The sequence below is a fragment of the Diceros bicornis genome, chromosome 15, assembly GCF_020826845.1.
Source record: "Diceros bicornis minor isolate mBicDic1 chromosome 15, mDicBic1.mat.cur, whole genome shotgun sequence".
Taxonomy (NCBI): Eukaryota; Metazoa; Chordata; class Mammalia; order Perissodactyla; family Rhinocerotidae; genus Diceros; species Diceros bicornis.
In genome coordinates this window covers 39,116,002-39,186,386 of record NC_080754.1, presented here as the reverse complement: position 1 = coordinate 39,186,386, position 70,385 = coordinate 39,116,002, and the positions used below count along the sequence as shown (strand labels likewise).

The following is a 70,385-nucleotide window of genomic DNA, read 5'->3' as shown; positions in this document are numbered from 1 at the left end:
CTGGAGAAGGAGTGTATGAGTTGAATAGTGGACAGGGTAACTGTAACAAAAAGATCCTAAAATACGGTGGCTTAGAAAATAGAAGCTGTTTTCTCTCTCAGATACAAGTCTAGGTGGACAGAGCAGGTCTGGTATGGCAGCTTGAGGGGGTCAGGACTGAAGCTTCTTCCATCTTTTTGCTCTGCTGTTCTCAGCATATGACTGCTATCTCATGGTCTGAGACGTCTATTCCAGCTCCTGCCACCATGCATGCATTCCAGCATACCCCTCCCCATTCCCTCTCAGGGCATGACCTGGAAGTCATGCACATCACATATGCTCACATACTGCTGTCCAGAACCAGGTCATATCGCTACGCCCAGCTGCAAGGGAGGCTGTGAAAGTCTTCAGCTGGACAGCCACCCAAATATCCATATATCTCACCCATAGAACACACTTGCCCTCCTCCCCAAGGAAGATAGGCCTAGAGGTCTGATCAGTTAAGGCATCTCGCTCAAAGTTCAGGATGTCTGTATGTTGCATGGTCCTCTCCCAGAGGTCCAGATGTGGCTCTTTATGTCTGGTGACATATAAACAAAAGAAAAGTTACCTCCTCTACCTCCTGTCAGGTACATACCCAATATGCACCAGTGGAGAAGGAACAGGATGACTAATAAAAACTTCCATTCACAAAAGGGAAGAATGAAAAACACATAGGAGTCGCTAGTTCATAGCAATGATCAAATCCTACTGCACAGGAATTACAAACACTCCCTTCCCTGGCAGTGGAGTTAGTGCCTTTGTTTGTCCATCTGGTAGCCGCTTGTCCATTGACCCTAGAGAGGACAGGCTAGTTTTCAGGGAGATTGTTCCTTGTCTGTTTTCCTCCATGGCCTCATCCCCATTGGATATTGGAGAGTATGCCCTTTTAGTGGGCTCGTAGATTTCACAACCTGTTTCCTCCAGTGCCTTTTGGGTGGCCTAGGAGTTACTTTAGGAGTCAAAACAATCACAGGGTTTTGCAGGCCATACTTGTGGTTTCTTGGCAATAAAATCCCCACAAACAGTTAGTAGGCTTCTAGCCCTTTTATTTCTGTCAGTGCCACGTGCAAGTAGCCATAGTCAAAGCTCTTCTTTAGGCCTGGTTTTTACATGGGAAAATTCTGTCCTTTAGTTCATTGGCTTCTGACTCTGCCCCTTTGTTCTGGAAGGCAGTTAAATTACTAGTGGATCTTATCGACTCTCAGGTTTGGTCTGTTTTGGTTTTGTCCTTAGTCCTAAGGAATGTTCTTACTCTAGGGCATGGTCCTTACTCCTAACTATGGATTGGTTGGAACTCCTCCATCTCCCAACTCTGTGCAACCTCTGATATTCCCATTCAGCTCTCAGCCCCATAGCAGCCACTTTCTTCTAGGCCTCATGGTGTCCTGCCTGCACATGATCAGCCAAGCCCTCAGCCAAGGGCCACTGGAGAACCCCAGTGTAGACTTTCTAGCACCCTTATCCCCCATGCAGCTCCCTCGTCTTTCTTACCTTGCCCTGAAAATTCTGGTCAATTTAGCATCCCTGAATTTCTGCCTCTTTAGCTCAGCAAGATTGCTATGCTCTGTGTAAACTCCATCTCTCTGCACTGTGACCCAGAAAGTGCCCCCAGGAAGAGAGCCAGGGCCAATGTGAGATCCACTTCATGTGTTTCCTTTCTCTCAAGGATCGCAGTCTGCTACTGCCTGTTAGCCAAAGCTTGAAAACAGTTACCTCACATGTTTTTGTCTAGTGTTGTGGTTGTTTGTGGTGGTGGTGGTGGGAATCCAGTATCAGTTACTCCATCAGGGATATAATCAAAATCCCCTCCTTCTTTACTTGGAGAACTGTATTTGCATACACAGCTGTCCAGGGAACTGGCCAATGGAATATGAGCAGAAGCAAAGGAGGGTGTCTCTATTTTATTTGTTTTCTTCTCCTGTTGGCTGGAATGTTATGGCTGTGGTTACTAGCTGTCCACCAAAATCTACTCTCCATAATTAACATAATTAAATCAGAGATCCCAGACAAAAACAAGAAGAGACAGCAAGGCAAAAAAAACAAGAACAAAAACGGATATGAAGAAATAGTGGCCAAGTTTTAGTAAAAACATCAACCTGAGATTCATGAAATTCAGTGAACTCCAAGCAGAATGAATAAAAATAAAACCACAGATAGACCCATCATAATCAAACTGCTGAAAACCAAATGTAAAGAGAAAATCTGAAAAATAGTCAGAGAAAAGACACATTATATACAGGAGAGCAATGAAATGAAAGATGGCTGACTTCTCTCGAAAAACAAAGGAGGCTAGAAGACAATGGAATAATATCTTTAAATGGCTGAAAGAAAAAGCTGACAATCCATAATTTTATATTCTGTGAATATACCACTCAAAAATGAGGACAAATTAAAGTCATTTAAAATAAATGATAGCTGAGAGAATTCATTGCCTGCAAAACTGTGGTACAATAAAAGTTAAACTCAATGGAAACCCATTTATAGAACACTACATCTGACAACTGCACATTCTTTTCAAGTGCACATAGGATGTTCAACAGGATGGACCATATGCTGGGGCATAATGTAAGTCTCAATGCATTTCAGAAGGTTGAAATCTTACAGAGTAAGTTCTCTGACTACAAAAAAGTTAAATTAAAAATCAACAAAAATCAGATAGTTAGAAAATCCCCAAATATGTGGAAATTAAACACAGTAATTCTAAATAAATCATGGGTCAAAGAAGGAATCACAAGAGAAATTAGAAAATATTTAAAGCTGAATGATAATTAAAATATAAAACAGCAAAATTTGTAGATGCGCCTAAGCATTATAAGTTTAAATGCTTATATCAGAAAAGAAGAGTTTAAAATCAATGATTTGAGTTTCCAGCTTAAGAATCACATAAGCAAATTAAACTCAAAGTAAGGACAAGGAAGGTTATAATAAAGATAAGAGTGGAGATCAATAAAATAGACAATAGTCAAACCATAAAGAAGAATAACAAAACTGAAAGTTGGTTCTGTGAAAAGATTAAAAAAAGTGATAAACATTTTATAAGATTGGACAAGAAAAAAGAGAGAGAGAGAGAAAACACAAATTACCAATATCAGGAACAGAAGATGGAAGTCAATAGAAATTCTCATACTTGGAAAAAATTCAAAAGGACTGTTATGAACAATCTCATGACATAAATTTGACAACTTAAATAAGATGAACAAATTTCTTTCTTTTTTTGCTGAGGAAGATTTGCCCTGAGCTAACATTTGTTGCCAGTTTTCCTCTTTTTTGTATGTAAGCCACTGCCACAGAATGGCCACTAACAGACAAGTGGTGTAGGTTTGCACCTGGGAACCGAACCTGGGCCACCATAGCAGAGCATGTCGAGTTTAACCACTAGCCACTGGGGCTGGCCCTGAACAAATTTCTTGAAAAACACAATTTCCCTAAATTGACTCAAGAGGAAAGAGAAAATTTAAATATTCCTCTACCCATTAAATAAATTGAATTTTTAATAATAATTTTAAGAAACTTCCCACAAGGGAAACTCCAGGCCCAGGTGGTTTTGTCAGAGAATTCTATCAAACATTCAAGAAAAAAAGAAGGAGTATCAACATCATATTGTGGAAGGGCACAGGGATAGGAAACATGGTTGCAGCTATATTTGGAAATTACAGTCTGCCACAGTGACATTGGGATAGGCAAAGATCTCTTAGGACACAAAAACTACAAACCATAAAAGAAAAAAAATAAATTGGACTTATCAAAATTAAAAACGTCTACTTATCGAAAGACATTATTAAGAAAATGAAAAGTCAACACCCAGACTGGGAGAAAATATTTGCAATACATATATATGACAAAGAACTTGTACCCAGAATATATAAAGAACTTTTGTAGGTCAATAATAAAAAATACAAATAACCCAATTAAAAATAGATAGAAAACTTGAAGAGAAACTTCACAAAACAAAATTCTCTGTCAATAAGCACAGGGGAAGATGTTCAACATTTTTAGTCATCAGGGAAATGCAAATTAAAATCACAATAAGCTATTGCATCACGCACATTAGGATGACTAAAATTCGATAGACTGAAAATTCTAAATGTTGTCAGGGACTTCATATATTGCTGGTGGCTATGTAAAATGGTACGACTATTTTAGAAAATTATTTTTCAGTTTCTTATATAAAGATAAACTTATACCTATCTTATGACCCAGTGTGGTAGGCAGAACAATATCACCCCCAAAGATGTCCACATCTAATCCCCAGAACCTGTGACTATATTACATTACGTGGCAAAAGCGACCTTGCAGATGTGATTAAATTAAGAATTTTCCCATTGAGAGATTATTCTGGATTATCCAGGTGGGCTCAATGTAATCACAAGGGTCCTTGAAAGAGGAACGGGGAGGTCAGAGTGACGCAATGTGAGAAAGATTGGACCAGACCCCGCTGTTGTAGGCTTTGAAAATAGAGGAAGGGGGCCATAAGCTCAGGAATTTGGGCAGCTTCTAGAGGCTGAGAAAAATCCGGAAGCGGATTCTCTCTAGCTATGGGCTGAACTGTGTCCTCCCACAATTCACATGTTGAAGCCCTAACCCCCAATGCGATATTTGGAGATGGGGCCTTTGGGAGGTAATTAGGGTTATATGAGGTCGCAAGAATGGAGCCTTCATGATGGGATTAGTGCCCTTTAAAGAAGAGACACCAGACAGCTCTCCCCACTGCTCCTCCCCACCCCCAGACCATTGTGAGCACACAGCAAGAAGGTGGCCATCTACAAGCCAGGAAGAAAAGCCACACCAGAACCTGACTGAGTTGACACTCCAATCTCAGACACCAAAACTGAGAAAATAAATTTCTGTTGTTTAAGCCACCTCGTCTAGGGTATTTTGTTATGGCAGCCCAAGCTGTCTAAGGCACCCCCAGACCCTGCGGAAAGGAACACAGCCCTGACGACTGTGATTTTAACCCACTGAGACCTATGCCAGACTTCTGACCAACAGAACTATAAAATAATGAATTTGTGTTGTTTTAAGCCATGAAGTTTGTGGTAATTTGTTACAGCAACAATAGAAAACAAATATACCCAGCAATTCCTCTTCTATTTACCCAAGAGAAATGAAACAATAAAATCTACGAGAATACTTGTACATGAATGTTTGTAGTAGTTTTATTCACAATAGTAAAAACCCAGCAATAATCCAAATGTCCATCAACAGGAGAATGAATAGACAAATCATGGCATGTTCATACACTGGAATACTATTAAACAGTTGAAAAAGAATGAACTATTGATATACGCAGCAACCTACATGAATCTCAAAAGCATTATGTTTATTGAGTGAAAGAAACAAGACATAAATGAGTACATAATGTATGATTCCTTTTATATGGTGTTCAAGAAGGGGAAAAACTAATTTGTGGTGATGGAAATTGGAATGGTTGCCTGGGGGGGTTAGGCACAGGGGGTTTTCTGTGGTGAGGGACACAGTCTACATTTCGATTAATGGGTTGGTTAGATAGGAATAAAAATTCTTCCAAACATTTTATGTTATAAGCTTGAGATCTTTTTTCCTGTACTCAAGTTTTCCTTAATTAAAAAAGAAAGGAAGAGGGGCTGACCCGCTGGTGCAGTGGTTAAGTTCGTGCACTCAGCTTCGGTGGCCCAGGGTTCTCAGGTTCAGATCCTGGGTGCAGACGTACACACCGCTCATCAAACCATGCTGTAGCAGCATCCCACATACAAAATAGAGGAAGATTGGCACAGATGTTGGCTCAGGGACCATCTTCCTCAAGCAAAAAGAGGAAGATTGGCAACAGATGTTAGCTCAGGGCCAATCTTTCTCACCAAAAAAAAAAGGGGGGGAAGAAAAAATATTGGGGGGACATCTCACAATCTGTGGCATATCATTTATATGCCCCATATTTTTTCACTTAACATAAAAAAACTCTCCTTTGTGCAGTAGTTAATGTTTGCTGCTATAATTGATGAATCCCCAAATCCCACTGTCTTTGGGCTCCAAAAATGGAGCCCAAAATGGATGCTCATGATTTGTAGTCAGTTCTTCTTCAAGTAGTGATTTAAATATGTATTGTGGCCTCCACCGTTTCCATAGCCTGGCTTCCAAAGTCTTTACACTTGTCTGCATCAAGCCAGCCGCAGAGATTGTGCATGGGAGTGAAACCGAGCACGAAGAAGTTAAGTAATCTTCCTTGGGCTAGAAGAGAGCAAAAACTTGGAGATAAGCTTTGCTAACTGCAGCTGTGCATATTTAGCATAATCAACTGTTATTCAAAACTAACCGGGTCTTTCTGTCCCTCCTTAGTATACGAGTGAGCTCTGTCCCAGGAAATCAAGGTCTAGATATGAAGATTCAGCCTCACAAGGTCAAATGCAGGTTGAAGATGAAAACTAACCAGAGAAGTCCAGACAGTCAAGGGAAAAGAAATTCAGTCTTCAAGGCCAAATGCAAGCTGGTGGGAAGGTGCCAGCCGGCGTGGCCACATGCTCCCCTTCCCCTACCTAAAACGCCAGATAAAAACCACTGCCTTTTTCTCTTCGAGGAGGTGGATCTGAATTCTAAGTCCCGTCTGGCTGCCTTTCAATAATAGTAAACCTCTTTCCTTGCCACAAGGCTAGTGTTTTAGTTTTTTTCTTTATTGGCCCTATTATGTGGCGGGTAAATGAACCTGTGTTTGGGTTTGGTAACAGGAGGGTTCTACAGGCCAGGCCTGGTAGGGCACCCATTGCTTCTGCTCTCATTCTGTTGGCTTGAATTTCACTTGGCTACATCTAACTGAAAGGGAGGCTGATAATTGTAGTCTAGCCAGGAGCCCTAGAAGAAGATGAAAAGGATTTGATAATAAGTTAGTAGTCTCTGTCACACAGTGCTATTAAAATCTCATATTAGCTAACACGTGTTAAATATTTACTATTCACTAGCAACTGTTCTAAGAGCTTTATGTTAATCTTCAACAACTCTTTGAGGTACATACTATTTAATCTCCATTTTATAAGTGAGGAAACAAAGATAGAGAGAAATTAAGTGAGTTGTCCAAGTCATACAGCTCGTAAGAGGTGGAGCCTGGGTTTGAACTCGGGCAGCCTAAGACCAGAGCAGGTGGCCATAACCATTACTCTCTGCTGCATCCATCTAGAGATTGCATAATATTCCAAATCTTTGGATGAGCCAAATTTTATTTAACCATTTTCATATAGTGAGAGATTTAGATCATATATCAATTGAGGCTCCATAAATAATGCATAGCTGAACATCTTAAAGTTTTTTCCCCCTGCATAATGGATTGATTCCTTAGGATTAAATCTTTTTTATTTTTAAAATTTGCTAAATTAGGCAGACAAGACTCTGCTTCCTCTCTGAATTATGCACTGCATACAAATGACCTCATTATTGACAAGACATTCATCACTGGATATTAAATGCTTTGGTTCAGCTCTCTCCGTTTGCAATTATTCTCTACAAAATATTAATCTACTTTTGTTGATATTTGGCCCTGAAGATACTTGAGCAGACAGAGTTCCTCACTTTATACAACAGAGTCACGAATTTTTCATTGGAAAAGATCTCACAGCTTATCTGGTCCAATTCCTTAGCTGATGGAGAAAGACAGTTCTAAAAATGGCAGGACAAAAATAGAAGTTTTATAAATTGAATTGCATGTTTTACTTACTAATGGAGCTTGCTCTCAAAGAGAGTCTATGAGAAAAGCTTCAGTAAGTGAAAATTTAGCTTGTGAACAATTAGTGGCCGTTAAAGTCAAGATGCAAAAAAGGGACAAACCTGTGAGCTGATAAATTGGACCTCGGCTTTGGAAGGGACTGGGCTGTTACAAAATAGTAGTTAACATTCACTGAGTGCTTACTGTACACAGACACCTCATGTAGGTCGTTGCATTTAATCCTTGCAGCAAACCTATGGGGCATGTATTATTAATGTCGCAGTCGTACAAATGAGGAACCTGGGGCTGGGCGAGGTTAAATACAACATCACTTTTAAAAGCAGAAAATCACCTCCAACAAAACTCATGAAACCCCATTAACATCCTTTGTATCTTTTTAGATTCTTCGTTTGCCAGGGTTGGGGGTGGAGTGGGGATTCCACTCAGGTAGATAATTCTGAAATCCTAAAATTCTCTTAGTTTCTCAGGTAAAACAATGGAATAGGATAGAAAGTTAACTAGTATGGTGAAATCTAACCTTTCTTGAAAGCCCAGTGGGGGGGATGGGCTTCATAATGTTGATTGATTGATTGACTGATGATCTTTCAAGAAGGGACGACCCATGGGGAAGTCTACTGTGGAGTTTCTATTCTCTGTCGCTTGCTCTCCCACCAGGTGACTGGGGATCCCTCCCTCCTGCTTTCTCTTCCTTCACCTTCTCCCACAGCCTCCTCCCAGCCTCTCCTGGGCTCAGCCTTCCCGGCCTATCTCGGTCCTTCCTTGTCATTCAAGCCACAAACACATGGAACCTTCTTGAACTTCTCAGAAGGGAGAGAATGGCTTCCAACAGGCTCCATCTGTTTAAATGAGAAGTTCCTTCCAGGATCCCAACCCTTATCCTAAGGCTCCCTTTCCTCGTGTGGAACAGAGGTGTGTCACGGGGGTTGTCTATTCCCCTGACGATGGTCCTTCAGTCTCAGGTACCACAGGAGGCTGAGCTCCCGCTCCGAGGGGGGTCAATGGGGGAGGCAGATTCCAGGATAAGGATGGGCGGGTTCTTTCTGGTCCTCCTGCGGGCGCTGCATGGAGCTGAAGACAGCCAGATAGTGGATGAGAACTTGGCGTAAGGATAAGGTCCTACATTTGGGGCCCCATGGTCTCTGGTGTCCCCACCTAGACTGTGGCAGCCTTCTCTGGGGCAGGGGAGAAGATTCCAGGGAAGACAGTGTCAGAGTGATTGTGCAGTGGGGTGGGGGCTGTGTGGAAAGGGGCCTTGCTTCCGGCCAATTGAACCAAAGCCCGTGCAGCCCAGCCAAGGCCACTGGGACATTAGCTCTTGGGGCCGGCACTGGCTGAGGTGCTGGGAGGCCCACAGGAGGTATCACATGAGCTGCTTTCCTCAGGGAGCTCATAGACGCATATGTGCGGGCTTGCTAACGCACACCATATTCTCACACATAAGGCATAAATGACATGAAGACACCCAAGCACCGTAAAGAATTGGCTGACTCAAGTGCCATCGTGACTCAATGAGCTTGGCTGGTGCTTGTGGATGGAAGATGGTGGGCACGTGTGGGCAGATTTCTGGGATGGCCTTGGAGTAGTGGTTCAGGCGAACTAGTTACGGGACCTGGATTCAGTCCCTGGTAATGTGACTGTCTTGTTGGGTGACCTTAGCCAAAATGCTTAACCACAGTTTCCATATCTGAAAAGTGGGGGTTTTCTTGTTTTGTTTTATTTTTGGTAATTAAAAGAGAAGATATGTGTGAAAGAACCTGGCATGCAGTAAGCACTCCAGAACGTTAGATGAGCCTGAATCTGGCACATTCTAGGAGGCCTCCTGGTTTGTCCAGTGAACTGCCTGGCTCTGCAGAGCTCCTGTCAGGAATATTTCAGTTACCACACCAGGAACTGGTGACCCAGCTGCCTCCCGGGAACAGAAATGGTTACCGGGGACAGGGGAGGGAGGGCCATTTATTTTTCAAACTGTGTCCATATACATTTATTTCTTGTTTCAAAAAATAAGTAAAATTTAAAGTTTTCAAAAAGAACATTCTATATCGTATTAGTGTTTTACGGTTATCAAAGCATCCATATAGAGATGGTTTTAATTCAGACTTCAAAACAATCTTGAGAAGTAAGTAATATCTTCATTTTATAGATGAAGAAATAGAGGATCAGAGAGGTCAACTGACTTAAGAGCCCATAGCTGGTTAAAGAGGCGGAGTCGACCCCTGAGCACAGGGCCCTGTAAGCCACATGGCTTCTAGTGTGACAATTAAGAGCCTGAGACTGCATCCCAGGACTTCCATGGCTTGATCTGTGTTCCTCTGTGAGTCCTGGGGTGGGGAGGGGAGGGCTCTCTGTGCCTCAGTTTCCCTCTGTGTCAACTGCCCTGATGCGTCATGAAGAAAGACATGGGATAAACTAGCTTCCACTACATTTCAGTCATGTAAGCCCCTCCTCTGTGCTGGTGAGGGAGAGCCCAGAGGTGAACCGATCAGCTCTGCTTGTCCGTTATGGGAGGATGGGGTCTTTGACCTGCCACCTGCAGCAGTATCACCTGGGAGCCTTCTGTGCCCCCTGAGGGCCCCACGCTTAGCCTGGAGTGGGCTGGGCCTGGCATCGTTTAGACGCCGCTGTGCAGCCGGGGTTGAAGGCCACTGGGTTGGAGGATTGTAGTTGGGCTGCTGGGCAGCACTGGGGCCCACCTGAAGTGAGGGTCGACAACTCCACCTTTGCCTGCATATGGTGGTGTGCTGTGAACGTTAACAAGGGGCTCTGGTGGGGGGAGCCTGGTGGGCTCTGGTTCCAGCACACCACTGGCTGCACTAGTGTAGGTCCTCATCAAAGCTCGAAAAATGATGACTAAGCTCACCTCATTCCCCCTCCTTAGATGGAAACTGAGTCACAGAGAAAGCCTGAGGCTCTTGCTTAGGACCACAAACGCAACTGAGGAGAGACTGAGACTGAATCCAAGTCATTCAGCTTGGAAGGTCCTGGGTTCAGGTCCAGCCTCTGGTCAGCTGTGTGACCTTAAAGAAGTCAACTAAGATCTCTGCGCCTTTTGATGAGATAAGGATGATAACACCCATTTCTCAAGATTGTTTTGAGGCTTGGTTTGACTATAAAAATCTACCTGGAGGTACTTTGAAAATCTTAGAACCCTAATACAACATAAAGTATTCTTAAAGAAAAAAAGAAAAAAGAAAGGAAGGAAGGAAACACCTGTCCCTCCACGCCCTCAATTTAGTACTAGTCAAGCTCATTAACTTACTCTTGGACTTGCAAAGAGACTTCTTCACTTGGCTTGTCCTGGGTTGAGGTTGATTCGCTCTCCCTCTCTCCCTGGTTCCTGGAGTTTCCATACCTCCACTCTCTGTAACTAGGAAAAGAGAAACACTCAGTCTGCCCCCATTGGCGTTTCTCCACTTTGGTGGGTCATTTGACCCCAAAGGATATAACTGTTCAACCAGGGTTAACTGCCACCTGGGTTATGAACCTCTCTGATTCTTATGATTTCCTCTCTGATTCCTCTTATGAGCCTCTGTGATTTCACTGGCATCCTAGAAGTTTGGAGTTCAGGGGAGTACCTAGACGTATAACCTAGATGGGGCTTAGAAAGGGGAATCAAGCTGTCAGGTCCATCTGTAACCTCCATCTCTGCACTGTGGCTGTTGTGCCCATCGTGCTGGCACTGGGGTGCCCAATGACCAAGGCCAGCTGATGTCAGTTGGCTAGGTCATTTCATCTACTTCGTTGTTCATGCCTCTTCCGTAGTAGTTGCTCTCTGGTGGGTGTTAACATGTGATACAGAGATCTTCACACTTTGGCCCACTATTGGATGTCCACTCACATCCTCTGCCCCAGTACTCCTGGTCCTCATCTTCCAGTCTTTTTCTTTCCAGGCCCCTGACCATTCAGCCATGCCATTAGCCACTGCCCATGCATTGTACACATTTTAACTTCAGGACACTTCTCTTTCTACACAAAGAGGACAATGAGATGCACCATCTGAAACTCTGCCTATTTACTGGAGGGTTTTCTTCCTGTTTTCTCAAGGCCACCTCTGAATGAGGCTGCAGTGCAGCTACCATCATTTGCAGTTTGCACATTCATAGGTAGCAGACCCATCTGTAACCCAAACTCAGGCTTTCTCCTCCTCCTTCAGCTGATTGGACAGGAAGGCAGACGGCCATGGGCATGAGCTGAGGGAGGGGCACTGGGACAATAGTGGAGGGGACAACTGTGCCTTCTGGTCCTGCTCATGCTCAGTCCTGGCTGTACCATCTCCATCTTGCAGTGGACTGATGCTGGGCCTGCCAGACCTTACAACTTGGAAGGTCTGACAAGACCCAGCTCACGATGGGCAGTTCTGGCTGCACAGTCACTTGGTGCCCCCAAGGAAGTTTGTTTTGTCTTGTTGGCTGGTGCATAGTTCTCTGCTGAAGATGGCATGACCTTGCTGGAGAACCCGGAGGTCTCACTGTGAGTCTCCTGTGGGAGATTGCCCCCAACCCCACAAGGCAACTTTTCCCACTACTGAAACTTCAGCACCATCATGTTGGCTGGGTCCTATGGCTCCGGTGACAGAGCTGCTTGCCTCCCAGGTGACACAGGGCCACTTGCAGACATTAGAGTGGTGCAGCCTGAGTGGGGGCTTCCTCTTCCTTCTCAGGTGAAGCTCTGCAAACTAAATGTGTTAAGTTCTTAGAAAGAGAGACAGAGACAGAGAAAGAAAATGAAGTTGCTCTTTGCCAGCCTGTCTTCTGTTGTTTTGGATCTTTTTATGTACACATATCCCAACTGACTGTGAGTTCCTTTGGGGCAGAATTAGAATCACAGCTCCTCTGCCTACATAGCTCTGTGATCCTGGGCAAGCCACCTCTGAGCCTCGGTGTCCCCTTCTGTAAAATGAGGATAATGTTGGAGCCCATGGCACAGTGGTGCTGTGAGCATTGATAGAGAGAAGGCACACACAGGCCCCTGGCACTGTGTCTGCCCATAGCACTCCTTAAAGGCTGGCTACCAAAAACAGTAGGGAGATTTCTCAAAAAATTAAAAGTGGAAATACCATATATCCAGCTATCCCACTACTGGGTATGAAATCAACAATCCAAAGAGATTCATGCACCCCTATATTCATTGCAGCATTGCTCACAATAGCCAAGACATGGAAGCAACCCAAGTGTCCATCGGCTGATGAATGGATAAAGATGTGGTATATATACAATGGAACACTACTCAGCCATAAAAAAGACAAAATTCTCCCCTTTGCAACAACATGGATGGACCTTGAGGGTATAATGTTAAGTGAAATAAGCCAGACCGAGAAAGACAAATACTGCATGGTTTCACTCATATGTGGAAGATAAACTAACACAGAGACAGAAGGAACAGATTAGTGGTTACCAGAGGGGAAGGGGGTTGGGGGGTGAGCGAAAGGGGTAAAGGGGCACATGTATATGGTGACGGATAAAAATTAGACTACTGGTGGTGAGCACGATGCAGTCTATACAGAAATTGATATATAATAATGTACACCTGAAATTACACAGTTATAAACCATTATGATCTCAATAAAATAATTTAAAAAAAGAAAAAGGCTGGCTATCATTCTTATCCCCTGTGACCCTCTGACAAAAGATCCCCTACCCCAACCCCAGCACTCAGTAAGTCTGTGCTGATGTGTAAGTGGGTGTCGATGAGTTCATGTAACCCTTGGGTCACATGTGGTTAACATGTGTGCATTTAATAGGCTCCCTTACAGTGACGCTAATGATGTGTGGATTGTCTGGGGGCTGTGAGGGTTGTTTTCTCAAGTTGTAAACTCACCACTGCTGTGCTCCACCTTCTCCTCGGGGTCTCTAGCCTAGCTCCTCTGCAGGGGCTCTGCCCACAGCCGCTTCCTCACAGGCGCCCAAAGCCCAGGACTGCAGGGTGTGTCTATGTGGTTTGTGGGGTGTGTGCATATGTGTATGCGTGCTGTTTGTGTGTATGATGTGTGTATGTATGTGTGTCATTTATGTGTTGTGTGTATGTGTGTGTCCTATAGTTACATCCCCAGAAGCAGGAAAAAGTCACAGACTGACCCTGCCTGGGTGCCACCTCTTCACCCACCTCCTCATGGGCTCCCCACTCACCTCCCACCTCGTGGGCTCTGACCCCCATCCCTGCTCCCCCAACTTGACTGTGGGCGGTACCTGTGCCCTGTATCTCAGCATTTAACCCAAGGCTTTGGGTAAACAGGTGCTCAATACAATAGTACTTTGCTAATTGAATGTGAAAAAGCAGTCCTGAGATGGTCTTTTCTGGGCGGTGCTGCGCTGCCCTCTAGTGGATTTTCTCTGAACTTCTCAAGGTTTGTGGTTGCGCTAGTCCTTGGACGGCAAAGCTCAGAAGACTGTCCTGGGAATCCTGGCTGGCTTGGCCTCCCCTTGCAGTTATTCTCCTGTCTTGCAGAGAAAGTGGCTCAGCAGGAGCTGAGGCTGTGTGGGGGCGAGGTTGGGGTCAGGCTGGGGAGAAGGTTGATGTCACCAGACCAGATCTGAGCCTTGGTGGCACAGAAAGGCAGGGTAGCAGGGGAAAGTCAGACCTCTCACTTTCTCCCCATCCCTCTCTTCCTTTCTTTTCTTCTCAGGCAGAAACGACTCAACAGATGTCCTGATTCTGTCTACTGAAAAAAAAAAAGATTCCTGGGCCAGCCTGCTGGCGTAGCGGTTAAGTTCGAGCACTCCACTTTGGCAGCCTGGGGTTTGCAGGTTTGGATCCCTGGTGCGGACTGACACACCGCTTGTCAAGCCATGCTCTGGTGGCATCCCATATAAAGTGGAGGAAGATGGGCACAGATGTTAGCCCAGGGCCGATCTTCCTCAGCAAAAAGAGGAGGATTGGCAGCAGATGTTAGCTCAGGGCTAATCTTCCTCACCAAAAAAAAAAAAAAAAAAGAAAAAGAAATTCCTAAAACAAGATGACACATAAAGGTCAAAATTCTTTTCTATCAGGCTAATGCTTGCACAGTCACATCTAATCCATCAGCAAGTCTTGTTGGGTGTGGATGCAAAACACATTCCATATCCATCCTCACCGCCAGACCGGTGCCCAAGCCATCCTCAGCTCCCATTTGAATTATCCCAATAGCCTCCCAGCCCACCCCCCGCGTTCTACTCTTACTCCACTACAATCCAGACTCCATACAGTACCAGAAAGTTCTTTGAAAATCATAAGTCAGATCATATTGCCACCCCCCGTTTGCTTCATTTGTCCCTCATTTCACGTAAAATAAAATCCAGACTTCTTCGTGTGGCCTATAAGACCCTATGTGTGGAATGAAAGAATGATGGCATTCCAGACGGCAGAACCAGGACCAAATGATAGGAGTTTCAGAGCGTGAACTTCGACCCAAGGCAGGGAGGGATTTTCTAAGAGTCAAAGCTGTCCAGGCTGTCTGCCCAGGGAGGGGTATGGTCTCCCACGGAGCATGCAGAGCTGCGGCTGAGAGGATTTCTGCTCGGGGTTGGCTGGAGGCTGGAGTAGGTGAACTCCTCTTTGCCTTCCTGCACCCGAATTCTGTGTTTCTAGGAATAAGAAATGTGAGGAAGAAATTCCCACTTTATTGGTAGTGGCGAGGTAAACAAATAGAATCTGGACATAGGCAGTAGCTCTTTAGGAAGTGTCAGCCTCTGCTCCTTCTGGAACACATCTTACAGCGAGGAGCTTAGTACTCGATGGGCAGCATTTTCGGTTGGTGGACACTTCAAATGTCACCCAGGCCATGTCTGTGTGTCTCCTGAAACCTCCTCTTCTTGGTCTCAGGTCTTCCTTCTTGCAGAGTTCTGAGTGCTCCTCTAAAAGCGTGCCGGAGATTGGGCTGCATGTTGAGGTCCTAAAGAAGGAAGGTGCAAACTCTGCTGTCAAGTTCATGGACTAGGTGGGCAGGGCTTGGACTGGTGGGGTAAGTGTGGGGGAAGAGTGTGCAGGAACTGCAGTGTGTGAGACCTCAACTCTGGCTGGGCATCAGCATCACCCAGGGAGCCATGTGGTTGTGGTAGCCCAAGATTCCAAGGGGGGCCCAGGCTTTGGTGGTTTTTAAAGATCCCCAGGTGGTTCCAAGGTGACTAAGTTTGTGGACCCCCGGCGTAGCTGGGAAGAGTTTCATCTTTGAGACACCTGGATTAGCATCCCAGTTTTGCCGCTTGACAGCTGTGTGACTCTGGCATCTCCCTCTCCAGTCCTGTGAATGAGCAGGAGGAGGACCAGGAAGGAGGGAGGGAGAGAGAGGGAGACAAGGAGAGATTTCTTGAGCCAGAGGACACCAGGGCAGAGGCAGGGTGTTTTTGCAAATGGGCACATTACACAGACCCAGCTGCACCCCAGGCAACGGGTACAGTCGCAGGCACCTGCTCAGCCCAGTTTCCATTTCTGGAACACCTGCTATCAGGGTTTATTGCAAAAGGAGCCAAGACGGCGCCTTTATGTATGTAGGGAACACAATAAATCCTTATAAAACATTATGAAAGAATTTTCACAGCCACACTATGAGGTGCGTACTACGAGTCCCCCACTCCAGAGAAGGAAATGGGTGCACTGAGAGGTTAAGTCATGTGTCTAAGGCACCTGAAGGTAAGTACTGGACTGGAATTAGAATGCAGACCTGTCTCAGACAAAAGACTAGAGTGAGTCTTGTTTACCCACCAACCAGCTTAAGAAATAAAGTATTACAGACCCAGTTGAAGCCTCTGTATTCCCCTCCTGATCCCCTTCCCTCTTTCCCCTCCCACCACTGTCCTTAATTTGGTGTCTATCATTCTCATGCATCTTTATATACCTTTACCATATATGCAAGAATTCATAAACAGTACATAGTATCCTAGCGCATGTTTAGACCCAGAGCGTCAGAGTAAAGAAATCCTCCTGCAACTTGCTTTTTTCTCTTAAAATTGTTTTTGACATTTATCCATGTTGATACATATATCTCTAATTTATGTATTATCATCATTTTTAATTTTTTATTTATTTGCTTATTTATTTTTTGTTGAGATATAATTGACATATAACATTGTATTAGTTTTAGGTGTAGAACATAATGATTTGATATGTGTATATTTTGTGAAATGATCACCACAATAAGTTTAGTTAACATCCATCACCACACATAGCTGCAATTTTTTTCTCGTGATGAGAACTTTTAAGATCTACTCTCTTAGCGACTTTCAAATATACAACACTGTATTGTCAGCTATAGTCACCATGCTGTACAGTACATCCCCAGGACTTATTTATCTTATAACTGGAAGTTTGTATCTTTGACTCCCTTCACCCATTTTGCTCCCCCCACCTATCGCAACCACTAATCTGTTTTCTGTATCTATGAGTTTGGTTTTTTTTAGACTCCACATATAAGTGAGATCATACAGTATTTGTCTTTTTTTATCTGACATTTCACTTAGCATAATGTCCTCAGAGGCCTTCCATGTTGTCATAAATGGCAGGATTTCCTTCTTTTTATGGCTGAATAATATTCTTGTGTATATATACACCACATCCACTTTATCTATTCATCCATCAATGGACATTTATGTTGTTTCCATGTCTTGGCAATTGTAAATAAAGCTTCCATGAACATGGGGATGCAGCTATCTTTTCAAGATAGTGATTCTGTTTCCTTTGGATAGATACCCAGAAGTGGAATTGCTGGATCATATGGCAGACCTTTTTTTAGCTTTTTTAGGATCCTCCATACCGTTTTCCATAGTGGTTGCACCAACTTACATTACCACCAACAGTACACAAGGGTTCCCTTTTCTCCACATCCTTGCCAACATTTATTACTTCTTGTATTTTTGATAATAGCCATTTTAACAGGCGAGAGATGATATCTCATTGCGGTTCTGATTTGTATTACCCTGATGATTAGTGATGTTGAACACCTTTTCATACACCTGTTGTCCATCTGTATGTCTTCTTTGGAAAAATATCTATTCAGATCCTCTGCCCATTTTTTAATTGGGTTATTTGTTTTTATCATCACTTTTTAAAATCCACGACTCTGTTGATGGACCTTTATGTTGCTCTCATTTTTTTACTATTATAGACAATGCTGCTACAAACATTTTTGTTCAGGTATCCTGCACACACATAAGAGTTTCACATGGGTGTATACCCAGGAGGGGAATTACTGGGCTGAGGGAATTTTGCTCTTCAAGTTCACTGCACAGTTCACCCTCATGCCAGCAGTGTGCCAGCGTTTCTGTTGCTCTGTGCCCTCACCCACACTTGGCATTGCCAGATCTCACATGGAAAAGCACACCTTCTTATTCTGTGCTTCATAGCCTTTTGTGGTAAAAACAACAGAAGAATAGTTACCCAGGGAATGCATCTAGACTATGTGCTTGGCTAGTGAGTCCTCAGCAAAGTCTGGATGGAGGTCGCTAAGGCAAGCTGTGCCATTATTAATTCAGAATATCCTGCTATTAAACATGGAGTGAGAGACATGAAGCACACTAGGAATTTGGACAGACTTGTTGGCCATCTCCACTGACAATCTGCTTCAAGGCATCATCCTTTTGTCTTGACCTTTTGTTCAAAGGAATAAATAGGGAGCCCACACTTCTAGGTTTGCCTGGGCTGGTCCCAGTTCTTGCCAGTTGTCCCAGCACCTCCTCTGACTCTTCAAAGTGTTTAGGTCTGAAAGATAAATTATATAGTCACCCTAGCTATAAGAGTGGCAATTCAGATCAATTTCCTATCCACAGATTTCTGACACTCCGCTGTGGTCAATGTGGATATGATTGAGGGCTAAGAACCTGTGTGTTTCAAATTACAGGGGAAGAGTTGCAATTGTTGCTACAACAACAAGGTTTAAGATGGAAGTAGGAGCTCTCGGAACCTTTCAGCGAGGGAGCTGACCACAGCCCAGAAGGCCTTTCGTGGAGTCCTGGCCACGGTTCTTGGTCACTGCCCAGGGGACAGCCAGCTTCAGGGGCAGGTGGTGCCAGGTGGCCTGGCGGGTGTTCCCCCTCCCAGTCTCGTCAAGATCCAAATCCGTCCCAGGCCACCAGACAGTGCTCCCTGCCAGCCCTTTCATGAAAACGGTTCCTGGATGTGCTCCGTGAGTTGTGGCCAAGCTCTTGTGACAACACCTCCTGGAATAACAAAGGGATCCTTTGTGGGCAGCCGGCTCCAGCTAACAGCTTGTGGATGGCTGGACTCCCTTTGGCACTTTCTTTTCTAGACAGCCCCCCGACTCCCATCCATTCAGTTCAAGACAATCTGGGATCCCAGATAGATAATTGGGCCATTTGATCAACCTGAAGAGGTAGGTCAGGGCGGCCTTCCAACATTGAAACTTCCAGAGGAAATGACAGAACACAATGGGAGATCTGTGGTGGGAGATGCAGTTCAGGGCATCAGCATTCAGTGGTTGCCTTCCAGCATTGTGTCACCTCCTGAGTAAAGGCCTCCAGCTCAGCAGCATGCTCGTGTGACAAAGGCTTATCCTTAGAAATAAGTCCACAAAGCATTTCCAACTGAGAAGCCTCGGCAGCCTAGCCTCTTACTTTGAAGAGTAGACCCATTGAGGATCACTCCTACCAGTGGCATTTCAAGATTCCTCTGGGGGTCACCACCTCCACGAAGTCTTTGTTGAGCTGCCCCCACCCCCGCCTTGGCCCAGATGATAGTGTACCCTCTAGCTTTTGTGTCTCCTCCATTATTCACTATGAGTGTGTGTGTGTGTGTACGCACATACATGCCTGTCACAGCACAATTACTCCCTCAAAGACAATGACAATATCTTACTTATTTCTGCATTCCCCTTCATGCACTAGGAACTCAATAAAAGTTTGTTAAATGAGGAAATGAGTCAATCCTTCACCTGGAGGGGTTCAGTCCCAGAAGCACACTGGACAGAGGAACTCAAATGATATTGTCAAGTCTCTTTTTGCCCTCTGTGTTTCTTCTCTGTCTCATTTTCTGTTATGCAGACAGATTGTCTTCATCTCCAGACTGTTTGGCGACGAGGGTCACCAGCAAGCCCCAATTCACAGCATTTCAGCTCTGGGAAATGAAGGCAGCTCCATGGTCTCCCCTTAGTCCCTTGATCACCCCTGGGGCCATGGAGTGGGGTCCACTGGCTGGAGGGTCCACTAGAATCACATGATTGGACTGGGAGAGAAGCAGTTCCCCAAAGTGGGGGGATTGAGGTGATCCTGAAGAGATAAAAATAACAGGCATCCAGAGCAATAGCACTGAAGCTTGAGGAATTCCTAGGGAGACAGATTCAGAGCTGGAGACCAGGACTGCTCCTGGGAGGGATGACTCTGGCACCTCTAGGGACCACAGCCAAGGAGCTTAGGCCTGGCCAGGATTTATAAGGACCATCCCCTCCTGAAGAACGACAAGTGGTTATATCTGCAGGCTCTGAACATCAGTCAACAGTAAGTGGATGTTTATTGAGGACCTACTAAATGCCAGGCACCATGTAGGCCTAGGGGGGTCAGCGGTCAGCAAACCAGATATAATCCCTGCCCTCACGTGACTTGTCATGTACTGGATGCCCATGGTCCACTGAAAGGTCCCCACTGAGTCTCACCCTCCAACAGGCTTTGGTTCCAGGACAACTGGGCCAGGTGGCCATCATTCCAACAGCTAACATTCTTGGAACTGGGCTTGACAGGCACGGCCCCATTTCATCCTGGCAACAGTGCTATTTTGTAGATTTTAGAATTTAGGGTCAGAAACAGGCCCTAACTTAAGCAGAGAAAGAGAGAGAGGGAGAGAGGAGGTAGGTAGAGAGAGGGAAAGAAAGATTGGATAGTTCACAGAATTGAAGGAAAAGATGAACGGCCAGGCTTTGGGATGGGCTGGGACAGGACCAGGGCTTGCCATGGCTGTGTATGGACTCTGTCTAGAGGGCGCTGCTCCACTGGCTCAGCACCAGCTACCTCAGTCCTTGGGAATTCTCTCAAGAGTCCATTTCCCAGACTCCGACTGGCTGACCTGGGCCAATGCCCACCCCTATGATGAGGGATCAGCTTCTGTGATTGGCAACCTCACCATGTGGAGTGGAGGAGGGGCGTGTCACCCAAAGGTAGGGTGAGAAGGAGGAAGTATATTGGGGGCAGACAAAAACAACAGACTTGTACCATCAAGGTGCTGTCATTACCTCCATTTTCCAGGTGAGGAGACTGAGGCTTACAGAGGTTATATGGCTTGCTCAAGGTCACACTGAGGGTGCATGACAGGACTTAAACCCAACCTGCTCGATGGCAGAGCCCACACTCTCAATCTCTATACCAGGGACAGGTGATTGGTGGGGGCTTCTCGCTGGATCACAAACAGAAATTTAACAGAATAACAGTGGATAAGAGTTTGGGGACCAGTTAGAAGCTTAACTGCAATCAAACAGGCAGCAGAGGAAGGACTAACTTATACCAAGGCAACAGCTAAGATAGATCAGAGGACATGAACGACTAGAGAGCATGAAAAGAAATGTTAAGTGGCTAAAGTCTGTCATGATTGATAAATAAGAGGATGTATGAAGGAAGGGAGGAGAGGAGTCTACACAGACACTGAGGTTCCTGTTGTGGGCACCTGGGGGATGGAACTATCCTTTGCTGAGATACAGAACCCGGAGGGAGGAAGTGGTGGGGTTGGGGGTGGAAGGGAGAGGAGTATGATTTTGGACATGTTGGACTGAGGTGCCTGAATGACACCCAAGAGGAGATGTCCAGGAGCCAGTGGACAGACGGGGTCTGGAGCATGGGATGGAGCTGGTGTCCCCCAAGGGCACTGTGTGGTATGAGACTGACCAAGGCCTACGGATTTAACCTGGGGAGCACACATCTAGGGGTCGTTCAGTATACTTCCTGGGTTCTGCAATTTCGTAAGAAAATATTGGGAAGGTATCTCATTCATTACAGAGCATCAGTGCGATTCTTTCTGCCTATTCCTGCCCCGCCCCCTCTGCCCCGCCCTCCCCTTCCCCCCACCCTGGATAAGTCAGTCTTAACACTCCAGCGTCCACAGCATTTCTGGAGCACAGCCTTGCCTGGCTTCCGGAGTGGGCTTTATAACATCCTACATTTCTTCTGCATAGTACTTATTATATACATTGTAATAACTTAATCAGCAATTATTTTCCTTGCTAGACTGGAAGCTCCTTGAAGGCAGGGACCATGCCATTCTCGTTCATTGTTGTATGCCTGTAGGAGGTGAAGAACCTCCCCTCCCAGCCCTTTTCCTTGCCCCTCTTTTCTGGGGGTGCTGATTTACTTGGTCAGTTTCCAAGGCACAGACAGGGACAGGGTCACAGTGTATTAAAACTCACCCACATTCCCGTGACCCTTCTTCTGCTTTCTTTGCCTGTGCCACTGCATCAGTAGGACGGGCTGGGCTCTCTCCTGCTGGCTGGCGTCTTCTCCTCCCCCATCTTTCCACACGAGCACCTGGGCACTTGGAAGGGCTCCTCATCTGGGCTAGTAGCCCCCAGTAAGGCCCCGGTCTGCGCTGTATGGCTGAAGGAAGTGCCCCTCTGCTCAGAGAGAAGCCTGCCTTGGGGGAGACGTGCCCTCACCAGCTAATACTAAAGTGGCGCGTTGGTTTCTCATTTATTTTTATCCTCACAGCCTTAGGAACTTTATGGAAAGAGGGATGACTGGAGGGCAAGATTTGGCCATTGCTGGGTCCTCTGGTCAAATTCCATCGACTAGACCCTTCAACTCATTTAACTCCTGCTCAGTGAATGAAGGAAAGAAGGAAGGAAGAAATGCACAAAAGAAAGCAGGCTCCCACCCTATAGTCTTGACCATTTGTGAAGATTTGTCCCTGGGAGGATCTGCCTGAGAGCGTTCAAATACAATGCAAACCCTGGGCTTTGCTCCGTGTACATAATCCACACACTGTGTGCCAGATGCTGGTGATGTTACGACAGTTCCTGGGCTTCATCCTGATGCATTTCCAAAGGCCCCTGTCAATCTTCCAGCAAGTAGTGGTGTAAACCTCCATAACCGAGTGGGATGGAAGGTCTGAAGGCCTATTAGGTATTCAGCATTTTCTTGGCCCGTGAGTAACAGTCTCTCAAACTGTCTGTGTGCTGCATTCACAGCAATTCTACAAGCTGTGTGTCACATCTCTTTATTCTACAAAAGGGGACACTAAAACTCAACAAAATTCTGTAATTTAGCATAGCACCCAGCACTAGTAATAATAATAATTAACATTAATTAATAATAGCAAATGGCACTACCATTTATTGAAGACCTACTGTGTGTTAGGTATTCCATTGAGGCTTTTACATATTTTTCTCATTTAATGCTCACTACTGTCCCATGAGGTTGGTGTTGTTATTTTAGAAATACGGAAATGGAGAATCAGAGAGATGAAGTGCCTTGCTCAAGGTCACAAGCTAATGAGAGGTGGGGTCAGGTTTCTAACATGTTCTGTCCCACTTGGAAGCCCTTCTTTCTTTCTCTGTGCTTTCTCCTTCCAGCTGGGAGCAGGAGGTACATTGAGGATTCTGTGCATTGCCATAGGGACCCAGACAGGCCTGACAAAATGCATTCTAAGAAGGAAAGAGCCGTTAGGTGTAACTCCAGAGTGGTAGCTTCAGAAAACAGGGAGAAGAAAATGCCTCACTTGGACCATGCCTGCTGGAACCCTGGGGAGATCTGGGGCTATTTCTGGCTGGGCTGGGAGAGACACTCAGGATGAAATTGGCCAGAGCCAGGACCTGGGTAGATGCTGGGGAGCAGGGACAAGGGAAGAGAAGGGGCCGGGCATTCCCAGGACCCTTCCCCACCTGAGGCAGCTACAAGGGACCCACACTGCCCAGAGACCGGAGGCAGGACCTGGTGAAGGCCTCTAGCTCTTCAGGGGAAAGCCCCCAGCAGGTCCCATTGACCCTGGTGGTCCTGAGTGGGCTTCTCTAGGGATCCTTCCTCATCAGGCGGGGCGGGGGGGGGGGAGTGGAATGCTAGACTAAGAGGCATTGTTTTAATAGCAAATGTGACTGACTTACTCCTCTGCTTGAAACCTTAAAGCCCATCAGGGGCTTCCTATCTCCCTCGGGCTGAACTCCAAACTCCTTAACACGGCTGGTGAAGCCTTCTGCAAGGTGGCCACTGCTGATCCCACCACTGACTCCTGGATTGTCCCCTGCCCCCGCCCCACCATACTTTATGATCCAGTAGTTCTCCCTACCTACCCCCAGCATAAGACCCACCTGGGGAGCTTTTAAAACACATCAGTGCCCAGGCCCTGCCTCAGGCCAGGATCTCTGGGGGTGGGCATCCTTCATTATTAGAAACTCCTCTGGTGATTTCAATGTGAGTCTAGGGCCGAGAACCCCTCTGTGTCCTCTCCTGGCCAATACCTCTTATTTTCCAGGCCTCAGCCCTGTCTCAGCTCTGTGTCTGCCTCCTCAGGAAGCCTTCCATGACTACTGTTGTGGAGTTCTTCTTGGCAGGGGGGGCTGGGTGCCCATCCATGCCTATGCCCCATGGTGTCTTAGGCTTGCTTGACATTCGCCTTCCTCGTCCTCTGACTGTGACCTCCCTGAGGACAGGGGCCTTGTCTATTGGCTTACCGTTGTACCCCCACACCTGGCACACAGTAACTGTTCAGTAAATGGGCTGTAATGTCAAATATCAAGTTAAAATCTGTCTCCCTAAAAATTTCCCTTAGTCCCTGCTATTCCCTCCTTCCTAATTAAACATGAAAGCCGCAGTCTTTCCGTTTTGTAACTTTCCCCATATGTGTATGGGCATTGGTCCTTAATGAGCACTTTTGGATCCTTCTGGGTCCTCGCTGTCCTCTGGAACAGGGAGCTGGCTCTCTGTTCCCACAAACATTAGTGTTTCCCCAAATAGCTCCTAGAAAAGGAAGAGCTGCTTCTCCACAAGAGAAGACAGTTTGCAAACAAGGGCTGCACAGGCAGGCTCAAAGGCAGCAGGAGCGTCTTCCTCTCAGGGAGATGTTTAAAGCACCTCCACTTAAGATCACAGAGAGGTTTAGTCAATACTCCTCCACTTCCTCCTTCACCTTTCCTCAAGGGAAGCCAGAACCGAGCTCTCGTCAGAGGGTACCGCTGCAGAATAGCTTCAAGAGAATGGAGGGAATGATCCAGGTTGGATCGGAAGAAGATGAAGGCGAAAAGCTGCCAACAGGGCATTAATTGGCTTTGGAACAGCTAAGAGCCTTGCCTTGGCCCAGGCAACCCAAGGCGAAAGCAACTGTGGAGGAAGAGGCCCGCACCTTTCTCACCTCCTTTGAATGGGCGGCTCAGAAGTGGGGGAAGGAGCCAGGAATCCATAGGGCATGCTTATCCTGCCAAGTGCCCAGGGTCTGGAGGGAAGCCAGGCTGCCCACCTCCTGGGGCTTGGGAATGTGCCTGATTGGAAGGAAGCTGCAGCCTCCCCATCAGAGAGGAGGTGCTGACAGCGGCGAGTGCCCAGGCCCCGCGGGGATCCAGGGGGGAGGAATGGCTGCTGCCAAAGCACTGGGTGTGGACAACTAGTCTTTGTTGGATTTCTGGCTCCATTGACTTTCCTTCTCTGGGCTCAGTTTCCTCATCTGAAAACGAGGGTTTTGTTGGACCAGCTGTCAAAGGTCCCCTCTAGCCTCCCCTCCTGGGGCTGGTGAGAAAAAGGGGAAAACAGAGGGAGAGAAAAGTGCAGGACGGGGTGTGACTCAAGAGAAAGACGGGAACGCAGCCCCCAGTCTGGGGGGATCTGGCGTGTCTGCACGTGGCATCAGGCTCTAGACTGGAGGCCCAGCCCATAAAGGAGGGGTGGAAGGGCTCCCCTACATCCTGGATGAGACATTGGATGAGGAAACTGAGGCCCAAGGAGCTTTAAAAGACTCACACAGGTCACACGAGTAGCAAGCAGGGGACCTTGGCCACTACAGGGATGGCAGGTCGGTTGAACTTCATGGGCCAGCTCTGATGGATTGACAAGGGCTGTCTGCAGCATCACATTGAGGAAAGTCCATAATCAACAAGCAATGTCTGCCCCAGGCTGGGGAAGAGGAAGTGGCAGCATGAATACCATACATTTGCTGTGCTTACGGATTCATTTAGTATCATTTAGTAAATTGTTACCGAGAGGCTACTTCTTGCAGGGCTCTGGTCCTTACACTGGGGATTCAGTTGTAAATAAGACAAACTCTCACCCTCAGGGAGCTTACATTCTAGAAGAGGAAACAGACAATATACATGTAAACAAATTACTAAATAATATAATCTCAGCTAGTGCTAAGTAGTAGAAGGAAAATAAAATAGTGCAATACGATAGACAGTGATGATGTTGGGGAGGAGGGAGGAGGCCAAAGTGCTCAAGGAGGTGACATTTAAGTGGAGACCTAAATTCTGAGAGGAGGCAGCTCTGTAAAAGCTGGAGGAAGGGCTTCCAGGTAGAGGGAACAGCCAGTGCAAAGGTCCTGAGGTGGGGCCTCCAAAGGACAGAGAAAGATGCAAATTGAGGCTGATTAGATGGCAAGGGAGGGGGTCAGTGGAGGAGGTGGGAGTGGCTGACAGACCTCCCAAACTTAGCCAGTCCCCAATGACACCCTTAATCCCCAATCTGCTTCCCCCAAACAAATTGCTCCTTCCCAAGTCTTTCCCTGTCTTCCCATAAATGACCGACCACTGCTATAATCCCAGCCCTGTCACCATCAAGTCTTGCCTGTGGCCTCCTCGCTGGTCTCCTTGCCTCCACCCTTGTCCTTGATTGAAGCCCAAAAAGCACTCATCAAACCAATCCCACCATCATTTACTGCCCCAAAGCTCTCTTCTCCCAGTTTTGTCTTTCTTGCAACTATCCCCAACCACAAACCAAGGGACACATATTTATTATCTTTTTAAAAGAGAATCTGGAGTTCGTCACAGCCATGGGGGCATGAAGTCCCAAGTCAATTCACACACATTCCTGTAGTCCCCAAACTGACAGTGTTTCCAGAGTGGTTCTGGGGACCAGGCATTAATTATCACAGGGACCATTTATCAGGCACCTGCAGTGCTCCTGGCCCTGTGGCCAGAGCATCACAATCGCCCTGCAGGGGAGGCGTGATTATCATTCCACCTTCATTCCTATGGGTACTTGGACTCTGAAAGGTTCACTTTGTCATAAGTCCCCCAGCTGGTCTCTGTGATGCCAAATGCCAGGCTCTTGTTTCTACATTGAGCTTCCTCCTAGACTCACATGGGCAAAGGATGACGGGCTTGGAGAGAGGCACCTTGACCTCAGTCTGCACATCTTCCCTTTATTCTGAATCAAAGATCAGAGCCTGCTTCCTAGGTTCCTTGGCACATCCTCAGCCTGGAAAGATAAGAGGGTTAGGACCTTCTGCCCACCTAGTCCCGAAGAGATGGATGTGTCCCAGCCCTCCTTATCTGGCCTGGCTTTCAGTGCCCATCCTTCCACCTGCTCCCCTCTCACGTCCATTCTGTTGCCAGGTGGTCACCTTCTTGCCCCGGGCTGGTGTAGCCAGTCCCCGGGGCCCTCCAGCCTGTCGGCCTCTTGATCGGACAGCATTCCCGTGGGAATCATGGTGTCAACATCCGGCGAGGACGGGCCCTCCGTTACTTGCTGGCCCTGCCGCCTCTGCTATCAGTCCCAAGAACAAAGGAGCTCGGTGCCTGCCGCCCGGCAGTCTGTGTTTGTCCAGGGCGAGGCCTAGCCTGGCACAGATGCTGAGCAAACAGGAGTGCCGGCCTCACAGATCCGCCTTACAACGAGCAGGGCTTCAGCTGGGAAGTGTTGCTGCCAGGCCACCTGCTGAAATATTACCCTGCCCAACTCCAACCAGCACCCCAGGACAGAGGGGACTGGAGGGCAAGCAGTCCCATCTCTGGGCCTTGGGCTTTCTAGCTCTACAATGGGAGAGTTGCACAGGATGATCTCCAAGATCCCTGCTGTGGTCTAGAGCCTCGAATGATGTTACTGGAAGTCACTAGGGCTTGAGAACAGATCTGGAGGCAGACATGCCTGGAGGGTGGGGGTGGAATCTGGGCCTCTGTCTCAAGGCATCCCCACCCCCACTCCAGCCCCATGTACCCACCTATACCTCTGTCTGTGGCCAAGACTGACCTCTCTCAGAGCAATGTGCTCGAGCACTGGATCCATGGCTTCATTTACCCTAATGGTGCTTCCAGGACTGGAACTAGGGTACTTCATGATCAGAGGAGTAAGTGTGACCATTTTGCTTCTGAGGCCACCTAGAATCTTGTCTCTCACTCTCTGCCCCCGGTAATCCTGGGGTAGCTGGGGAAGGCTCCGGGGGACCACGGAGGGATGTTTCTCCAGTTAGGACAGTGAGAGGCTGCACGGTGACAGTGATTCTCAGACTTCAGTGTGCATCAGCACCACCTGGAATGCTTATTGAAAATGCAGCATCCGGGGCCCTGTACCCCAGAGACTCTGAGTCCCAAGATCCAATGTGGAGTGGGTGGCTCAGGATTCTGACTTTTTAACTAGCACCTAGGTGATCCTTAGGTCTCTGATGAAGAGGAATTGGTGAGTCTAAAAGCCACACAACACTGGATTCAAATCCCACCCCTGCCACTTATTAGCACTGTGACTCGGGGCAAGTCACTAAGTCTTTCCAGATGTCAGTTTTGTTTGTAAAATAAGGCTGTAATAACATCTACCACTTAATAAACAAGACCTATTGTTTCAGAGTGTTTATTGCACTTTGTAAACGTTTGTTGAGCAAACGGGGTAGAAGTCCATTTGCCCAATTCAGAAACCTGGGGTTCTCCTTGATGTCTCCGTCTACCACATATCTCTCAACCACTCAATCACAAATCCTGTGAACTCTACCTCCTAAAATATCTTAGACCTGCCGACTTCTCTCCACCCCCACAGCCACCACCCTGGTCCAGCCACCATCTTCCTCTACCTGACCACTGCATAGCTTCCTCTCTGTTCTCTCTATTTCCACCCTTGCCTCCTCCCCTTCTTCCCTCCCAGAGCAGCCATGCTAATCTGATAAGGTAATGCCTCTGCTTCAAACCCTCTCTCTCTGGAAGGCCTCATGAGTCTAAAAAGAATTTTTCTGGTCCCCCACACCTACTTCTAAGCCTCCTTCAGCCCCTCTCAGCCTCTCTTCTACACTCAAGATGTTCTGAACCTCTTTCAGATTCCCCCAATGAATACCAGTTTCTCCTGCCCTTGGGACTTCACACAAAGCGTGTTGGCTCTTCCTGAAACGGCCACCTCCCCTCCCCAAACGCACATCCTTCACCTACTACTCATCTTTCATATCTCAGCTTGAATGTCATTTCCTCAGGACCAGACATAGCCGTCCTCCTCCCATGTGCTCTGGCGACTTTGTCCTTCCTCCAGACTGATACCTGTCACGCTCTGCTCTGATGACTTCACACCTGCCTCCAGCACTAAACGAGCTCCCAGAGAACACAAGCCTCTGTCTTACCCATGGCTGTAGCGCACGCAGTTGCTAGAGTCTTTGGCTCCAAGAAAGATGAAATACACGGCTGAACGAATGAACGAGTAAATAAACGAGCGAGAAGGGCCTGGTCGCAGGATATGTCACGGTGGGCTCCCGCTGGTAGCGCCTAAGCTGAGTTTAGGGTCTGGAGGTACCTGGAGAAAAAGACAGCCGCCTGGGGGCGTCCCTGGGCTCGTACAGGCCACAGGGGGGCGCCTCCGGCTCGTTGTATGTGGATGGCACCTCCTCGGACTTAGGTTCAGTTACTAATCGCCAATGGGCGACAGGGGGCGGGGTTCTCCCTCTGATGGACAGTATCGCTCCGCCCAATGCAATTCATCTTTTCCTTGGCCCCGCCCACTCCAGGCCTCGAAGACCCTGAGGGTGGGCCTGGTGGAGGCGCCACCAACTGAACGCCAGCAGAGTGCTCTCAAAGCCGAACCAACTAGCCTGGCGGTCTGTGAGTGGGCGGCCGGGGGCTGGGGGCGGGGCCGAGCAGTTGACAGGCAGGCGGCCGATCCCGCCCCTCTCGCCCAGAGCGGCCGCGCCAGCGCTGGGGGCAGCAGAAGTGAGTACGTGAGCGGCGGAGCAAGATACCTGCTTGGACCCCGGACGCCGCCCGCACCCAGAGCCCCGGATCCGAGTCAGGCCCGCGGCGGACCGCCGGATTACTGTGCACTGCGAACTACGACCACTTGCGCCCTCCCGCCCCAGCCCGCCTCCCCGAGTCCTCCCGCTCCGAGCTCTCCAGCGCCCGGGATCCTCCTGGACCGGTCCGTCCAGATTCCCGCGGGACCGACCTGCCCGCATCCCCTAGCATCGTCCGGCTCGGGGCGCCGCCTCGGTCCCGGAGCCGCCCTCCTGGATTGCACCCTTTCCTTGCCCAGATCTCCTGGGACCGTGCGCGAGCCTTCCTCGGAGCTCCCAGAGCGGACCCTCCCCCGGGTGCCCGCAGCCCCGCCGGCGCGGCCCGGCGCGGCCCGGCGCGGGGTCCCGGAGCCCGCCCCGGCCATGGCCCGAGCCCGCCCGCCGCCGCCGCCGCCGCCGCCGGGGATCCTGCCGCTGCTCCCCCCGCTGCTGCTCCTGCCGCTACTGCTGCCCGCCGGCTGCCGGGCGTTGGAAGGTGAGTGGCGTCGGGGGCGCGTCCAAGGGTTAAGGTGGCCGGGGTCGCCGGAGCGTGGCCGGAGAGGTCCCGTGGTGCGGGTCCGATACGGGCTGGGCGCACGTCGGAGGAGGCTGCGCCACCGGCGCCCTCTCCAGGGTTCGGAGGATGGTGTGGGGAGGACGCCCCCGGAGCCACCTCCGAGGAGCTGGCTCCGCAGCCAGCGGTCCGCGGGGTGCGGGATCGCGGGCAGCTCGACTCGGATTGAGCGTCCCCGAAAGTAGTCATGGCCCGGCCGTGAGCTTCTGTGGCGGTACCCCGCACTCACGGCAGAGAAGCGGGGTGCTCGGCACCTCCCGGAGGCGAGGAAGTGTGGGCGACCCACCAGGCAAGGCGGGGGCACTGAGGCTGCTGCGGGGCTGTGGTGGGGGGCGCGAAGCGAGGCTCCCCAGTTTGGGGGGCGGCGTTGGTTAGGAACTCGTTGGAGTTAACTGTGAGAATGTGAGTGCCTGCACCCCGCTTTGTCCGGGGATGGCTGCCGGGGTGGAGAGGCAGGGGCCTGTTATTGTTTATGGTATACCGAGCGCCAACTACACACGAGTGCTGTGTGCACGGGCTTTGCACACTGCTGCACGGCTCCCCCTCCGCCTTATGGCACGACACCTCGAGTACTCGGGTCTCCATTGAACCCCTGAAGTTGTGGGGTTTGCGCCAGGGAGCAAGGTGCCTTACCCATTAGCCAGTGGGAAAAGGCGGGGTTCTCAGTGGGTTGGGTGAAACCTGCCAAGACTGCTGCTGAGGGGGTAGCTCCAACTTCCAAATGACTGTTCTTGGATGAACAGCCGGAGTGTTGTTGGCCCTGGTGGGAGAGCTCGCACACTTGCTGCTTGACACAGCCTGCAGGGGTCTGAGGCACTGAGACCGGTCACAAACAATAGACACACACACACAGTTTCCAAAAATTTTGGAGCCATTAAATGAGGGAAGCAAAACTTTCTTTAATGTGGAGAGAAGGACACCACAGAAATCTGGGGGAAACTGGGATACAGGCAGTACTTATTTTTGGCGTCTTTAGCAGATCCAGTCACTTTCTTCCTTCAGAACAAAAAAACGGGAATTCTGTGTAACTTGGTTTGTTCCTATGTTCACAATCGGTAAACTTAAAGGTTGGAAGGAAAAAAAGAACACAGTTTCCAGAGAAAGGCATCTTCTGGTGCTTTCTGATTTTCTCCAAGGGAAAAAGGTTCCTATGAACTGCCACCCCTTTAATCTCTGAGCCCATTGGTGCTGACAGACCGATTCACACGGGTGGACACATGCAAATGCAGACAGACACACCGAGGTCGCGCCCACACTTGCGCACACTCACCCACATGTGTGTGATAGGATCACGGGCGTGGGAAACCGGTGTGGGGCTTTATTGTTGATTGCCTCAAGGGTGTGAGCCAGGGAGCCTGTTGGAGCTCCCAGGTCTGTGCCTATGTCTTAGCCCAGGAGAGGTGACACAGACACACAGGCTTATGGGGCGGTGTGTGCCGGGCTCCAGGGCCCTCGTTGTGTGGTGTGGTGGGTACTGGTGCTGAGAGTGGGGTGTGGGGGTGTGGTTGGGTCAGGTAAGCAAGGGCTACCTGAGGAGTCTCACCCCTATCTCTCTCCCTCCCTTTGGTCTTCCCTCCCTTTCTTCCTCCTTTTCATCCCTCTCAGTCGCTGGGAGCTGGCTTCCAGGCTTCCAGGCCAAGGTGCTGAGGGGCTGACCATGAAGCAGGGCCCTGATGAGCTGTAGCAGCCTGGGAAAGAGAGGGCAGCAGGGCCATTGCCCTCTACCCTGTCCTGCCCCTCCCCCTCAGCTGTGAGGTGGGATCTAGGGCTGCTCCCTGGCTGGGAGGCCAGGCCAGTGTGGGTGCTCCTAGGAAGTAGCAGTGCCTCCCAAATGTGGCTTCATCAGCTCCTCCACTTTTGCCAACCTCAGATCTTCAGTCTTCTGTCTGTGTGAGTGAGAATGAAAGGAGAAGGAGAGCTGCCTCAGGGCGCTGACCCTGCCAAGAGATGCACCTACCCACCCTCCGGTTCTCCCTCACTGGGAGAGGGGATAGTCTAGTGCCCACCTCCTAGGGTTGTCCTGAGGATTGAATCCTTAATGTGTGTAAAGTGCTTAGCACATAGCCGTTGTTGTTCAAGGATTAGATGTTATTGTTCTTACCCTAGGGTCTGCTCCTTGGGGAGTGATGGAGTGAAACTGGTGTGTGCCCTTACCCTGCTGGAGGGAGGTTAGAGGAAGGAGTGATGGGGGCAGGGAAGGTGGTCTGGGGAGGAAGAAGTTGTCATGTCGTGCCCCGCTCCCCAATCTCCCTTCAGCCCCGGGAAGGAAGGGATGGGATGGGAAGAGAGCTGGCTCTGACCCCTGCCTGTCCCCCACCCCTGTTCTGGAGCTTGTAGGGTGGGGTGGGTAGACTTGGAGGTTGTGGGTGTGACCAGAGGACAGGGCTAGGTGGGACCCCCAGCATTGGAGATCTCATCAGCCCCCAAGCTTTACAGGCAGGAGATCTAGCCTCCTTGCTCCAGCATTCCATTTGGGTTTGCCAGGATTTGGTTTGCCCTTGGCCTATGGGAGCCTTTTGGTTCCTTGCATCTGGGGGTCATTATATTTAGGCCCAGGGTCCCAAAGCTGAGGGTGCTGCCCCATGAACCCCCTGGTTAGATCCTGTCTAGCATCTGGTTTCTCTTCCCTGCCTGCACACTTGGGGTTCACCAAGACTGCATCCGAGGAGCTCATCAATTTAAGGATGGAGCCAGGGTCCTTGCTTGTCCTCTCTGGTTGAAGAAATATCCCTCCTTTTACCTTCTGAATGATTACCCTCCCCCACTCCCTCCCCCAGTTGCCCTCAGATTTACCATCAGTCACAGGGAAATAGGGCCACCTCCTTGCTCACTCCTTTGAGTGATGTTCCCCAATCCCCCAAACCAAGATCATTCTCCCTCTCAGGACCACGAGTGGGTACGGGAGTGGGGTCCAGTAGGTGAGCAGACAGGAACAGGGTGTGGGATGAGGAATGGTGTCTGGACCATAGGCCCCTTACACCTGACATAGGCTGGGGAGGTCCCTGCTGGGAACAGACCCTTTTGAGAAGAGAGAATCAGTTACCAGATCGTAAGAGGTGGGGACTGGCACAGCCCTCTCTCAGCCAAGCCTTGTTGGCTGAGTTGCTGCTGCAGTGGAACCGGTCCCTGAGGGAAGGAGGCAGTGTGGGAGTCCATCTCTTTCTCAGAGGCAGCAGCAGTGACCACTGAGTAGGTGGTAGCTGAGAGGGGACAGTGGGCCAGGATTTCTGTGGCTTGCTGACTTGTCTGAGTTGCCTCTGGCGCCCCGACCCCATCCCTGTTTGTCATGAGCTGGCACTTCAGAGCTGCCGATGAGGGACAGCAGCAGGTATTTGGGGAACCAGTTTGCCCATTGCTACCTTCCCTTTAGCCAGAATGGCTGCCGCTGTCGCCACTGTGGCCTCAGCGGCAGCCAGCTAAAGCCAAAGCTGCCATGGGCAAGGCCTCCGCCACCCGGCCTTGCACTAATTAAACAGCATGAAGAGGCTGAATCACCAGGCCTGCATAGTTTGAAAATTGTAGCCCTGCCTGTTGTGCTGAGTCAAACTGGTTTGTCGGGATTGGGCAGCTGGGGGGGTGGGGGAGGGAGCCTGGGTACAGCTGGGCACCTGATGGGGTGGGAGAGGCCCCCTGGCCCAAGGGCTGGCCGGCACCCCATCTCATATTGCCCTCTGCCCCCAGACTCCTGGCCAGACCCTCTGTGGCCAGATCCCAGGGAAGGGCTTAGAGGCCCCACGTGAGGCCTTCTGTCCTCTGGCTGGCTGGCAGGACCAGGACTGGGGTGGGGGGCATGGATGAGGACTGAGGCATCCGGGCTCCCTACCCTGTGCTGCTTCCTTCCTTCTCCTCCCTCTCAGGTTTATTTAATTATAAATCCCCATGATCTGAGGGGAAGAATGAAAAACAAAATGTGTTCCCTGTTCTGGGATGCTCCCCTCCCCTCCATCCTAGACTGGAGGGCCGAGGGGCCATGGCAGGGGAGGGAGGGTGGCCCTGGGTGAGTTAGGTCATCCAGGTCCCATGGCAGGGTCCCCCCAGGACCCCTTTCTTCTTGTGCTGACCAGCCTGAGTGTGCAGGTTGGTACATGCACACATACACTGACACACAAGGGAGGGGCGGGAAGGGAGAAGAGAGGACAGGTCCCTCAGGTTGGTTGGCTAAGGTAGAGACCCCATGGAGGAGGAGGGGGACCAACTCAGGGGTAGCATGGAATTTCTCCCTGTCATTGCAGGCAGGGCTCCAGGGTTCTCCTTCTTGTTCAGACACTGCTCCTCTGTCCTCCTGCCCCTGCACTGCTGGCCCAGCCCTGGAGTGTGACCTTTCCTGCCACCTCGAAGTCCCTGGTCTGCAGTTTGCACTGGAGGTTCTTGCTTCTGTCTCTAGATGCTTTTGGTTCCCTGGGTCTCACTGAGACCCCTGTTCCTAGGGTGGGGTGCTCTGGGTGACTTGGGGCCTAGAGAGGCTGTGGGGTCTGGCAGCTGCATAAAATTGTGTGCACCTGGCCCTTCCCCAGGGCAAGTGGCAAGATCCCAGCTGGTGCCTCTGCACCAGGGTGGCCCAGTGAGGCCCTCAGACACAGGCTAGGTATGCATGATGTTCTCCTCATGCTGGGCCCCCAACTTATGTGTGGAAGTGTTGCCTGAAGCTCCTGGGGCTAAATCTCTTCATGATGCCACCCCCTCCCCAAGAGCTCAGGAGTCCTTGGGACAGGGCCACTGTACTGTCAGGGAAGTGGCCTGCTGCTTGGGCAGGGGCTGTACCTGGGGAGGCCGAACCCAGCCACACCCAGACTCATCTTCATGCCCTGGCTCCACCCCCAGCCTCATTACCTGTGACAGCTCCAGCCTGTGCCAGGGCCAGAGCGAGCAGGTCCGGGGCTTGCTCCTCCCCTGGTCGAGGCTACCCCAGTACCTCTGCTTTCTTAGTAGACGCTGCCCTCTCCCACCTCTTCCTCTACCCCACCGAAGACTCATCCCATAGAAAGAACATGCTTGTAGTGTGTGTGTGTGTGTGTGTGTGTGTGTGTGTGTGTGTGCCTGTGTGTGTGTGTGTCTGTGTGTGTGTGTGTGTCTGTGTGTGTGTGTTGCATGTGCATGGAGGATGCACCTCAGAGACTTTACACAAACTCTAGGTACTGATACCTACACTGTGTGTGCATGCTCTTGGGGCGTGTTTCAGTGCAAATGGGCATCTGTGTGTGTGCAGCTGATGCCGGTTGTGTGTGACCATGTCACCGTCTCTGTACAGAGAAACTGGTGTTTGTGTTTGCACTCGACTACACTCAAGACTGTGACTTGTGGCTGGCAGTAGTGTGCGCAGTTGGGTGTGTAAGGAGAATGTACTTTTGGGTGTGTGTGCCCTCTGTGTATGCATATGTCTTAGGAAATCAGCACATATGAAGACTGAAAGAGCGAGTCTTTGCCTAAGGCGAGGCAAATCTGTGTGGAGGAAAGATTCACTCTATACGGATGTTGGAGGAAGACTAATCTGTTTGTACCGTGTGCCTCTGTGTGTCTGAGGAAGACAGACCGTGGCTGTGTGGAGCCATGTGTGTGTTTGCAGGCGGCTGTGGCTGTGTGTGTTTTTGTCCGCCATATGTGTTGACTTGTCGCTCTTTGGCCCCAGTGGTGGGGAATGAGAACTGGGGAGTGCGTGTGCACGTGTGTGTTTGTGCACAGGCGAGGGCCATGCCTCTGCTGCCACGTGGCTGCTCTCCGTGGCCCGGCGGAAACCTGAAAGGGGTGTTGCTTCACTACTGAGCATGGAAGCCCCGGTCCCAGAAAGCCCCCAGGCCTGGTGTCCACTTCCCTACTTGCTATTGGGGGGCTGTTGGGGTTCCCTGCCTGGCAGAGCCCTGTATCTGGGAGTAGCCAGCCACTCTCTGGTCTCCCTCCTGCAGCCACATGGTGGGACAGCGGAGAGTGGGGGCAGCTCGGGAGTTTGGAGATCGCTCATTCATTCCTGTTTTGTCCTTACCCCCATACCTCATATCCTTCACCCTAGCACGTGTACGCACACATACACACACACAAGCCACACACATAGCAGAGAAAAGTTGGGTGCTGTTGGGTTGAGTCTCTCCCTTCCACTGCCACAGACAAATTCTAGGACCAGCCCCCCATGTCCTTCCTGAGGCTCGGATACCAACATCTCAGGGTCTCTTTCTTGTTGAAGGGAGCAGTCCCCTCCTCTCCCCCGCCCCAGACGTGGGGAACCGAGAGCAAGCCCCCCTCCCCACCAGGGTGACCGGAGCCCTTCCTTAGGCACACATGACTCGAAATCCAAGTCCTCTCCTCATTAATGGGAAAAATGTGCCGAGATTGAGCGATGGCCAAGGCTGAGCGATGGCCAAGGGCTGATCCCCTCCCTCTCTCGCTCCCCAGAAATTAAACAGAAATGAAGAACCTACCCCCTCCCGCCCGCCTCCCACCTCTCCACGTCCCCTCCCTCCTCTCCCTCCTCTCAGATCCAGCGCAGGGCTTGTTTTAAACTGTGGAGGAATCTGGCTGGAGGGGGGAGGGGGCTGAATATTTGGGTTTAAACAGTTCCAGATGGGTTTGGCACAGGCTGAGCAGAAGGAAGTGAGGGAGAGGGAGGAGGGAGGCAGCGCTAGAGGAGTGGTGGGAGCCCTTGCCTGCTCGGGCAGCAGCGGGCAGGGCAGCGGGCAGACAAGCAGGCGGACTGGCTGGCTGGCTGGGGGAAGGGGGTGTGCTTGGCTGGGCTGGCTCCCAGGGACAGGAATACTCAGGGCTGCTGGCTGGGGAAGAGGCCACTTGGCAACCTCCCTCTCTGTCTCTGTCTCCTTGGGCCTCCTTGTCTCTCCATCTCCCTGTCTTTTGTAGTCTGCCGCTGGCCATCCCAGCTGTCTGGTCCTAGCCAGCCGGCTCTGCACATCCCTCCAGCTCTGTGCTGTCCACCATCCGCCTCAGCGAGGCCCCTGCTCCACCCGCCTCTCTCTCTCTCCTTTCTCTGGGCCCCACTTCTGCCCATCTCTGCTTCCCTCCCGTACCCCCCTGCCGAATGTCTGTGTCTATCTGTCTGTCTGCCAGAGAGGCCCGTCAGGCCACCGACGACGAGGCTGGGATAGCTCACCCTGCAGCCGGGCCCTCCAGGGACCAGCCTCTGCTGCAGGAAGAGGAGGGAACCTCACTCCGCGCAGTGAATGGCTGCTGCCTGCTGCCCCCTCTGCCTCATGTGGGGGCCCCGGGCCGCAGCTGCCTCGTTCACCATCCTCGGCTCAGACCCAGACTCCAGGAAACACGAAGGCCGCAAGCCTGGAGCCTGTGGGGTTTGAGTCTTTGCTCTCCTGGGCACCCTCAACCTGCCCCTCTGTTGATGTAGAGGCCTCCAGAAGTTCTGGGGCAGCTCTGTCCCATTCCTGCTCAGAGTTGAGGGGGAACTACTGGCTGCCCCGTCTCCCAGACTATGAGAAAGGAGTTGGCACCCCTTTCCTCTCTTTCCTGCTCCCAGGTCTGATCTTGAGGTCACACTGTCAGAGAGCAGGGTTGTCCAGCCAGAACACAGAACCAGGTTCCCAGGGGAGCGAGTTTATATCAGAAACATTAATGGGCCCCTCCTGTGGCCGGGCAAGGGGAAACAGACAAGAAACCGCAGCTCAGAGCAGGGTTGGTGCTATGACAAAGCCCCTGGCCCTAGATGCACAGAGGAAGGCATCTAACCCTGACTTGAAGGTTCAGGGAAGGCTTCCTGGAGGAGGTGACAGCTTAGTGGGACCTAAAAGGTACACAGGAGCTTTCCAGGCTTTCTCTGTCCCCCATTTACAGAAAGGCATATTGCAGTCAGAGTGCCCTGGTTAAGGGGTTAGTTATGGAATCAGGTAGACCTGAATTTGAGCTGCTTTTCAACCCTTCACCCCAAGTCCTAGCAGTTTTACCTTAGGCTGTGTATTTACTTTGTCTGGGCTTCGCTTTCCCATCTGTAAAAGGGGTACACCGACAATACCTTTATCCAAGGATTGCAGGAAGAACTGAACTAGCTCTCTAGGAGCTGGTCTGGGTCTTGGTGGCCTCCACTCCACCCTCAGAGAGCATTTCTGCCGCATCCCCCAGAGGTGGTTGAGTGGGAGGCTGGGGGGAGCAGGCTCTGGCCTGTAACTGCCCTCCCCTTCCCCTGGGTGTGTGTGGGGCTGGGCCTTTGTGTTGGGGATGGAGTCTGGGGAGGCCTGGGCAGCAGGATCTGAAGCACACAGCCCTTTGTTCCAGGAGAAAGGCCCTGCCGGCCCCTTTGTGTGGAGATTAGCGGAGCCTGTAGGTGTGTGAACTGGCCCTGGCTCCTGCCTCATTAACCCAGGCCTGGGGTCAGCAGGAGACACCCACCCCCAGCTGGCCAGACCCAACATCTTTGGGCTGTGACATCTCTGGGGATGGCCGCAGGGCCTCCTCCGGGGCAGGGGAGCTGAGGGCTTTGGGGACTTGGGGGTGGGGAGGTACCTGGTGGGAATTGGTCTCTGGTGTCCTGGCTCTTCCTGGGCGACCTCCTCACCACCTTCTCTTTCTCCCCATCCTGAGCTTGGCCCCTGACCTTTCTCCTTCTGTTGCTTCCCCAGAGACCCTCATGGACACAAAATGGGTGACATCTGAGTTGGCGTGGACATCTCATCCAGAAAGTGGGGTAAGACTCCCTGCCGTCTCTCCTGAGTGTTGGTGGCCAATCAGGACACTCTTCCCTCCAGCGTCCACCCTGCTCAGGCTGGACAAGGGCTGCTTCTGCCCCCCGCTTGTCAGTCTCACCTCCTGCAGCATCCCCATCCTGTTCACCTGTCCCCTTCCTTTTTTGACTGATGGTCTTTCTCTGTGGGTGTTTTCATTTCACACCCTTCAGCATGCCTGTGTGCCCCCTCTTCTTACCTACCACCTTTGTCCCATTCTCCCTCTGCCCACCCCTCAGCCTGTCCTCAGCCTAGTCCCATCCCTCTCCTGCCCGACAGCCCTTTGCATGTCTGTCCCAACCATCTCCATCCTTCCTGGATTCTGGGAAGAGCACTGGCTTGGGAACCAGGAATCCTTGGTTCCATATCTCTAACTTACTGTGCGACCTTGAGCAAGGCAATTTACATTTCTGGGCCTCGTTTCTTGACTGTTAAATTCTTGTAGTCCTGACATCTCTAAAATATTCTAATTAACCTCCGTAGGTGGCCTTCACAGCTGCCTAAGCTCTGGAACACTGGGGTTGGGTAGCACTACAGTCTTCAGTCACCAGGCCTGACTTTGTGACCTTGGGCAAGTCCCTACCTTTTGTGAGTCTTGGCTTCCTCTTTTCTAAAGTGGGGACAACAGATGCACCTCCTTATGGACTTGTTGCGGAGGTTAATTGTGATAGCAACAGTGACGGCTAATGTTTATTGAATGCTTGCTCTGTGTCAGGCACCGTCACAAGCCCATGACATGTATTAAACTGACTTAATTCCTAACAGCTTCATTTTTTCCAATCAGCCCCATTTTATACACAACGAAACTTAAGCATAAAGAGAATAAAATTTATAGCTAATACTCATCGAGTACTTATCAAGTGGCCTGTTCTAAGTACTTCATTCATTTAAAGTCATTTATTCCTTACACATCTTTTTTCTTGCAGTGTTACAGATAGGGAAATGGAGGCATAGGGAGGTTAAGTGACTTACCCATAGTCGCACAGCAAGCAGAGTGGTGGGATTTGAACCCATGTCTGTGTGCTCAGCCACTACCCCACAGAAGCATCTCTGTGAAGTAAATATAGCAGCTCTGGGCATGTGGGAAGCACCTGGAAAATGTTGGCGCTCACTCTGTTTTTTACTCGGTCCATGCACAGTGGGAAGAGGTGAGTGGCTACGATGAGGCCATGAACCCCATCCGCACGTACCAGGTCTGTAACGTGCGCGAGTCAAGCCAGAACAACTGGCTTCGCACGGGGTTCATCTGGCGGCGGGACGTGCAGCGGGTCTACGTGGAACTCAAGTTCACGGTGCGCGACTGTAACAGCATCCCCAACATCCCTGGCTCCTGCAAGGAGACCTTCAACCTCTTCTACTATGAGGCTGACGGGGATGTGGCCTCGGCCTCGTCCCCCTTCTGGATGGAGAACCCCTACGTGAAGGTGGACACCATCGCGCCTGATGAGAGCTTCTCGCGGCTCGATGCCGGCCGTGTCAACACCAAGGTGCGCAGCTTCGGGCCGCTCTCCAAGGCCGGCTTCTACTTGGCCTTCCAGGACCAGGGCGCCTGCATGTCGCTCATCTCTGTGCGTGCCTTCTACAAGAAGTGTGCATCCACCACCGCGGGCTTTGCCCTCTTCCCTGAGACCCTCACTGGGGCCGAGCCCACCTCACTGGTCATTGCCCCCGGCACCTGCATCGCTAATGCTGTGGAGGTGTCGGTGCCACTCAAGCTTTACTGCAACGGTGATGGAGAGTGGATGGTGCCTGTGGGCGCCTGCACCTGTGCCACCGGCCACGAGCCAGCTGCCAAGGAGTCCCAGTGCCGCCGTGAGTGGGGACGGGCCTCAGGCAGAGAGGCACGGGAGGGGAGGTCTCAGGCCACAGCCACCTACTGCCCCCTACCCACCACTTCCTACCTGCTGGGTGGGAGGTCTGGCATCAGGTCCAGGATGGAGGGAGGGAAGGGAAGAGGGGTAGCAGGTGCAGAGAATGTGGTGCAAGGAAGGAGGTGAGAGAAAATGAGGAGAGACCCTAGGATAATAAGAGAAAAAAATGAAGCTAAAGAGAGAGGAAGAGAGACATGGAGACTCTTTGACAAGGAGGCACCTGAGGAACCTGGTCCGAGACCCAGGAGGCTGGCAGAGGAGCCCGCTGTGTCCCACCCCAAGTGTATGCTTCACCCTGAAAGTACTAGATGGGCCCCAGAGCTGTGGGGACGGGCTGTGGGCACCTCGTGCATGGCCCTTTTTCCTTGGGGCCTCGTCCTTGAGAGGCAATATTTCCAGCACAGGACACAGTCCCTGATGTCCTGAGTCCTCTGCCACTTACCACCTGTGAGACTTAACTCTGTGAACCTCGGTTTCCTTATGCAAAATGGGGATGATGGTAATGATTCCTTCATAGAGGGGTCGTGGGGCTTACGTGAGTCAATGCACGTGAAGCTCTTGGAACGGTGCCTGGCACACGGCAAGCACCACACCACCTGTTAGCCGCGACTCCCAGAGCCCTGGGAGGATGGGGGACGTGCATTATTCGTCCTTATTTCATACATGAGGAGCTTAGGACACTTGTCCCTGGTGGCTTGCCAAGACTGTAAGAGCTTACCGTATAAAACCTATTCACATAGGGCTGTCTCATTTGAGCCTCACCACAACCTTGTCAGGTCGATTCCATTTATCTCCCCTATTTTGCCAATAAGGAAACTGAGTTTCAGAGAGGTTCCGCGCTCGCGGCCTCACAGCTGGGAATGTGGGAACTGGGATGATGGCCTCGACCAGTGCTCTGCCGTGCAGGACAACGTGCCGAGGGCCTTGCCTTCTGTCCCCTCTGCCCAAATCTCTCCCCTGGCACTTGCAGCCTGTAGCCCTGAGGAGTGGGAGCTGGCTCTTGGCACAGACCGAGGTGTGAGGGACCTGGTGGCCCGAGCAGGCTGTGAGGCCCGGTGTTGGGTGTTGTCGTGGGAAGGTGAACAGTGCCTTGCCTGGCCCCTCCACTTCTCTATGGGAACCTGCCCCCAGACTTCCTCTTCCCAAGTGGAGAAAGGGGGTGGGGGTGATGAGCCTGACAGCCTGAAGAGGGGCTAACACTCTGCAGGTCCCTGGCAGGAAATGCATGCTGGTTCCCATAGCAACCAGGCTGGCCTGGCCTCTGACCCCTCCCCCACTGGCTCAAAAGAGCTTGGATGGAATATCACCTTAATGAGGGGAGATTAAACCCCAGAGAAGGGCATAGCCCCAACTCTGGGCCTTCTACACTCTGGATGACCTCCCAGAGGTGGTCATATATGAGTAGGATGACCATATGCTGTAATGTGTCCAGGGCAGTCCTGGTTTGTGCCCATTATCCTAACATGATGATTACTAGTGCCCACTTTCACTCTCCACGTATTCCAGTTTGAATAATAAATTATATGGCATTGTAGAGATGGGGAATCTGCAGACCCCAGGTCCAGGGGCCCGAGCGTAGATGGCAGGAGAGGAGATGGAAGAGGAGGGAGGTTGAGGCACCGAGCTCTGGGCTCACTTTGGGGCCTGGGGTTGCCCTTGTGGAAGCTTTGAGGCCTCTGAACTCCAGGTGACCCCAGCCTTCCTGCCTGCTCTCTTTCTTTCTTTTTCTCACCCTTCTTCAGCCCCCACCCCTGCCCAAGGGCAGAAAGGAGCTGCTGCCCTGCTCCTAGTGGGTGGGGACAGAGGTTAGCTGTGAAACTCGGAGGCCCCACTTCCTGGCTGTTCTGAGGTGTCCTTAAGGGTCCACAGGAATGATTTTCCTCAAGCTTCAGGGAGGGGTGGGGGCATCCCAGCAGAGGACAGGGTGCCGCCAGCCCGCGTAGGGGTCTCTTCCCATCCCCCTCCTCTTCCTCCTCCTCTCTCTTTTCCCTGCCTCGACAAGCCCAGGCTGTCCAGGTGATGGGGCTGACGTCGTCCATGAGGCCTCAGGGTTGGGGTGGGGGGGCAGGGGCGGGGAGGAATCCGCTGACGTGGGGTTTCCACGGGGCAAAAGGGCCTTTTGTAGCTGCAGCGGGAGTTGGGCAATCCCAGCCTGGCCCCCACAGTCTAGGAGGTGGAGGGGCCAAGACCTGTGCTAGGGAAGGGCCAGATTCCCACGGGGTGTGGAGGGTTGGCGTCTGCAGGGCAGGGAGGTAAGCACGTCCATCCCCTTCTCCCCCGCAGCCTGTCCGCCTGGGAGCTACAAGGCGAAGCAGGGAGAGGGGCCCTGCCTCCCCTGCCCCCCCAACAGCCGCACCACCTCGCCAGCCGCCAGCATCTGCACCTGCCACAATAACTTCTACCGCGCAGATTCGGACTCTGCAGACAGTGCCTGCACCAGTGAGTGAACTCTCTGCTCCAGGGCTGCCCTCTGCGGGCCAGCCTAGGAGGGCCTACACGGTCACTGTGAATATCTCCATTTTCCAGATGGGGAGACTGAGGCTCAGAGAGGTTAGATGTTGTGCTCAACATGGCACAGCTAGGAAGTGTCCGGCCATGAACCAGAATCCAGGTCAGCTGGCTCAGCCCTTCTACCAACATTTAATAAGCACCTCCTAGCTCCTAGCCAGGCATCGGGAACCAGCTGGGGCCCTCCAGTCCATCTTCCTCTGTAGAACTGCTGCTCTCCTGGCTCAACTCTAACCACAGAGTGGGACTCACATCCCTGGGGCAGCCTGGTGTCTTGCTTTCTCTCTGCTCTGGCCTTTGGCGTGCCAGGCATTGCACCAGGCGCCAGGGATGCGGAGAAGAATAAGATACAGTCACTGTCCTAATGGAGCTCGCAGCCTGGTGGGAGAAACAGATGAGAAAACAGATAATGACCATTTAATGTGCTAAGTGCTGGGCTGGAGGAGATGCCCAGGAATTCTGTTATGGGAGTGCAGAGGACAAGGAGAGGATGATTTAAGGAAGGCTTCCAAGAGGAGGTGACATCTCAAGTTGAGCCTTGAAGATGAGATGGGAGCCTGCACAGTGAAGAAGTGTAGGAAAGGTATTCTGCTTTTAAGCAGAGGCAAAGGCAAGGAGGTAGGAAGCAGCTTGGCGGGGGCAGGAAGTCTGGGCAGAAGGGTGTCCCAGGGCCTTAGCTCACTGCCCTTTGGCCTCCACCTTCCCCACAGCGGTGCCATCTCCACCCCGGGGTGTGATCTCCAATGTGAATGAGACCTCGCTGATCCTCGAGTGGAGTGAGCCCCGGGACCTGGGTGGCCGGGACGACCTCCTCTACAACGTCATCTGCAAGAAGTGCCATGGGGCCCCCGGGGCCGGGGGCGCCTCGGCCTGCTCCCGCTGTGATGACAACGTGGAGTTTGTGCCTCGGCAGCTGGGCCTGACGGAGCGCCGGGTGCACATCAGCCATCTGCTGGCCCACACGCGCTACACCTTTGAGGTGCAGGCAGTCAACGGTGTCTCGGGCAAGAGCCCTCTGCCCCCCCGCTATGCTGCTGTGAACATTACCACCAACCAGGCTGGTGAGGAGGGGCACAGGAGGATAGGGCCTGGGTCGTCTTCCCCCACACAGAGCTGACATTGCCGAGGGCCTGCCAATGAACTGCAGGAGTCCCACGGGTATTTGGTCCCTTGGGGAGGTTGCCAGGGCCCGAGGTGCCCATGGTGAGCCCTCCACTCTTCCCCTAGCCCCATCCGAAGTGCCTACGTTACACCTGCACAGCAGCTCAGGGAGCAGCCTGACCCTGTCCTGGGCACCCCCGGAGCGGCCCAACGGAGTCATCCTGGACTACGAGATGAAGTACTTTGAGAAGGTCAGAGCCCCAACGGGCAGGAGGAGGCCTTGGGACAGGAAGATTACACCCAGATAGTGTCAAGGGCTCTTGGGAGCAAGGCCTTGGGTACCGAGGGGGTCAGGGGGCCGGCCTGGGGATGGGCAGGGCTGATTGGCCTCACGACCCGCTTGAGACACCTTCTTCCTCTGGTGTTGCAGAGTGAGGGCATTGCCTCCACGGTGACCAGCCAGAAGAACTCTGTACAGCTGGATGGGCTGCGGCCCGACGCCCGCTATGTGGTCCAGGTCCGTGCCCGCACGGTAGCTGGCTATGGGCAGTACAGCCGCCCAGCGGAGTTTGAGACCACAAGTGAGAGAGGTACACACCCCCTGAGCCTGTCCCTGCCTCAGCCCGCACCATCCCTCCCTCCACTCACCGTCCCCTACTGTCTCCAGGCTCCGGTACCCAGCAGCTCCAGGAGCAGCTTCCCCTCATAGTGGGTTCTGCCACGGCTGGGCTTGTCTTCGTGGTGGCTGTTGTAGTCATTGCTGTCGTCTGCCTCAGGTACTCCCAGGCCCATGCTTGCTCCCATGGGCTGACTAGAGCTTCCCTTTAGCACCCTAGAGCCGTCATGCCACATAGGTGAACCCTCACCCACATCAAATCCAGAGCCACAGCCTTCCCGGGCCCAGGCTGTCTTTGCTGGAAAGCCCCTCTCCAGGCCACATCCATGTCCTCATCCAGTCCCCCAAATCTACTGGCAGATCCCCTCAGGGACTGAGTCCACTCAGCCCCTTGCCTGGAGACCCACTGGCTGCTCTAACCACCAACCGTGGGACCAGGCGGTGGGCCATCCCCTGTGCGCTCTGCCCCTCCTGGGAGCCTAGGGGTCCTCTGGACAGAGGGAGCTGTCGGACTTGTCTCAGCCACCCCCCTCCTGCCCCCTCCAGGAAGCAGCGGCACGGCTCTGACTCGGAGTACACGGAGAAGCTGCAGCAATACAGTGAGTTTGTCTCCTCTTCCCGACCTCCCAGCACTTCCTTGGTCCCTGCAGGGCTTGGAGACACCCTTGTCGCTGCCTGGGACTTCATTCCTTGTACTCCTACTCTGGGCGCCCCCTCCTACTTCTAATCAAGTGCCATTTCCTGAGCCCCTACCTCACCACTGCCAGCCCCAGAGATGAATGATACGCAACCCCTGTCCTCAAAGGCAGTTAGTTAGTCCCGTGAGAAAAAAAGATACATACACAGAGGAAACGATGAGTGTTTCCTTAACACTTAAACAATTAAGTGTTAAGCTGGGTGTTCCTGTTATAAGGGGCAGTAAGAGTTCAGAGAAGAGGAAGGCTTCCTGGAGGAGGTGGCCTTGGGCTGAGCTGAGCCAGGAGGGATGAGCAGGGTTTAGAGAGGTAGGGGAGAGCATTCTTGGCTAGAGGAGCCTTTGGAAGGTGGTGGGTGGGGTGGGGAGAGTGCCCAACTGTGGGGGCAGTGAGAAGACTGGTTTGACAGCTAGTGGGAAGCCAGGCTGGGTAGTTGTGGCCAGTCCTTGGAGGGTCGTGAAAGGCAGGCAGAGGAGTTTGGACTTGACTCCACCACAGGTAATCCAAAAGGCTCCCAAGCTGGGGAGAAATACAATGCAAGTATTGTCTTAGGAAGACAGGTATGCAGGACAGATTGGTGGGAAAAGTCTAGAGGCAGAGAGCCCAGCTGGGAGGCTACTGCAAGAGTCTGAGTGTTGAAGGCCTGGACAGGGTCAGGGCAGTGGGAATGAGGGGAGGGACGAATCTGAGAGAGGCTTTGACATGATGAGAGATGAGGGAGAAAGAAGAATCCTAGGTGTCTAGCCTTTATGGTCACTAACTCTCTTGGAGGGGATGGTGGTGGGGTGGGGAGGGGGGCAGGTGGGGCTTCAATGGGGAGGAATATGAAGCAGGCTTAGCAGGAAGGTTGGGAATGTGCTCCCACTGGGGGTGAGAGCCAGGGCAGGATCCTGGGCCTGAGGGTGCAGCCTGAGGAGTTCCCTCACCCTCCCCAGCCTGAAGATCTGGCCCTCTCTCATGCTCACCTTTTCTTCCTCTAGTTGCTCCAGGAATGAAGGTTTATATCGACCCTTTTACCTATGAGGACCCTAATGAAGCTGTGCGGGAGTTTGCCAAGGAGATCGATGTGTCCTGTGTCAAGATCGAGGAGGTGATTGGAGCTGGTGAGTTCTTGGGGCACAGTGGGGAAGAGAGGCCGGGGCTTACCTCAGGGGAGGACTGAGGCGGGCTGGGTATAGAAGTGACCCCAGGAATAGCTTACTCCCTGTGCCCTGTGCCCTGCAGGGGAGTTTGGGGAAGTGTGTCGGGGTCGGCTGAAACAGCCTGGCCGCCGGGAGGTGTTTGTGGCCATCAAGACGCTGAAGGTGGGCTACACGGAGAGGCAGAGGCGGGACTTCCTGAGTGAAGCCTCCATCATGGGTCAGTTTGACCACCCCAACATCATCCGGCTGGAGGGTGTGGTCACCAAAAGTCGGCCCGTCATGATCCTCACTGAGTTCATGGAGAACTGCGCCCTGGACTCCTTCCTCCGGGTAAGAGCCAGCCCCCAGTTCCTCCCCTCCTCGTCCCCCAGAGAGCTGGGTTGGGCAAACCACCCCTCCCACAAGTCAGACAGACCCTATTCAAGTCCACAAATACTTACTGAGGTGGCGTGGTGCAGGGAACAGCCCGGCCTTCCGGGCCAGAAAGACCGGAGTTCTCATGTCCACTCTGCCCCCCTACCGCCTGTGTGACCTTAGGCTTTACTTAACCTCTCTGAGTCTCAGCTGCCTTGGTTGTAAATGGGAGTGGGAAGAGCTATTGGGTTCTCATGGGAGTTACTTGGGATCTTGTACACCGATGCCTGCCACACAGTAGGGCAGTTTACTTACTCTCAGTGCACTCTGGACATGGTCTTGGAGGACTTGAGAGGGTGGGCAGGCCGCGGGCAGGCCCTGGGCCAAGAGGGAGGTGATGAGCCCACCTGAGCCTGCTCGTTGCCTCCAGCTCAACGACGGACAGTTCACGGTCATCCAGCTGGTGGGCATGTTGCGGGGCATTGCCGCTGGCATGAAGTACCTGTCCGAGATGAACTACGTGCACCGAGACCTGGCTGCCCGCAACATCCTTGTCAACAGCAACCTGGTCTGCAAAGTCTCAGACTTCGGCCTCTCCCGCTTCCTGGAGGATGATCCCTCCGACCCTACCTACACTAGCTCCCTGGTACAGGAAGCAGCCGGGAGGGAGACTGGGGGCGGGGCCAACCAGGCAGGGGCTCTGGGCTGGGGAGCAGCCCCGAGTCATAGGGTGAAGGGCGTGTGCCCCCCCCACCAGGGCGGGAAGATCCCCATCCGCTGGACTGCCCCAGAGGCCATAGCCTATCGGAAGTTCACCTCTGCGAGTGACGTCTGGAGCTATGGAATCGTCATGTGGGAAGTCATGAGCTACGGAGAGCGACCCTACTGGGACATGAGCAACCAGGATGTGAGTGGGGCCAGCCAGAGCGGGCGGGTGGGTGGAAGGTGGCCTGGAGCAGAGTGTGGCTTACTCCAGATGTCCCCGCTCCCGGCCCAGGTCATCAATGCCGTGGAGCAGGATTACCGGCTGCCCCCACCCATGGACTGCCCCACAGCGCTGCACCAGCTCATGCTGGACTGCTGGGTGCGGGACCGGAACCTCAGGCCCAAATTCTCCCAGATCGTCAACACCCTGGACAAGCTCATCCGCAACGCCGCTAGCCTCAAGGTCATCGCTAGCGCCCAGTCTGGGTCAGTACTCTGCCTCTGCTCCCACCCTGCTCTCCAGCCAGCAGCCCTACCTCTGCTTCCCCTGCCATCAGGACTCACCAAGTCCCTCTTCTCCCCACAGCATGTCACAGCCCCTCTTGGACCGCACGGTCCCAGATTACACCACCTTCACAACAGTTGGTGACTGGCTGGACGCCATCAAGATGGGGCGGTACAAGGAGAGCTTCGTCAGCGCTGGGTTTGCATCCTTTGACCTGGTGGCCCAGATGACTGCAGAGTGAGTGTGCCTCAGATTTGGAGGGGCAGGGCAGGGGGGCTCTGTGCTGGGCCCAGGGTGGTGGGCAAGAGGGCAGGGACTGACTCTGCCCTTGGTCCCTCTGCAGAGACCTGCTCCGGATCGGGGTCACCTTGGCTGGCCATCAGAAGAAGATCCTCAGCAGTATCCAGGACATGCGGCTGCAGATGAACCAGACGCTGCCCGTGCAGGTCTGACACCCGACTCCCACTGGGTGGGTGCCCCCCAAGGACTGCACACAGACTCCAACCAGCCGGCTGGACTTTTGGACTTTTGGACTTTTGGATGCCTGGCCGTAGGCTGTGGCCCAGAAGATGGAAGTTTGGGGAGGGCCCAAGCTGGGACTTCTCCTCCAGGCCTGTGCTCCCTCCCCAGGAAATGTGCCCCAAACCTCTTCATATTGAAGATGGATTAGGAGAGGGGGTGATGACCCCTCCCCAAGCCCCTCAGGGCCCAGGCCTTCCTACTCTCCAGTGGGGGATCCCTACCACCTCAGACTTGGCTGTTCTTCAGTGCTAGAGGTCCTTGTAGGGTCAGGTAGGAGATAAGCCTGGGTTCCACAGGGCCCAGCCTTGGCGGGGGTCTGGCCCCCCAGGTAGGCAGAGAGCAGTCCCTCCCTCAGGAACTGGAGGAGGGGACTCCAGGAATGGGGAAATGTGACGCCCCCATCCCGAAGCCATCTGGCACCTCCAGTTTGCACAGGGACTTGTTCTGGGGGCTGAGGGCTCTGCCCCACCCCCGCCCTTGGTGCTGTCATAAAAGGGCAGGCAGGGGCAGGCTGAGGAGCAGCCCCTTGCCCCCCAGAGACTGACTCTCAGAGCCAGAGATCGGATGTGTGTGTGAGTGTGTTTGTGTCTGTGTGTGCACGCACTGGCCTGCACAGAGAGCATGAATGAGTGTGTAAAAGCATGGCCCTGTGCCCTGCAGTGGGGCCAGCTGGGCCGTCAGCGGAATAAAGGCAATAAGATGATTCTCTCTTGTCCCTTCTCATTCCACCTCCCAAGGCAGGATTCCCTGATGCCCTCAAGTTCACAATCCCTCAGCACCTTCAGAATTCCCTGGAGTCATTGGGAGACCAGATCCAGGCCTGTCCAGGCTCAACTTCTCTTTTGTGCTTTGGCCTCATTGCTTCTAACTTCTTGGAAGTGGAGCAATAACAGTAGAAAGCAAACTGCCCCAGAGCTCCTTCCTCCTAAGGCTCCAGCGTTCCTGGGGTGGGGGCAGACACTTGTGTCTGGACGGTGTTTCACAGACAGAGTCCTTTCACACCCATTGTCTCCAAGGGGTCTGAGGGTAGAGGGGGTTGGTCAGCTCCCAGGATCATGTGGCCGCGGACAAAGGGGAGGAGAGCCCACTGGTGTTCAGATTGGGAGGCCAGCTCCTTTGAGCAAACAGCCCAGAAGCGTGGCTACTCTTGACCGAGTGCCTACGGTGTTCCAGGCACTGGGCTAAAATGCTCCATTTATACATGGATCTTATTTAATCTCACAACATCCCAGCCAGAGAAGGAAGTATTTTTATCTCCTTTTTACAGAGGAGGAATGGGGAAGGTTAAGTAACTTGCCGAAAGTCACTGAGCCAGTAAGTGAGGCCCTGGGCTGGGATTCCCACCCAGAGACTGCCTGTGCACTTGAAAGGTTCAAAGGATAAATAACAAGAACCAGGGAGAAGGTTAGGAAAACAGCTTCTGGAAATGTCAAAGGAGAAAACGTGGGGGGCGCCCAGAGGCCCCTAGGATGCAGAAACAGGGTGGGGGAGGGGGACAGGTGCAGTCTTCTTCCCAGTGTCAGAAGAGGTCCTTGGGTACTAAACCTTTGCGGGACATGGAACAGGTTTCCAAGGTGCATATCCTAAATTAGAGAGTAGTTGGCTGGACCCGGTAGGGGGAGGGGCATGGACAAAGCCTCATAGATCTCCGGTTCACGTGTCGCGGCCCCGCACATCTCCAGACGTTTCCAGGCAGGGCAGAGCTCTGTAGGGGAATTCCAAGTGGGGGAGGTACCTAGGGGCAGCGATGCTGCAGGCCTGCAGGCACCGGGCAGCTATTTCGGGTGCACGGGACCAGACCCCGAGAGAGAGGCAGGCCGGCCGGGGAGGGCGGCGGCGGTCCGAGTCGGAGGTGGCGGGCTTCGTCCGGCGCCCTCCGGGCGGCGACTGCCCGGCTGGGAGAAGGGGCAGGGGGCTCGCCGTGGCGCGGCGCAGGCTCCGGGCCCTCCCGCCTCTCCGCTGCGCGCTCCCGCGCTCGGGCTGCTCCCGCGGCGCCGCTCCTTAGTATTCCCCCCACGGAGCCAAGCGCCGCGCCGCAGGAGCTGGTCCCGCGGGAGGGGCGCCCCGCACGGCTCCGGCCCTCGGCTCCCCCGGCAGGCGAGGGGGCGGGAGACAGGGCCCCTCCGCCGAGGCCTCCTTTCTTCCCTGGATGGGGACTCTGTCGAGGGCGGGGGATGGGAGTGACGATGCGGGGGCCGGAGGTCGCCTTGGGCCCAGGCGCCGGAGCTGTCAACGGCGCAAGGTGTCGCGGGCGGCCGGGGGAGGGGACGCGGTGCTGAGTGGCGTCCTGCCCATCCCGCGCCGCATTCCGGGGCTGAGGAGTCAGATAAAGGGGAGGGGGCGCTCCAAGCTTCTGCTCTAGTGTCCACTTCCTACTCCTGAGGCTCCGGGATTGGGGGGCTCCGTGGCCCATGTCTCCTGGAGTGACCCCTCACCGCCCTATCCCGTCAGTCTAACCATCTTAGCGGGAGTCTGGGATGGGGGCTTCACCTGAAGAGGTAACACGTCGCCCCCTACTGGGTCCGCACGCAGGGCGGGATGGTGGACATTGAGCGCCAAGGGAGGAGCTGGGGCCAGGAGCCGCACAATGAGGGGGATACTTGGCGTGTGCGCCCCAGGCCGAAGATTTCGAGGGACGACTTGAAATCAGAAATGCGGGGTGCATAAGGTACTCAGGATGTGTCCTGTGCAGCACATCGCACATACCTCTCTCCACGTGCGTCCGGATCTGTACACGTGCATGTACTGCATGCACACCTCTCTCCTTCCACTTATCCACGGGAAGCAGTGGACAGGGGCACACTACACTTACCAAAGCCACAGGCACATCGTGTCCCCAAGTCACCTCCCTTGCTCAGGTTCACACGTCCTCAGTTACAAGACCCTCCCTGGTCCCATGTCCCAACCCACACACCCTAAGAGCTACTGGAAACAGAGAAGAGGTGGGGGAAGGGAAGCAAAGAAGGAAGGACAGAAGCCACCCCCTTCCTGGAAGGTGCTTCCCGGCAGTGCATATCTACCTGGGCCGCCTAACCCAGCTAACCTGTGTCTCAGACCCCTGAGCAGGGAGATTCAAGGAGAGGTGGGGACGTGACTGGGGCAGAGGAAGAATGAGAGTACTCAGGAGGGGTCTGGCTTTCCTGGGGACAGATAAGGAGTGAGAGAGAGTGAGGTCTTAATCTGCCCAGTCTTGGTTAATTACACTCTCCTGGGGGCAGAAAATTAGATCTCTCAAGTTAGTGCTTAAAAAGAGAAGGAGTGGGGGTAGGCTGGGGGAGGGGCAGCTCCCCTTTACCTCCCTCATCTCATCTGCCTCTGGGGGGCAATTGCAGCCCCAAATGACCTATTTTGTGCCCCTCTCTATGCCTGAACTCTGACAGTAGAGACAGGTAGGGAGAGTAGGGTGCTTTAAGCTGTGTTCAGCCCCCAATTCTATTCTCCTCTCCAGGGTGGTCACAGGGAGAGGGACATGGACGGCAGCTCTTAGATCCAAGCCTGGGTGGCCAGACCCTGGATTAGAGCCTGGAAAATCTGGGGCAACTGGGGTAGTACAGTGGGAAGGGCTGCAGATTTGGAGTGTACAGGCAGAGCTGGGGTCAAAGGCCAGCTTCCTAGTCTGTGACCTTGGGCAAGTTGACCTCTCTGTGCCTCATGCCCTTGTCTCTAAAAAGGTGTAGTAATCACTCCTACCTCATGGGATTGCTGCAAACACTAAATCAGTGAATACATGTAAAGTATGTGCCGGCATCATAGTAAGCACTCAAAAATGTCAGCTACTATTTTTATTTGAATAAAGTTTAAATAAAATATAAGAACAGATAGAAGAATGCTGAATAGTGCTTGGCGAATAGCAGGGGTGGAATAAACCAAGGCGCTTGGGGAAATTCACCAACCCCATTCCACCCATGGTGATGCTGGACATCTTGCTGCAGGCTTAGCCCAGGCCCTGGCTCACTTCCTGGGGTAGGGCTGCTGGGGCCTGGGTGGTTTGAAGGCAATGAGGGTGCAGAAGCTCAGTAAGGGGGAGAGACAGCAGCAAGTTGCTGAGGGAGTGTGGTTTCTGCATTTCTCCCCTTAGGACACTGATCCTGAGTCTGGTTGGGGCAGTGCGGCTCCTTCTCTCCAATATTCATTCATTCTTCAAATGTTTACTGGATGTCCACTATGTGCCAGGCACTGTGCTGGGCGTGAGGGATGTTGTGACGAGCAAGGACAGAGGGAGCTGCTGCTTAGTCCACTAGGGACATGGGTGCTATTCAAATAATCATACAAAGAAACATATATAATTACAAGTCAAGGTAAATGTTACAGGTGCGGAACCGAATCACAGCTCTAGGGACCTGAGCTACTCTTGGGTAAGGCTGGGGGTCCTCTAACCAGTTATCTGATGCCCAGCAGAGGGAGCTGGGGCCCCCATTACCATCCATGTCCTTTTAACCTTTTGGGGTCCAACCCTGAGTATATCTTCATTCACTCACTTCCTCCTTCCCTCACTCATTCTTTATTCAACATACCTTCAATGGGCCCTTCCATATGCCAGTCCCAGTGTATGGAGCTGGGGATGTGGGGGTGAACTGGCTACAGCTTCCATTCCCTGGAGGTACGCACAGCTCAGAGGGGGACGCTGATATATAAATCAACTAACACAATGTGGTGAGGTAAGTGCTACAGCTAGGTAAACACCAGGTACCAAAAGGAAGGGACTCAGGCTGGGAATTCTGTCAAAAAAGGCTGCCCAAGATGGAGGCTTGAATTAAGCCTTGGAGGCTGTTTGCAGTTAGCGAGAGGGGTGAAGGGAGCAGTATATGCAAAGATTCTGGAGCAGGTAAGAGCAGGGCAGTCTAGAGGCACACAGGCCATTCCAACTCAGAGGATGAGGAAGGAACAAGGTGATGGACATATGATATTGACCAAGCCTCCCCTTCCACATAATTCATCCCCAGCTGGGCCATCCGCTTCTCACAGCCCAGAGGGCCAGTTCTACAACCCCACAGTATTCCTTGGGCACTCTCTGTTGCTACTTCCGTAGCCCTCTGCTCTCCCTCTTCCCTGCTGCAAGGCGTATCTGTGCACGAGCGTTTCTGAGTACAGGATGCATTCTATCCCTTTTTCTACAGAAGAGCTTGGAGAGATTACATGGCGGGCCTGAAGTCACAGAGCCAGGCGATGGCAAGGCCAAGATCTGAATCAGACCTAACCTCTCTATGATTCTGCGTTCTTCCCACTACATCAGGATACCTTGGAAGGGGGTCTAGGGGAACCTAGAAGTGCTGCACCTGAGTCACCTCAGAGTGACACTCTCCCCCCCAAGAGGGGGCTCTGCACACATGGGCGAGGGCTGCCTCAGCTTTCCTTTTTCAAAGAGGAGAGGGAAGAGAGAGGAGGAGAGCTGGGCCCTCAGGTGCTGAGGTTGCTTATCAGGAGTACCGTCCAGGAATGGAACAGGGTTACAGCTTGGGGGTGGGGGCACAGGTCTGACAGGCAAGCAGCTCTGTCCCTCCACCTTGCCTCCCTGCCCCTCTGTTTCTTTTCTTTTTTCTGAGGAAGATCAGCCCTGTGCCAACATCTGCCAATCCTCCTCTTTTTTTGCTGAGGAAGTCTGGCCCTGGGCTAACATCCATGCCCATCATCCTCCTCCACTTTATATGGGAAGCCACCACAGCATGGCTTGCCAAGCGATGCGTCCGTGCGTGCCCAGGATCTGAACCGGCGAACCCCGGGCCACCGCAGCGGAGCGCGTGCACCCAACCGCTTGCGCCACTGGGCCGGCCCCTGCCCCTCTGTTTGTTATTAATTATTCCCATCTCATGGAGCAGGAATGAAAACAGACTCAGGAGCTGGCTGGAGGCCTGCTGTGACATCAGCCCAGAGGTGGCTGGCTTGACCCTGACGATTGGGGGCTGGGGAAGCCCTTCCCCACTTTGTCCTGGCTTGATAGGGAGAAGGAAAGAGGCAGGGGACAACTCTCTCTGAACCTCTCTCCCTTCTCTGGGCACTGAACTTGGGGCAGGTGAGAGAGGTGGTACTCGCCTGAGGGGACCAGGAAAGGGTGTGTGCGCAGGAATGTAGGGGGTACTGGAGCTGGCTACCCCAGACACCACTGCCTCCCACACACCCTGCCACTCCTTCCCCACAGCCACCCCAGCACCACTCCCAGGCATTGTTCTCCCAGCATCCTCTCCATTTACTTTCAAAGCCACCTCCAGTATTGAAATCTTCCCTTATACTATCTTCTGCCCATCCTCACCTCCCTTGACCTTTCTGAGCCTCAGGTTCACAGTCGGGCTTCTTCTGGGACTTGGTACCTGGCCAGACCGGATACTTCCTGCCTCCAGCCTCTTGGCTTTCACACCCAGATGTTGACCTCTTACCTCCAGTGACCTCCTCCCTCATTCCCAGTTGACCTCCAACAGCACACTGGGCTACACTTTGACCCTGGTTAGCACTTAGCCATCTCCTCCAAGGTTGCAAGGCTGATGTCTCAGGCTCCCACCACTTCCTCCTGTCTGCCTGGTTTCAAAATTTCTGGTCCCTAAACTCCTTCTCCCCACCTGGGAGCCTTCTGGGGTGCACTTCTCTCCCCTAGTCCCACTCCCAAACATACCCACCATGATCTCTCTTAGCAATCTTTTTCTTGTTTTGCTAATTTCCAACACAATTCCCTCCACAGCAGCTGATGCAGACTTTTCTACATGACTCAAGCCCCCAAATGCACCTTCTTCCATCCTCACCTCCTACTTTACTAGCATAATACATCTTCTCAACAAACACTTGCTGAGGCTTCCTCTTTGCCAGGCACTGAGCCTCAGGCAATGGACATCCGTAAGCCACCCTCAAGAAGCCTACAGTCCAGGGGAGGAGAAAGATAACTGACAAGGTAATATAGGAATATTCCAGGTGTCACTGATGGATTTTGAAGAGGAGAGGGACATTATGAGAACAGCGTTTTGGGAAGTGGGGTGAGGCAGTCATGCGAGGGATTGGAGGACATAGAGATGGTGGCAGGAAGGCAGGAGAGAAGGCCACGGTCTAGGTGAAGAGTAATAAGGTCCATGGAGATGGGGTGAGGAGGAAGGGCTGTAGAGATGACGAGGAGGAGACAGGTGTGAAGAATCCTGCACGGGTAGGTAGCAATGTGCTTGGTGACTGATAGGATGTGGGAGGGGAGAGATAGTAGATGTTTGAGCCTGGACGTCTCTAAGGACTGGGCGATTGGGTGTACTTTGGCGCCATTTGTGGATTCAGAAAGTACAGGAAGAAGAGCAGTATGTGTGAAGGAGAACAATGGGCTCAGTTTGAAGCATTCAAGGAGAGATGCCCGGTAAGCCAGTGAATATGTGGACCTGGAGCTCAGGAGTGAGGTCTGAGCTAGACTGCCAAGTACAGCATGGAAGCCAGGGATGAAGTTAAGATAGCGGGTACGATTGCTTAGGAGAGCTGTAGAGAGAAGAGAAGAGGCAAAGGTAGGTATATGGGGAATGCCCCCTCACTGCTCCTACGGGCATCCTCCATGCTTCTCTGAGAGCTCTTATCACACTGCATTGTAAATGTTCCTGTTTGTCTTCTCTGCCTGGATGTGCACTCCTTGAAGGAGTCAACACGTCTCTATGACGCATGTTTCCCAGGAAGATGTGCTTGGGTCTGGCACAAGATAGGGGCTCAGTACTGCAAGGGATGGATGGATGATAATAGCAATGTGTTGAGGGCTTGCTATGTGGCAGACACCATTCTAAGTGTTTTACATTTAGTAATTCATTAATCTTCAGGACAACTCTACATTTCCAACTTTCAATAGAAATGTACTCTTACCATTTCCATTTTACAGATGGGAAAGCTCTGCTAAGAGAAGTTAAGTAACTTGTCCAAGGTCACAGAATTAGTAAGTGGTGGAGCTAAGATTTGAGTCCAGGTAGTCTAGCTCCAGATTTGATGCTTTTTACTCCCACACTATTCTGCCTCTCAAATAAAATCTTAGAATAAGAACAACTACTGTGATTACCATTATTGAATGCTTACTGTGCCAAGCACTGTGTTAAGAACTTTATTAGATTTTTTTTTTGGTGAGGAAAATTGGCCCTGAGCTAACATCTGTTGCCAATCTTCCTTTTTTTTGCTTGAGGAAGATGGTCCCTGAACTAACATCTGTGCCAGTCTTCCTCTACTTTGTATATGGGACTCTGCCACAGCATGGCTTGATGAGCGGTGTGTAGGTCCATGCCAGGGATCTGAGCCCATGAACCTCGAGTCGCTGAAGCAGAGCACACAAATTTAACCACTATGCCACTGGCCGGCCCCATAGATTATTCAATTTAATTCTATATAAATGAGTTAATAGATGAATGTATTGATGGATAGAGTAAAATATTTATGTATGTATGTATATATGGACAAGTGAATGAATGGATGGGTGAATGAATGAATGGGTAAATGAGAAAGTAAATGGAAGGATGGATAGAGGGACAGATGGATAGACAAGTAAAGGTATGTATGAATGAAGAATACTTGGAGGAATGGATGAGGGGTAGGTGAATGGATAGATGAATGGATATGTGGATGGATGGGTGGATGGATGAATGGTAGAATGGATGAAATAACAGGCAAACAGGGGTGTAGATGAGACAATGCATGAAGGGATGGATGAATACGTGAATAGATGGAAGAATAAGTGAATGGATGAGTGGATAGAAGGATAGATGGAGGGATGGAAAGACGAATGGATACATAAGCATAGATGAGAAGATGGATAAGTAGATGAATGGGTGAATGGATGGATGAGCAGATAAATGGGCAGGTGGATGGAAAGATGGATGACTGGATAGACAATGGGTGTATGGATGAAAGGAGGAATGAATGGACAGATAATTAGATGATTAGATGGCTGGATGATTGGATGGAATGGATGGTTGGATGGATGAGTGGATGTTTAGATAGTTGGATGGATAAAGGAATGAATTTCTACATTTAGGACTGGAAGAGAGAATAAGAAAAGCCACAAATTATAGCCCCTACCCTTTCCCCTAGACATATCTATGCCTTCTCTCGGCCATTTCTTCCACACTGGTATATAGAATCTGTCCTGCCCTGCCACCCCCGCTGACAAACCCACAACCAGGCACCAAAGCTTGGTCCTCACCCACCCACCCTCACTTCAAGAACAGAGACATCCTGGAACAGATTCCAGCCATCCTGATTCCTTTCCTGCTCTTCCGCCTTGGTGTCCATGCAAAGTACCTTCCAAACAACCAGCCTACAAAGAAGGCAAGTGGGGATTGTAAGGGCTCCTCCCCCTGTCCCCTGTCATAGTGTCTTTAATAGGACTAACTCTGGAGCCCCAGGACCCAAGCAGATGCCAGGGTTGGAAGGTTGTGATTAGAATGGAAAACTAATAGTGTCACAGAGTGTTAGGGGCACAGTGTCAGGGGAGAGGGATGTTCTGTGGGGCTGGCAGGACAACCACACCTACTCTCAGGTAGTGAAGGGGTTTTAGGAAGTGGCATTCAGGCAGACAGGAAGGAATGAGGCCTTGCTGAGTTAGGAGGCAGGATCCACCTCTGAAGGCATCTAATTGTAAGTCCTCAGCTCTATTACATGAGAGCTGTTTGACCTTGGACAACTCACTTAGCCTTTCTGAATTTCCTTATTGGTCAAATGAACTAATAAGATCCCCCTCACAGGGTCATTGAGACAATGAAACAAGATGATGCAAAGAAAGCTTGTGGCACATAGTAGGCCATTAACAAATGCTTTCAAGAAGTAATAAAGTATGTAGATTTCATTTTCTTCTGGGAGAAGGTAAACTAAGGAACCTCCACTCAGCGTCTGTTTAGGAAGAAGTATGGGTCGGGGGGATGATGACATCATGGGTCTAGGGTCCCCAGGGCCTCTGGGTACCAGCACAGCCTCATGGGAACCTCCTTGAGAAGCCCTCTCCTGCTTCCTGCCCCCACAAGCTCAGGGGCTTGGAAATTTCCAAGGCCTGAGCAGAAAGAAGTAGCATCCGGCTGCAGATGGGAGTGGGAGCTAGCCTTGGAACCCCTGAGGAAGCCAGACCCTCCCCACAGCCCTGACCCTCCCTCTTTGGGCCAGGCGCCAGCGGGCAGGGCACCCAGCTCTGTGCTTAACAAAAAAGAGCCGCTTGTTGAGGAGGATGAGTCATGGAGACCCTAGAAGGGCCCTGGGAGGAAAGAGGGGGAGTGGGTTCCTCCCCCGACCCAGGAATGGGCTTCTCCCACAGCCAGACTACAGTGTGGAGCATTCAGAATAAAGGAAGCCAGAAACTAGGACTTGTCCCTTCTTCCTTCTCCACTGCTTTCTTTCACCTCTCTCATCTTATTTTATCTCCACTATGTTTCCATGCTTTCAGATGGAAGAACAGAGGCTGGGAATCTTGCCTCGTGTTTCACAGATATCTACATATAATATTAAATAGCTGGACTTTTGATTCTGCTGGGGGCACCTGTTCCTCCTAAATTGGGCTTGTACTGGGTTTGGACACAGGATACATGAAGGGAGGAGAAGAGAATGGCTATGTCTTGTACTAGACTTTCTACATACTTTCATCCCCATAGCAGTCCTGTGAGGTTGTGAGGAAGACGTTGTTACCCCATTTTACAGATAAAGAAACTGAGGCTCAGGGAAGTAACTTACCAAGGTCACATGCCTCATAAAGGTTAGAGCCTGTATTTGAACCCAGCATGTCCGACATTTGACAAGAGTGGTAACTTAGAGAGGGGGCCTTGAGGACGGGGACCCCACAGGGGTCTGGAGGAGGAGGCGCAAGGCTCTAGCGGCATAGGGAGGACTGGGGTGCTATTCTGTTTGACTCGGCGCCAGGGATCCTGGATCCACATGCAGCTCTGTGCCAGGAGCCCAGTTCTGCGTGTGCAAAATAAGAATGCTGAACTGGTGCCAACAGGGCCATACCCAACCCCAGCCCCCACCCGAGGGCTCAGGAAATGACACACCTGAACTGCAGAACAGATTGTTGAACCCGTCTCCAGGATCACCTCCCAGGGGAGGGGTTTGCAGATGGTTGCTTAGAAGTCCCTAGGAGGGAGAAGGGCCAGGCGTCCTGGGCGGAGGAGTGCCATCCAGGCTGACCCAGACCCGACAGTGTGGGGCGGTGGACATATCAGTTTGCAGGTCAAGTGGCTGGGGCTCGAGTCCTGCTGTGTGACCTTAGACAATCTGCTAAGTATCTCTGGGCCTCATACCTATCTTTTGTAATCAAAGGGAGAAATTTTTTTCTGCCTACCTTCTGGGCATGGGGCCTAGAGGAAGAGAACTCCTACCCCATGGGGTCTGCCGCTGGGTCAAAACACAGTCTCCGGAAAGAGGTGGGGGAACGGGGTCTCTGCCTGATCTTGCTGGTGGTAAGGAGTGTTAGGAAGCATGAAACAGCGCCCTGGGGGCTGCCTGTAATTTTTTCACAAGTCTGGCTGTGCATAAGGGGCAGCTTCCTTTTGATGCCCTTGCTGTGGTATCTGAAACACAGAACTTTTCCTTCTCCTGGGGCTAGAGACTATGCTCGGGGCAGGCAGGCCGGGATAGCTAGCAGGATGGGGATTTGCTCTCATTGACAACTAACCTCTACTGTGGGCAGGGCTGGGCTCTGGGCTCAATTCTAGAACATCATCTGCTCCTGGCACAGGTAGGGTGACTGAGGCCCCAGAGGGGACAGCCAGCAGGGCCCAAGCTCCCACATTCTCAGGCCTGACCCAGAGCTCTGAGTGGCCAGCCTGCAGGGCCTCCTCTTGGGGTTGTAAGCCATGTGGAGGCCAGGAATGCCCATGGGGATGGGGGTGGCCAGTGTCATTTCAAGTGGGGGGGTCATCCCTTCTCCTTCCACACAAGCATTGGCTAAGGCCACAGCACAGGCAGAAAGGAGGCTGGGGGAGGGGAAGGGAGAGCTTTGCAAAGGAAGAGGCAGGAATTCTGGTTGGAAATCATTCAAATGAGGCTATGAAACCAGAACCCTGTCTCAGAACAAATTGGCCAGATTTGGCCTGGGGGGAGGGGGGTTATGAGGGAAGTGTATGAGGTTGGGGCCTGGCTAAGGGGGGAGGGGCTGGACAGGACTCCACTGTGTGTTCCCAAGAGGAGCCCAGGCCTGAGCTGTGAGGGGTAGAAGGGGGCAGCCGTCCCCTGGACTGCCTGCTGTAATATAGGAGGGAGAAGCCAGGTGCCACAGCCAGCCATCTGGCCTTCCTGGAGGCACCGTGTCTAGTCCATCACTGACACTATCTAGGACTGGCCAGCTGTGACCCTGTCACATCCCTGCCCCTGGCCTCTGACAGAGGAGCCCCTCTGACTCTCCATCTTACCAAGTATTCATTCAAAATTTCTGTTTCCCTTTTAAGTCCTCTGCTCTGTGCTAAGCCCGGTGGTACAAGGATGAACTCGGCTGAGGGCTAGGTGGGGAGGAGTCGATTCCTGAGGCTTTGAGGTGTGACTTAAAACATGCATTCTCTTTCCTTGTCCTAACTGGGGAGGTGTCTGGGGGGTGCCTCTCACAGAGCAGAGCTGCCCTGGGTGGCCGGAGAATGCCTCTCCTCCCCAGTCAGAGCTAGGGATAGGCACGGATCAGAAGGAGGGGAGGGCTGAGCAACGAGGGGTTCACTGCGGGGCCAGGCAGGGGCATGCAGCGAGGAAAACCAGGGCCTTCAGAGACTCATCAAAGGAGCTGCTGTGTGAAAGGGGCAACCTTGGAGGGGTCACGGGGTTCACACTGCCTGGAGAGGGATGAAGGCCTAGTCTGATGGGGGGCGGGGGAGGCGGCTAGAGGCCGGGCTGAGAGAGAGTGGCAAGGACAGCGGGCTCCTCGTCCAGCACTGGCTTCCTGTCCAGCTGGCTGGCCAGCTACAGGCGGAGTCCGGGGAGCTCTTTTCTAGGGAGAGGCTCTGTTATTCTGCCTGCCGTGGTTTGGGTGTCTAGGCCCCTTCTCAGGGAGGAAGCAAGGTTCCTCAGCCACCCCACCCCCATACCTCTGTTCTAGATTCAAGGGCCAAAATCAAGTCTCAGGGCTAGACGGAAGCAGGACTCAGACACAAGACATGACCCACCTTCCTGCCCTGACCCTTCCCTACCCTGACCCCAGCCCTGGGGTCTTCTGGTTTTCTGTTTCTCCAACACCACCCGCAATGAGCAGGACTCTGCCTTTGTCCCGCTTTCTGTCCCTTTCTCCTCCCTTATGACTCAAGTCCTACCCTGTGGAGAGGGAACCAGAGACTAATTGGGACCCTCTTTCCCACTCTTCCCTGAGCCCACTAACCATCTGGAGATCTTACTCTCCCCTCACTTCCAGTGTAGGGGTCTCAGAGGCCTCTCTGCCCTTCCCCCTCCCAGAGCGAACAGAAGATCCCAGAATCCTCTCTGCCTTCAGTGTGGATTCCCAGAGTCTTCATTGACCTGCCCCCTCAGAGTGTGGGCCTTGAGTCTCCTTTACCACTCTTGACACCCCTGCCCCCCCAACTCAGAGATCTCTCAGAATTCTTTCCGTCCTCCCCCACCCCAGTGTGGACTTCCAAAGTCCTCCCCTGTGCACTCCCCAATGGCAGCCCTAGAAGAAAGGTACTTCTGAGGGAATGAAGGGGGGACAGCCATCATTCATGATGGGAGGGACCTCGGGTTCTGGCCCCTCCTTGGGGATCAGGCTGGGCCTGGACCTCTCCTCTCAACCCCTCCTCTCAACTGAGGGGGCCACTGTGGCGTGTGAGTGAGCTGGAGGGGGTGGGAGGGGCAAGGGAGGTGGGGGAACCGGTCTTGTGTTGTTCTTGGCATGGCGCCCCCAGCCCCAGGGAAATCCTGACTCTGTGGAAAACTGAGCAGGCAGTCAGGCAGGGGAGGAGGAGTTGGAAGAGGAAGAGGAGGAGAAGGGGGAGGAGGAGCAAGGGCTCAGGGTGAGGTGGGGGTAGGGGACCCTCTCATAAATCAATCCCACCAGCTCTCAGGCCTGACAAAAACCAGAGACCCGGGGTCCCTTAGGGGCTGGGGCCGGGGAGGGGGGCACAGACCATCCGATGGGCTGCGGGGGAGGAAAGTCTGAAATGAGGAGCAGCATCCTGCTCAGAGGGCCCAGCCTCAAGCCCCCCAAAACAACAGGTGTGTGTGTGTGGTGGGGGAGGAGTCTGAGAAAACAATTTCACAACTACGGGAGCTGAACCAGGGTGGCTGTGACAGATTGATGGGCAAGGGGGCCCACTGGTCAGCATTCAGAACATTTTTCTGGCCAGGTTCAGCTCCTGAGGAGCTGTGTGACTTCAGATGAGTTGTTTCACCTCTCCAGCCTCAGTCTCCTCAGATGTTTGAGGGTGTGGGATCGGTCCAGTCCCACTCCGGTGACCCTGATGCTACTCCACAGCCCTCTGAGTGCTTGCCAGATGAAAGAATATTGCTCTGAGCTGGCAGGACAACAGTTAAGAGTCTAGGCTCTGCCATTTAACAACTGTGGCCTTGGGTGGGGCACATGACCTCTCAGATCCTCTGTTCTGCATCTGTCAAATGGGCGTCATAATGCCTCCCTGGCAGGGCTGTTATGCCAGTGAGTGAGAGCACGGCAGGTTCTTAGTCAAAGGCCGTTGTTTATTTTGTGTCCACCTCTTGGGTGTTTTCGAGTCTCTCAGCCTTCCAAGATGGCCTCTTTCTTTAATACTCAAGTATTAATAACAATCAGGTGGTCCCAGCTTCCAAACCAGTGACCTAGAAACCCTCACCCCACCCCACCCCACCCCTGCCTCAGTATTTCCAAGGTCTCTGGAGATGTCTCTGCTTCTGCTCCACTTGCCCCTCCTGCCAGGGCTGGTGTCCTCCTGCACTGCTGCCCCACTTGGCCACTGCCCCACTCGGGACACATGAACTCTGGCTTGTGCCTCGTGGGCCACCACCAGTGGTCTGGGCTGTGAAAGGAGGGCGCAGCCAGCACAGCGCAGCTGACCACGTGCCCTTGAACATCAGCAGCCGCTGTCCTAACCCCCGGTCTTGCCAGCACTGGCCTCTTCCTGCAGAGGTTCTCATGGCCATTTCTCAGCCCTTCCCCTCCAGATACTCCTCCCAATGTCCTGTTCCTGCCCCTCACTCCATCCCCATCCAGATTCCCGTGGCTATTGATAGAGCCCCTCAGCACCTCTTTGTGCTGCCCTCCAGTCCCTGCTGGACCCGGGCCTCACCCGGTTTCAACCAGATCCCCATTACAATACATTGAGATATTTCAACCAGCAAAAGGGGCTGACTTTTGAGGTACAGTCTGTGCCTCTGAGAGAATGCTGAAGGGCAGCGGTGTGTTTATTTACCAGAAAATCTTTTCTTTGCAACTACATTATATTGGTATTTCCCAGGAAAATAACTTTGATCAACCCATCCTCTGCTCTAAGCTCCCCTCCCCACCCCCCAGGCGTATCTTCTTCTCCAGGTCTCAGGACTCTTTCTTCAAGGGAAACCCCTAGAGTGTGTGTATGTGGGTGGTTAGGGAGTGGGGAGACAATGGCCAAGGCCACTCCAGGTCCCTACTCTTGAGTCTGAACAGACCCACTGGGCTGGACCATGCCAGGGGCACAGCTTGGAGCAAACTGGGAGGGGCTGGTCTGATCCCCCTTGAAGCCTCTCGCTGGGGTTCCCCTTTCCCAGGAGGCCTTGCTTTCCTCCAGGATTTCATACCCTCATACAGCTGCAAGGGTCTGTGCCCCAAGATGCAGGGGACAATGGAATCAGAGGCCTAAGGGGGCCTGGACTTGGCTGAGTGTCTCTTGTGGGGACCAGAGTCGTCGTTGTGTGAGGTGTGGGCTCCCCATGGTGAAGGAAGTGTGAGAAGCCTAGAGGAAAGGGGACAGCTGATAGGTTCCCAGATGGTACCTTTACAAATCTCAAGGATTTGTACCTTTACAGCCCCTCGAGGATGAGGTCAATACTTGTATGGGCCCCCTCTGGGCCCCCTGTTCTCGCGAGGCCTCATCTTCACTTGGGTCGCCCCAGGGCTGTGAGGAGTCCAGCCTGGTCAGCTGGGAATGTCTAGAGAGACCATTTCTCAGACAGCAGTGTCCCCACTCTGTAACCTCCATGACAGGTGGGCATCCAGCCTCTGCTTGACCACTCCCAGGGATGGGGCACTCATTATCTCACAAGGCAGCCCCCTCCAGGTTGGGTAGCTGAGATGATTGAAAAGTCAGAAATAGAGAATCCAACAAGCACTTATTGCTGGTCCCTCTGTGGGAGTGAAGAGGGGGTCAGGGAGCACAGCTGTGGCTGTCTCTGTGAGGGAGGGAGGTGAGGCAGGGCTGCCTATTGAGGATGAGGCCCAGGATCCCAGGGAAAAGGCTCAGGTCTGGGAAGTAAGGGACGAGGTTTGAGTCTTTGCTCTGCCATTTACTTACTGTGTGGCCTTGAGGGAGTCCCTCCCTTCCCTGGGCCTCAGTTTCCATAAGTGTAAACTTTATGGGCTGGACTTGGGGACTTCTAAGGGCCCTGATCCTGGCGACGGATGCTCTTCCGTGAGTCTATGAATAGCTGGCGCAGAGGGATCAGGTCTTGGTCCATGGGGGCCGGGCTGGCCCAAGAGTGCTCAGAGAATGGGCCCTGTGTGGGATGGGACAAGGTTCCCTTTCATTTCGTGAGGACTTGGCAGCAGCCCAGGGCCCACAGACGCTCTCTCTCGCCAAGGTCAACTCGACTCTGACCTGGGGGGCACAACTGCCTGGGGCAGTTGAGGTCAGAAGCTGGCAACTTGGGAGAAGGAGCCCAGCATGAGGTTCAGATGCCTGTCCTCTGGCTGGGGTGAGGGTCTGAGCGATTGCAGCTCCGTGTGCCTCGTGTTCCTGACAGTGACCCAGGGCTCCACCCCAGCCCCCATGCAGTCTTGGTGGTCCCTGGAAAGACTTCCACCCGCCTTGGCGTCAGAAAAGCCTAGTATGGAATCCAGACCTGTCACTTACTAGCCTAATGACCTTGGGCAAGTCACTGCCCCTCCTCATCTGGAAGTTGGGGACTTTAGATTCTACCTTGCACAGTTGCTGGGAAGATAAGGCTCATGAGTAAGCTTCCTGCCCACAGCATGCACTCCATGGAGCGTGGCTGTGATTATCAGAGGCCTAAGCAGAGATGGCGACAAGGAACCGGCAGGAGACTGGACTCACTTCCTGCTGCCTCAGCCCTCTGTCTCTTGTCTGTTTGTCCATCAGGGCACTGGGGGCTTCCAATTCTCAGGCCCTAAAATCTGCACGATTTAAAGTAGTCAAAACAAATCCTCCACTCTATTTATGCCAAGAGGGAACTAGCTCCTGGCCAGGCCTAATGGGTTCCAGGTGTGCTCTGTGCCCTGCGGCGGCTGAACCGGCAGTGGTGGCTGTGGCTGTGACTTGCCTTGCTGGCTGGGAAGGCTCAGTTGGGCCAGACCTCTCAGCCTGGCCCTCCAGCCTGTGAAGAGCGGAGAGCTGAGCCAGGCCCTATCCAGTCTGGCGGGACAGCCAGCCTTGTGCTCCGAGAGCCTGAGGTTCATAGCCAAGAGGCACTGTGCCTGTCCCAGCAGCACATGTGGGGGTCTCTCAGACTCCCCCTCCCCACCTCTTTCCAGCTACCCCAGACAGTGCTGAGCACCTGCTGTGTGTCCTATCTTGACCTCAAGAGGTTCTGGGGGTGCTGGGACGATTTTCACAGGCCTGTAAAACTCCTTTTCACAGGAAGGCGACAAGGAGTGACCTCCCAGAGAGACTCAAGGAACAAGTGGGAGCCCAGAGGGCATGAGTGAGGTTTCTTTTATTACCATTATATATTAATTATCATGTTATATAATCAGAGTGACAGCTATCATTTATTAATGGCAACTCATAGGCCAGGTATGTATTCGGCGCTTTCCATGCACGAGCTCATCAAATCCTCACAGCCATACGTGGCAAAGGCTCTTGTTATCTCAACGAACAGAGAGGGGACAGGAGGCTCAGGGATATACCAAGAACCTGCCCGAGGTCAGGAACTGGCTGAGTGGGATGTGAGCCCAAGGCTGCGTGACTTCAAGGCAGGGCCTGTCCAGCTCTACACTTTTCCCAGGCTGGTCCGGACCTTCTCCCATAGGGTCAGGGAGAGTGCATGTGTGTAAGTGTGAGTGTGTATGGGAGGATCTGGTTAGAGGGCACAGCCGGGAAGGATTTCTCCCTGGAGTGATGCCAGAGGCTCATATACCCATCAGCTGGGCACACTGCCCCCTCCTCCAGACCCAGCCTATCCCTGCCAGTATTCCCAGTCTCACGCCTCAGCCCTGACTCGCTACCTGGGCCAACATCCTCTCTCCCAGCCTCCTCACCACCTCTGGACTAGGCCCTCCCCAGTCCTGAGCTGGGTAGCAGAGGGGACTGCTGGCATTGGGGCCACCATCTAACGACCTCACTCCCACCCATAATAACTGGGCCCTCCAGGACAGTCTGGGCAGTCACCGTTGGGGGAGGACTGGAGACCCCCCAGAACTACAGGTGGTGTGTGGGCATGACTGCAAGTGAGGGGGCGCCTCAGCTCTCCTGTTTGGGTAATTATTAGTAATAATCATTTTTAGCCTCTATTGTCTCAATAATCATTCCATACATCAAGGCTTCTTATTGTTATAATTCCTCAAAGCACCTCAATTCCCCAAAGCGCTTTCCTTCATAACACGAATTTGTAATTATAAATTTGTTTACATATCTATTTGGTTAATTCTGCCTTTCTGCTAGATTGCAACCTCCAAAAGGCAATCTGCTTTCTGCTGTATCCCTAGTCCCTGGCACAGTGTGGACACACAGTAGGTACTTGACAGATTTTGTTGAATGCATTTATGGGTGAATGAGTGAAATGAAGAGGTGAGACAGGACCACAGAAGGAGGCTGGGAAGGGGAGAGGTAGGAGGATGAAGCTTTTGGAGTCTGTCTATAAAGCTGGGTGTTGTTCACGGGTGGAACAGCTAAGCCGGAGGGGCCTCTTCCCCTGCCTGGAGCTGAACTGCATTGTCCCCCAGTAGGAAATTAGAGGGAGCCTGTGGATTAGGCCTCTCTTGCATCTCCAGACTCTTACAACTCACCAGGGCCACCAGCCAACTTTTTTTTTCCCCTCCCACTAGCATTCTCAAAAGGGAATTTGGGAAGGACCTCAGCATTTGGGGCATTTCAGGGAGGCCATGGAGAGCAGATCTAGACTAAAGTTGCAGGATGGGCCTTTTCCCAGCCAATGTCCCCTTCCCTTGTGTCTCCAGAGCTGCTGAAGGCATGACACTCTCTCCATCCCTCAATCTCTACTCCTTAGCTCCAATATTCTGGGGCATGGAAAGGGAAGTTGTTAGGAAGATCTGGGTTCAAAGTCAGCTCTACCACTTTCTAGCGGGGAGACCTTGGGCACACTTAGCTTCTCCAAGCCTCAGTTTCCTCATCTCTAGAATGGGGATGACAATCTCTCCCTTGCAGTGTTGCTGAGGGCTACGAGATCAGTGTGCAGAGCTCTTCCAGTGCAGGGCCTGAGGAGCCACTCAGTGAAGGGCTCTTCCTGGGCTCTCATTCCTGCTCTGCCACCGACTAGCTGTGTGATCTTGGGGAGGACGCCTCACCTCTCTGGGGCTCAGATTCATCTGTCAAACAAGAGGGTTGGCTCAGATCACCTCGAAGGCCCCTTCCAGCTCTGACTTGCTTGGTTCTATTCTGAGCAGGGAGCCCCACCTCTGGGGCAGGGGCAACATGAACATTCCTTCAGCTCAGATTCAACCCCGGCACATGCCTGCCCAGCCCCATCCCGCACGTTTACCCTGTAGCTGTTGCTACACTGGCCCCGCCCTTGGCACCATGCTGTTCCTCCCACCCCCATCCCACATGCCAGGGCCACAGGTGGGCGGCTCCGTTCTTGTGGGGCTGAAGGAGCCTGGGAGGATGGAGGAAGAGGATGGGAGAGAAAAGGGAAGCCTTGAGGGGCAGGCAGAGAGGAGCGGGGTGGGAAGGGCAGGGCAGGGCAGCGCCTTGAGCCCTGTGGAGTCCTAGCTCTGCCACTTTCTAGTGGTGTGTGTTCTTGGGCAAGCGGCTTTAACCTCATAGACGCCTGTTTCCTCATTTATGACTAATAATAATAATTTTTAAAACTCCATTAGATTGGTGTGAAGGATTAAATGAAAGAATATATATATATATATATATATATATATATATATATATATATATATATATATATATATGTGTCAAGTGCCTGGCATTCTAGAGTTTTCTTCTCTGGGGGTGGTGGGAACAAACACCCTTCCCTTAGCCCCCGGGGAGGTGGAGGCGCTTGGGCGACTTTCCCGCAGGCCTGCGGTCCTCACCCCGCAGCCGGAGCCCCCTCCCCGTGGGTTGGCAGCCGGGGGTCCTCGGCCGGGGAGCCCCAGCCCACAGAGCAGGGGAAGGCTGCGGCCGGAGCCAGCCCCCCGCCCCCACCCGCACCGCCTGTGCCTCTGTACTGGCGTCTTTGATCTGCAACCTTCAGGGGGATTAAGAGCCTGAGAGCCCCGCTCCCCGGGGTCCCCCGCTCCCCACCGCCCTCCCTCCGGGCTGACCTCCCAGTCGGCGGCCCGGGCTGGGGGCTGACTCCGCCGCCGGTGGTCCCCGCCGCTCCTGCCCGCCGCGCCTCCGGGCAGGCCACTTGGATTACAGGGGCAGCGGCCGCGGCGGGCGACTCCGGGGATCCCGCGGCCTGGGGGCCCGGGGGGGCGGGGGTCGGTTTGGGCCCCGGCGCTCCCGGCCATTTTGGCCGGGGAATCTGTGCAAAGTGTTTAAAAAGAAAAACTCTCCGGAGGAGGACGTAACCTTTTCTTAACATCTGGGGCTCAATTAGCTAATGACAGCAAAGCCTTCTCCGGTGTCGCTGACCCCTGGGCAGCAGCCCCGCTCCCCCACCCCCGATATTTATACAGCTGCGGCCCCTCGCTGGGACGCGGGGCAGGGGGCTTGGCTGGGTTATCTCGGCGGAGATCCGCCGCCCACCCCAAAAAAGAGAAAGAAAAGGCTTAGCACACGGTCCCACCCCCCGGCCCGCAGCCCTCCGCGTCGCCGCTCACTCTCCCTCTGGCTCCCAGCTCCTCTCGCCGCCTCGCTTCCTCCCTTCCTCCCTCTGGTCTTCTCTGCTCTCCCTCTCCTTTCCTCCCCTCCTTCTACTCTCCTTCCTTTCTCCTTCTCTCCTCTCTTTTTTTGTTGCTTCCCCCTCTTTCCTCTTTCTCCCTTTTTCTCTCCACTCTCGCCTTTGTCTCTTTTCCGCCCATCTTTCCCACTCTTCCACTCTCTCCCCGCTTATGTTCTCTTTGTCTCCTCCTTTTGTTGCCCACCCACCCCCTTGCCTGTCTGTCGGTCTGTCTCTCTTTTCTCCCCTCTTTCTCCGTCTTTTCTCTCTCTCCCTAGCGG

At 52.5% G+C, this 70,385-nt stretch overlaps 1 protein-coding gene across 2 annotated transcripts; it reads left to right on the top strand.

The window, feature by feature from the left end:
* The first annotated feature begins 29,711 nt into the window (after positions 1-29,711).
* EPHB3 (EPH receptor B3) lies at positions 29,712-49,726 on the top strand. 2 transcript variants are annotated; one of them, XM_058556182.1, is made up of 16 exons: positions 29,712-30,257; positions 38,903-38,967; positions 40,144-40,816; positions 43,159-43,314; positions 44,094-44,444; positions 44,611-44,735; positions 44,915-45,074; positions 45,152-45,260; positions 45,647-45,699; positions 46,776-46,898; positions 47,020-47,267; positions 47,722-47,937; positions 48,049-48,198; positions 48,289-48,482; positions 48,583-48,738; positions 48,845-49,726. In XM_058556182.1, the coding sequence occupies exons 1-16, from the start codon at positions 30,146-30,148 to the stop codon at positions 48,951-48,953; spliced, it is 3,000 nt and encodes a 999-aa protein (XP_058412165.1). In that variant the 5' UTR covers positions 29,712-30,145; the 3' UTR covers positions 48,954-49,726. The 2 variants fall into 2 exon arrangements, with proteins under 2 accessions (XP_058412165.1, XP_058412166.1); XM_058556183.1 differs by lacking the exon at positions 44,094-44,444.
* Positions 49,727-70,385: the final 20,659 nt, after the last annotated feature.

Coding starts and splice junctions, on each gene's coding strand:
- EPHB3 (XM_058556182.1), top strand. CDS start 30,146: ATGGCCCGAGCCCGCCCGCCGCCGCCGCCGCCGCCGCCGGGGATCCTG. Junction 43,315..44,093: donor TGCAGACAGTGCCTGCACCA/GTGAGTGAACTC, acceptor CCTTCCCCACAG/CGGTGCCATCTCCACCCCGG. Junction 46,899..47,019: donor CGAGGAGGTGATTGGAGCTG/GTGAGTTCTTGG, acceptor TGTGCCCTGCAG/GGGAGTTTGGGGAAGTGTGT.